We start from the raw sequence: 60,948 nt of genomic DNA, 5'->3' as shown, positions 1-60,948 counted from the left end.
ATGGATAAGTTGAATGAATATTATGATTCCTTTCATTGCATCTTAGCATGGTGACAAATTTATAGTTACTTATGTGGGATAACTTTTTTTTATTTTTCATTCACATGGTTTCTGTTAAAGTAACATCTATTTAGTATGGGAAAAGAACATCTTAATACTTGACAAAAGTAACATCCACTTAGATTTTTGCAAAAATAATTAGACACCTAACATAAGTTACTTGTATTTATTCTTTATTGCAGAGATGATTCAATTGATAGTTAATACAAGTATCATAAAAGAAGGAAAAATTTTTTGTATTTATCCTGATGCTTGTTTAACAAAATTTAAAGAAGGAAAAAAATATAAGGAAAAGAACAACAACAAGATTTGGTTATTTGCTTTTTCAAAAGCAATCAAAGTGTTTTGACGGCTTTCCTTTTACCCACTGTTTACTTTATGCGATTATTACTCTTGAACTTTAGAGGTACAATTTTTATCAAATTAAAACTGAGTCCACATACACAACATACTACTTAGTACTACTTAATGATGAATTTATGAGGCAAGTGTTACTTCCATGATTAAATTTATTATCAAGTGGTCAGGGTGTATGCAACAAATGAATAGCCATCTATGTCTATTATATATTAACTATAAAAATTCTCATAAGTCACAATAATTGAATCAATAAGTACAATATGCGTTCAATTACTTTAAAGTTAATTTCCATCTTAAATGACGATTAACTTCAAAGAATCATCCATTTAGTATAAAAAAAACATCAATTTGTTTAATAAAAGAAACATCTGACGTAGATTTTTACATATTGCGCTCGGCTCTTTAGGATGCCCCTAGAAAGTGAAAGCAAAACAAAGCAATTATGGTCAAGGTGTATGCAACAAATGAATAGCCATCTATGTCTATTATATATTAACTATAAAAATGTTCATAAGTCACAACAATTGAATCAATAAGTACAATATGGGTTCAATTTCTTCAAAGTTAATTCCCTTCTTAAATGATGAATCCTTTTAAAAGAATCATCCATTTAGTATAAAAAGAAACATCTATTTGTTTAACAAAAAAAAATATGTGACGTAAATTTTTGCATGAACATTCAAGTTGCCTACAAGAAGAAAGATATAACACCCTAATTACTCTAAACCTTACCTCTAGCCGTAAAGCAAAGGTTAATCAAAGGTTACGATAACTTTAAGGCTTATACATATTTACATATAGAAAGGAATAATAGTTCTAGATACCCGATAAAGAATTAAGCTCAAAATCAAAGTTTGAAACGCGCAAAACGTTCACACGAAGCTACACTAATCGAGGCACAAGCTATACGTACGAATATCAAAACATATATAGATATATGAGAGCATAATAGCATAAAGATCTAACCATAGCTTGCAGAGTTTAAGCTAGCTAGTTATATACAGACAATACAGAGTTTAGAAAGTAAAACAGCTTATACAAACTTCCTTTCCAAGTAAGCCTCTAGAAAAAAATAAATATAAAAATGAGAGATCTAATCAAAATACTCAAAAATAAAGGTCCTCCGCTCTGTCACCATCAAGCAACTCACCGAGATGGGTTGCGACCTGCATCTGAAAAACAACAACAAAGTATAAAATGAGAACTGGAGGTTCTCAGTATGGTAACAGTGCCCAATAATGTAAGATATAAGACCCCGCGATGCCAGAGGCAATCTTAGAGCTTCATATCCATCATGAGATGTCAAGCTTAACCATAAGTAAATTTAAAACATTAACTTTAAAATCACAATGAAAAAAGGTAATCTAACTTAAGGAATTTCTAAACTAAAAATTCTCCGCTGTCCCACAGCCTTCGCCAGCCTAACCGCCATGCGATCCCATCGCCACCGCCTTCCAAACCTCTTCAATCCCAGTAGAAAACACAAATATTAACAATGAAAGTAAAGCACGCGTATAGCATATATATCAAGAAGTTCAAGAAGCAAATAATCATGTTATACAATTAGGCAAGCAATTCAAGTCGACAAAGCAAGCAAACAGATAAAAGACACACATGATGAATGCCTGTCCTATTGGCTGTGATATCACATTGTTGGTTCAACTGCCAACCCGACATATCTCCATGGAGATGTCGCCTTTCGGTCTCATATTGGGAACCCCCGAGATATTGTATCCGAATCACGGTCCAGGATGTTAGTGCCTGCACACTATAGTGATTCCGAAAGGACACGAGTGGGATACTTTTGCCATAGACCTCACATCTTAACGTAAGCGGGATAAACCTACCGTCCTTATGCCGCCAACGTGAACTCGACAGGCGGGATTAACCTACCATCCCTTCCAAGCGCATTGCGTCTCAACAATCTCATTAAAATAATACATCGCTGCAACCTTGATAGGTGGAATTAACCTACCGTCCTTGCCAGGCGCATAACGTCTCAACAATCTCATTAAAATAATACATCAATGGTTTTCAAAATCATTTTCTTCAATATTCAGTAGTTCACCACTTCCATAATTCATTGTCAATAATCACTAATACAATACTTCGCCTTCTCACTAAACCAAAACTGTCTTTAGTACTCCAAAAACCTATGTCTCCATTTTCTAAATTTTTTACAAGAAAAATATCTAATTAAACTTACCTAAAGCATTCCCCATGTTTTGTCACCTAAAAACAAGCTAAAAGATCTCAGATAAGTGTCGAAAGTTTACAAGCTTGCCTGGAAGATAAAACAGTTAAAAACAATATGTTTATTGAAAAATAGGGCAGTGTGCATACGCATAGGGTTGCGCGTACACATGCACAGAAGGATTTTCAAGAAGTGTACGTACGCACAGAAGGTAAAGGTTTTCAAATTAAACGCGCGCACAGATACGTACGATCGCCCTGAACAAACTGCCACTCCCAGCATGTGCGTGCACACGAGGTTGTGCGTACGCACAACTTGCAAATTTCGCAGGGTGTGTGTGCGCACTAGAGTGTGCTAGTGCTCTCAACAGTAGGCACATCCCTGTGTGTGCTTGCGCACAAGAGTGTGCGTACGCACGTTTTCAAAATTTCATAGAGTGTGTGTGCGCACAAGGTTGTGCATACGCAGAAGTCAAAAATAGCTACTAATCAGAGCATGCGCACAGCAGTGGGCGTGCGCACACAAACCAAAAATAATAAATTCTGCAACATCACAGAATTCAGATTTCTGACACAAACTTCCAACGATTATATCTTTCTCTACAGAATTCAGATTTCTACAAAATCTATACCGTTTTAAAGCTCTTTGAATTATCTTTAATTTTATGTAAAATTCATTAAATTTCAAAAACAATAGCTCAAGATATGGTCCATCAAAGTTCACAAAAAATTCATTTTTACCAAAGTTCACTAATTTCTCAAATCCTTAAAATTCATAACCAAAACTAAATCAAAACCACACCAAACTCCAATTTACCTCATAACTTACCCTTTGTGTCACAATTCACCATTCATACTATATTTTCATTCACATTACATAATCCTCAACCTCAATTATCAATTGTATCACACAAACAATTCCTCAACCAACACAATCATCAATCACCATTATATCACTAACAATCATCATAATCAATCTCATTCAACCTCAATCTCAAACTTCAAATATCATTTATCAACTTCAACAACACAATTCATTAAAATAATCAAAATCATCAAATCATCATACATCCTCATTCAACAATATCAACATCCAAGTCAATCCAAACCTATCCTATAGGTCACTAGCCTAAGTGTCCAGAAATATTATATATTACATAGAGAAAATTAAAACCATACCTTGGCCGATGCCCAATATGCACTAAATCACCAAATTGAATCTAACTCAAGCCTCTAATGACCAAAAGCCACCAATTCAAGAACCAATGCTCCAATAATCACAATTCCAAGCTAGACATACATAATTTACCATAATTAATGCCTAGGGTTCCTAAATACACAATTCACAAGGGATAAGAGCAAGTTTACCTTATCCACAGTGGATTAGGACAAAGCTCACTAAGTACTCGGTGCTAGATTGTACTTAATTAATCAAAATCACAAGAACCACTCATTCACCATAGCCAAATTTGAATCTGTTATAGAAGAAAGAACTGGGCAAGAAATTGAAAGAACTAGGCATGGCAACTGACGGCACGCAAATCGAAGATCCGGAGAGTGAAATATGGCTCCAAGAAGAAGATGATGAATAGTGAATAAAACCCTCACCTCTCCTCTCTTCAATTTCACGTTGGGTTTAGTCCAACCCGTTAGCGTTTTTTGTCCATTTGACCCAATTTCAGGCCAAACGTTTAAAATTAGTGCCCGGTTTTCAACTTTAATTTATTTCCTAATTTTTTCTATTGTTTTTATCATTCTTGCACAATACTGGACAGATTTAAACTGGTACTGCCGGTTAATTAACCAGTACGCGTTTTTACGCAATTTTCCGAAGAAAATTACATTTTCCAACTCAGAAAAATCTATTGAGTCCAAATATCATATTTATATTTTCTAACTAATATTCTAAATTTTTGGATCCTATTTTGAAAGATTAAATTATTATTTTACGTTAATTAATCAGTTAATTAATTCGCGGTTCTTATAAAAGATACTAAGTAGGACCAAAATAAAATACATCCAATTCTAGTATTATAAAAATCCACAACTGTAACTCAAGAAAAATCTCAAAATGTATCAAAAGTGTCTCAAACGATAACGTCATCACATGTATATATTATGATGGATTTCACTCTTTGCATGATTTTTAGGTTCCAGACTTAAACCAAACTTTAAATCTGGCAAAATTAAACTAACTCTAGTCTAATTTTTATCCTGAATTCGCAAATCACATTAAAAAGAAACTAATGCAGCATGTGCACACATCATCCATCAAAACAGGAAACATTAAATCAATAGTATAAATATTAATAGCATTCATCCATTGAACGAAAAAAACAGTTCTATAGCAAATTTAAAAAACCTGACATATCACAAACGAAACATTCACATTTTCGTTTATAAATCTCATCTTTGCCAACATGCTCATTTTCTTGCAGCAATTTCATATGATTAAATTCACACTGAACTTCGAATAAATCAAAATTAGGTTAAATTAGAACTAATTAAAAAAAACAACAACAATCTTATGGTAAAAAAACATCCATGATCATTCAGTAAGAATCATCCATTCACAACTAAAAGCAACATCCAATGAATTATAATTGAATCATATGCATACTCAACAAAAATAGATATCCAATTTGCATGATTAAAAACATCCAACAATTGAAATCAGAGACAAATCCATTTATCAATCCACTAAAAATCAGAATATCTTCACACAAGAATCATTATACATTCTTCTAAAACCAGAAATAGAATAGAAACATCTTCTATTAATTAAAATCCTAACAATATACTAACCGATTGGAGAACACCTTTGGTAAATTCAGCAAAATTAAACATAAATCGACAACAACCGCAGTTCCTGAACTCTAGCACAGATTAGCAACATCCATTTTCTAATGAACCCTAACATGCACTGACCTGTCAGTGTCAAATGAGGTGGTTCATGTGTAGCAGCGTGCGACAGAGACGGAAGCCACGGGCGTCTTGACGACAGCGTTGGCTTTCACGATGCCGTGATGAATGCTGAAGACGGCAAATGTTGTTGACACATCTACCGGAGAAGACGAGTCCATGACGGCGTCTTCGACTAGCGTCTAATGAAAAGGCGGTAGCAAGTGGAGTCACGGTCGACGGGGATGGCTTCCTTGCATGCGAAGGCAGCGACTTCTTCGCTGGAGTACTGGACAACGCTGATTGGGGTTAGTGGTGGGAGAAAAGACGACTAGAGAACGAGATGCAGAACGCGCCACCATGGAGAAGAAGCTGGACGATGGTATGGAGCCGGAGAGAAGAAAGCCGCAATTGAAGATGAGTCCACGTGCGTGGTGAGTGAAACGGTGAGTTTTTGAATTCTTCACTGTAATTAGGGTAAAAGTTAGGTATTTAAATAGATGATTTTTTAGCCATTTAAATTTTAGAATCCAGTCTATTTGAATTGACTAATAATTAATAGATACTGAGTTGGTTATCTAACAGAATTATATTCTGTAAGAAGACCTACCAATAGAAATATATATTCCTTATTAAGATGTACATATAAATTAATCAAATTAGGAGAGTATTTGGTAATAGTGTAATACCTAATAAGTCTAAATTATAATATATAATATCTAAGTGAACCCGGCTACTATATTATATTTTTTAAAGCATCTTGTCACGGTAAATTTTTAGAAGGTTAGATTTAACAGTGTTTGTATAGTTTTCTGGAGTGTTTGAGAATACTCTAGATGGTTCCGGAACGTTCTAGAATGTCCTAGAAGGTTCCGGAATACTCTAGAAGGTTCTAGAAGACTCTAGAAGGTCATAGAGTATTCTAGAAGAGTATAGATGTATATAGAAGTATAAAGAGTGGTATGGAATAATCTAGAAACTTTTAGAGAGTTGTGGTAGGATAGATAGTTGTAAAGAAGGTTCTGGATGATTAATCTGGACCGTTGATTAAATTTAATCCTAACCATCCATTGAGGGGTGGATGGCTATAAATAGGGGTGAGAGTTAGAGTTTGGGGGTGTGTGAATCATTTGTAACCACACTTGAGCAATAAAGTGTTCTTCCACCAAAGCTTCATTTCTCTTGTGTTCTCTTGTATTCTTAGCTTTCTTGCTAAGTATTGAGGGTTAGGCTGACTTGGTCTTAGCTCAAGAGGTTGAGTAAGTCCGAGTGCCGGCACGGTAGCGTTGGAGTGTGTCCAAGGCCATGACAATTTGGTATCAGAGCAAGGTTCGAGAGGGAGCACAAGTGGTTTGTGGGAATGGCTTCTAATATCACCATGGAGCATGTTGAGTCTCAAAAGGGAAGGGATGCTATTCCTTCTCAATGGGGATGTAAGAAGATCCGTTCTTCAAGTGAGCCTAGAGGTAAGGACTCTAACTTCTTAGAAGAAAGAGTTTCTATGTTAGAAAATGTTCTATCCTCTATGGATGAGCGCTTCCAAAGGATAGAACATGACAAGGAAACCCTCGAGGCTCACGTGTTGGGAGAATTAGATGCTTTCAAAGAAAGTATGCTCCAAATTGAGGAGAAGCTTGGGAATTCCTTGAAGTTATTTGAGGAAGTTCGAGTTTGGTTCGAGGAGGCAAAATCTCGACCAACCATTATAAGGGAGACAACAAAGATTGATCTCCCCAAGCCAAAGGAGTTCAAGGGCGTAAGGGACGCTCGCGAGGTGGAGAACTTCCTATGGCAAATGGAGAGGTACTTCGAAGGCCAAGGGGTGGTCGAAGAAGCAATAAAGGTACGCACTGCAGCTCTCTACCTTTCTGATAATGCTACTTTGTGGTGGAGGAGAAAGTGCGTAGATATGGAAAAGGGTACTTGCAACATAGCCACATGGGAAGATTTCAAAAGGGAATTGAAAAGACAATTCTTCCCTGAGAATGTGGTTTATGAAGCAAGGAAGAAGTTGAGGGAGTTGAAGCACAAGAGTACGATTAGCGACTACGTAAAGGAGTTTACTACTCTCACGCTTCAAATCCCCAACTTAGCATCAGAGGATTCATTGTTCTTCTTCATTGATGGACTCCAACCTTGGGCAAAGCAAGAACTACAAAGAAGGAATGTTAAGGATGTCGATGAGGCCATCGTGGTAGCCGAATCACTCACTGAGTATCATAGGGGAGACTCTAAACCCAAGTCTTCCTCCAAGCCTAGTTTTGCTAAAGGTGGGGGAGACAAGGGGAAGAGTTTCTCAACCAAGAAGGAAGGAAAATACTCTTCAAAGAAAGAGTACGAAGAAAAGAAGAAGGCTTTCGTGCCCAAAGGAGGATGCTTCGTGTGCAAGGGACCACACCAAATGAAGGATTGTCCCAAGCTAGGGACTTTGGCATCTATCGCTGAGGAACGAGAAGCTCAAACTCAAGTAACTGAGTGTGTTGGATCTATCCAACACATAAATGCTGTGAAGGCCAAAGAGGCAAGCACTGCAGAAAAGAAAGGCTTGATGTATGTCAAAGCCTTTATCAATGAAAAACCCGTCATGGCTATGATCGACACTGGTGCTACACACAACTTCATCACGCCTGATGAAGCAAAGAGGCTTGGGTTGAAGATCACCGAAAAGAATGGCTGGTTCAAACCCGTGAATACCAAGGGTGAACCCCTTAAGGGAGTAGCAAAAGGGGTTGAGATGACTCTTGGTTCTTGGAAGGGCCTTATGGATTTCTCAGTAGCACCCATGGACGATTTTAAAATAGTCATCGGACTCGATTTGCAAAGGAAAGCAAATATAATACCTATGCCATACTACGACATAGTATGTGTCATGGAGAAAGGGTCTCCATGCATGGTCCCTACAGTCTCTAGAGTTGCCGGACCACCGATACTATCTGCCATGCAACTCAAGAAAGGGTTCAAGAAGGGAGAGACTACATATTTGGCTCTATTACAAAAGGAGTCAACACCCGAAAGAGAAGACGTTCCTCCCAAAATCAAGGAAGTCCTTGAAGAAAATAAGGATGTGATGCCTCCCGAGTTGCTAAAACAACTACCACCTAGGAGGAAGGTAGACCACAAGATTGAATTGGAGTTAGGAGCAAAGCCGCCCGTCTCAACACCTTATAGGATGGCACCGCCAGAACTCGATGAGTTGAAGAAGCAACTCAAGGATTTTCTAGATGCTGGGTTCATCCGTCCATCGAAGGCACCTTATGGCGCACCAGTCTTGTTCCAAAAGAAGCATGATGGTTCATTGAGACTATGCATCGACTATCGAGCACTTAACAAGGTAACCATCAAGAACAAATACCCCATTCCTTTGATAGCCAATTTGTTTGATCAACTTGGTAGAGCTAAGTGGTTCTCAAAGCTAGATTTGAGGTCAGGATATCACCAAGTGAGAATTGCTGATGGTGATGAACCTAAGACCACGTGTGTCACGAGGTATGGATCGTATGAGTGGTTGGTGATGCCTTTTGGCTTGACCAATGCTCCTGCGACCTTCTGTACCTTGATGAACGAGATTTTTCGACCTTACCTTGATCGGTTTGTAGTGGTCTACTTGGATGACATTGTTGTCTATAGCAATACTTTGGAGGAACATGTAGAACACTTACGAACCGTGTTCAAGATCTTGCGAGAGAATAACCTATATGTGAAGAAGGAAAAGTGTTCCTTTGCAAGAGAAGAAGTCCACTTCTTGGGACACATCATTAAATATGGAACTCTCTGCATGGATCAAGGAAAAGTGAAGGCTATCAAAGAGTGGGAACCTCCAAACAAGGTATCCGAATTGAAGTCATTCCTTGGGTTGGCTAATTACTATCGGAGGTTTATCAAGGGATACTCCGCCAAGGCTGCACCATTAACTGATCTTCTCAAGAAGAACCACTCTTGGGAATGGTCAAAGGAGTGTCAAAAGCCTTTTGATGAGTTGAAGGCTGCTATCACAGAAGGACCAGTACTAGCACTACCCGACTACTCAAAGGTGTTTGAAGTCCACACTGATGCTTTTGACTACGCTATTGGAGGAGTTCTGATGCAAGAAGGACATCCTATTGCCTTTGAGAGTCGCAAGTTGAATGATACAGAGAGGCGATACACTGTCCAAGAGAAGGAGATGACCGCGGTGGTGCATTGTCTGAGAACTTGGCGTCACTATTTGCTTGGTTCACACTTCATCGTCAAGACAGACAATGTGGCTACAAGCTACTTCCAAACTCAAAAGAAGTTAAGCCCCAAACAAGCTAGGTGGCAAGACTTCTTGGCTGAGTTTGATTTCAAATTCGAATACAAGTCAGGCAAGACTAATGTGGTAGCAGATGCGCTGAGTCGCAAGGCTGAGTTGGCGGCCATTTCTATGGTTGAAGGAGATATTGTGCACACCATCAAAGAAGGGTTGCATCACGATCCATTAGCCAAGAAGTTGGTGGAGTTGGCTAGAGAAGGTAAGACCAAAAGATTTTGGCTAGAAAATGACCTTCTATACACTAAAGGGAGAAGACTATACGTCCCTAAATGGGAAAATCTAAGAAGAAAATTAGTGAGAGAATGCCACGACACCAAGTGGGCTGGTCACCAAGGTCAACGAAGGACCTAGGCACTCATTGAATCTTCTTATTATTGGCCTCAAATGAGAGATGAAGTGGAGAGCTATGTGAAGACTTGTCTTGTGTGCCAACAAGATAAAATTGAAAACAAGACACCAAGCGGGTGGTTGGAACCTCTGCCTCCATCAGAGCGACCGTGGGAAAGTGTCTCTCTAGATTTCATCTCTGCCTTACCGAAGTCCGAGGGGTTTGGATCTATTCTCGTGGTAGTGGATCGATTTTTGAAGTATGCTACCTTTATACCTGCCCCTACTGACTGCACTGCAGAGGAAGCAGCACGACTATTCTTCAAGAATGTGGTGAAGTACTGGGGATTGCCTAAGAGCATCATTAGTGATCGAGATCCACGCTTTACAGGACGACTATGGACAGAGCTGTTCAAACTCCTTGGGTCGGAGCTTCATTTCTCAACAAGCTTCCATCCTCAAATCGATGGGCAGACTGAGAGAGTGAATGCCTTACTTGAGGGTTACTTGAGGCATTTTGTAAGCGCTAATCAGAAGGATTGGACAAAACTCCTAGACATTGCTCAATTCTCATACAATCTACAAAGGAGTGAGTCTACAGGGAAGAGCCCATTCGAGATTGTGACTGGACAACAGCCGCTTACACCTCACTCTCTTTCTTCCTCTTACTCAGGGAAGAGCCCTGGAGCTTATCATATGATTAAGTCATGGGAAGAACAAGCAGATGTCACTCGTTCTTACCTCGACAAAGCTGCCAAGAGGATGAAGAAATGGGCAGATAAGAAGAGGAGGCATGCAAGCTATCAAGTGGGAGACAAGGTAATGATCAAACTTCTTCCACAACAATTCAAAGCCTTTCGCAAGGTTCATAAGGGCTTAATCCGCAAATACGAAGGGCCATTTGAGATCATTGGACGTGTTGGGGAGGTTGCTTACAAAGTACAACTTCCTCCCTCTATGAAGATTCACCCGGTCTTCCATGTGAGTATGCTTAAACCATATCATGGAGACCAAGACGAACCAAGTAGAGGTGACTCAAGTCGCGCTCCGCCTATGGTGATTAGATCCTTTGATAAAGAAATCGAAGAGATCTTAGCTAATCGCGTCGTGCGACGAAGAGGAGTACCACCAAGTATCCAATACTTGATCAAGTGGAAAGGACTTCCGATAACTGAAGCTAGTTGGGAAGCTCGTGAAGATCTGTGGCAATTCCAAGAACACCTAGAGCGCTATCATGAACAGAACGCGACGAGGACGTCTGCGCATTAGGTGGGGGAGAATGTCACGGTAAATTTTTAGAAGGTTAGATTTAACAGTGTTTGTACAGTTTTCTGGAGTGTTTGAGAATACTCTAGATGGTTCCGGAACGTTCTAGAATGTCCTAGAAGGTTCCGAAATACTCTAGAAGGTTCTAGAAAACTCTGGAAGGTCATAGAGTATTCTAGAAGAGTATAGATGTATATAGAAGTATAAAGAGTGGTATGGAATAATCTAGAAACTTTTAGAGAGTTGTGGTAGGATAGATATTTGTAAAGAAGGTTCTGGATGATTAATCTGGACCGTTGATTAAATTTAATCCTAACCATCCATTGAGGGGGTGGATGGCTATAAATAGGGGTGAGAGTTAGAGTTTGAGCAATAAAGTGTTCTTCCACCAAAGCTTCCTTTCTCTTGTGTTCTCTTGTATTCTTAGCTTTCTTGCTAAGTATTGAGGGTTAGGCTGACTTGGTCTTAGCTCAAGAGGTTGAATAAGTCCGAGTGCCGGCACGATAACGTTGGAGTGTGTCCAAGGCCGTGACAATCTGAACAAAGTGAATATTGCAAGGGCGACATTGAATTCATGAATTGCAGAGTCAAACCCAAGCTGCACAACCAAACATCTATGATCTAAAAGCATTAAGCAACAACCAAAATTGACCTCGTTCATAAATATAGTGGACCTCCAAGGAATTTTATGTCAGATAGTACCAGAAACAAAATAAGAAATTCATCTTATCCTCTTGGTTTGGCTATTTTTTAGTGGGTTTGGTATGCGATCTGGAACACATGCATAAGTAGTTAGTTAGGTCCATTTATATTCTTAATACTATTTATCTTCTTCCCCTAATTCTAGAATAATCTTCATCGTCGCAAAAAGTATAGCCAAGCCCCCACATTTCTTTCTATCTGCTCATGTTATTAGATGTTAAGGTAGGAATGGAATTTTTTATTTATTTTTTAATTGAGGATATAAAATGTAATTTTTAGGCTGATTTTTTTAGAAATAGAATAACAATGTGTATAATATATTGTAATGGCAAGATGGCGTGTTTTTTTTATTATTATTATGGATGTTAATTTTTTTAATTTTAATTATAAAATCTGACTCTCAAATTTAAAGAGTTATAAAATTATTAAAAAAAATTATTCTCAAATTTTATAAATGCTGAGTTGTGGATTTGTAGAATACAAATCTAAAACTTTAGTTTTGTATATTAAAAAAAATTAATCTCTACATACAAGTGTTTTGTATTTATAAATTTTACAAGTTTGAACGAAACTCACCTATTAAACGCACTGCTTATGTTACGTGCCTTGTTAACAGAATTTTAAATCAATTCAAATCAATTAACGCACAAATATATAACTTCCATTTTTCAAAAGATTTCGTTTCTTTTTTTGAATTTCTTGCCAAATTTGTTGGATCTCCTTCGTGCGTTCTCTCTTTGCTTCATTTTTTTCAATTTTCATGGTTTCTGAAATCAAGCTTTGAAATCGTTTTGAAAATAATGGAACTTCAGAAATACACCCAAACGATTACATAGATACACCCAAATGATTACAAAAATACACCCAAACAGTTACAGAAAGGATTACAGAAATACACCCAAACGGTTACAGAAATACACCCAAAGAATTACAGAAATACCCCAAAACAGGGAGAGACAGTATATTTCTTCTTGAAATCTTTTAATGTTTTGTTGGTTAATGATGTGGCACATGACAGAGACAATCTAGAAGAAAAACCTAAAAGAACAGTAAAACAGTACCTTGAATAATGTTTTTTCCTTTTTTCTGGTGATTTTTGATGGAGATTTGTATCTTTTCTTCTTGATTTCTTCTACTCTTTGCGAGGAATTGGAACGTTTCTGCAGAATCGTAGTAGTTTGTTTCGAATGTCCCTTGAATTTTGACAATTTGCGTTTTGATTGAGGAAGAAGAGGAAGAGTGAACGTGTTGTGGAAGAGGCGCGTGTTTTTTCTTTATAGTTTGCGTTTTGATTGATGAAGAAGAGAAAAAGTGAACGTGTTGTGGAAGGACGCGTGTTTTTTTCTTAGACTTTGAGCAACTTGTATAACTTGTAAGCCAAAAAGACTTGTATGTATAGTAGGCCTCTAAAAAAAATAAAAATCTAAAACAACAAGATTTGTGTATCCAAAATTTGATCATTTAATTTTTTTATATCTAACTTTATATCATGGTGAAATATATCAAATATCAATAAAGCTAAAAAATATAATTATTGGCTCAATATTATAATAAAAATGTAATTTTTATTTTTTTTATATATTTTTAGTCTTATTTATAAAATATATAGTGAGTAATTACTTTTTATATTTTCAAGTGAAAAAGAAATTGAGAAGATCTAATTTCCTGTTAAGGTTGCATGCAAATTTGATCTTTTATTTTAAAAATATATTAAAGAAAAGTATAAGATATTTACATGTTTGTTTTCCACAAAAATATATATGTCATATTGACTAATTTGTATTTTCTATGCATATACCATTTACCATATAGACCTCTATTGTTCATATTATCCTCTACCATTTATGATTCTATAAATTTATATTTTATTTTTTGTATTAAATGTAAATCCCATGTCGGTTACACACAAAGAAAGACATTAATCCTAAAAATAAGGAAGAAAAACTTGTTGATCATGAGTTCTTGTTATAATCTCTTTCAACATAAGAGCAAAGTAAAAATGGCATACATTGATAGCAAACCATTTTGCTTAATTTAGTTGAAAACTTTTATCTTGGATGAGCACTTAACATTCCAACCTATTTGGAGAAAATTGGATTGGAATTGGGTCACCACCGTTAATGCTTAATATCTCCCGAAAATTTCTTTTAATTAATTAATATTAGTTAATTTTTTAAAATTATTTTATTAAAAAATTTATGATTTAAAATTTAGAGATTAAAATAATTTTAAACAATTAATTAATATTAAATAAAAAGATTGAGTCCCTACTTAAGCTGAAGGAATATTCCAACAAAAAAGTGTTTCATGAACGTATAATAAAAATGAGAAGATAAAACAAATTTGTACTGAATTAACTATTGATACTGACTAGTGAGTAAAGGTCTCGAGACGGTGGGACCTCAGAGACAGTCATGAAGCAAATATAAATATAAATATTTATTTTAAAAATTTTATTTTGATAGTATAAAATAATTTTATTTATATATATATTTAATGATGTAATACTATAATAAAATAATTATTTTTTATATTAATTATGTAAATAATTATTTAAAAAATAGATGTAATTGTATATTGTATAAAAAATTCTATACTATAAATATATTAAAATTAAATTCTTATTTTAAAAAAAACTTTCTTTGTTTTTAAAAATTACATATTATTATTATTATTATTATTATTATTATTATTATTATTATTATTATTATTATTATTATTATTATTTCGAGATGGATAACTCGTACCTACTTTAAGCCACTAGTTTCATCTGGCTAGTAGTGGCTTCAAAGCCTCTTCTTCAGTCTTTACCACATCTTATCAAAATACTTTGCATCAATTTTTTTAAAGTGAAAAATTGATAAAATAAAAAATAAAATTTAATTAAATGATAAAATTTATAAATATAATGATAATTATATACTGATAATAAACTTTTTAATTATTACTTTGTAATTTTTTATTTTAATTTTTTCAGGGATTTTATAAAAAATTAATTATGTACTTGCATAAATTTATATTATTTTTAAGTTTTGAAAAATAATTATATTATTTTTATATTATGTTTGGATAAATTTATAAAAAATATCATTATCAAAATAAGAGTGAGAATATTTTTTTTATTTCAAAACATGACCTTGATCATTAAAAATTTAAAATTAAAGTCCATATCTGTATTAATTTAATTATTCTAACTAATTGTATAAACATATATAAAAAAAATATAAATTGGTCTCACTAGCTTAGCATGTATAGAAATTTCTTTTATAAACTTAATAAACTATGAGACCTTAGATCTCCTTTGTATTCATAGGCGAGAAAGTATTTTATTTTATTGTATAATTTGAAAATTCAATTTTCACCAACACACAGTTTATTAGAAAGGTAGATATCGTGTTCTCCTTAATCCTTATTAAAAAATAGCTTAAGTTTCAGTTTGATGAATATAAATCAATCTTAAAAAGTTATATCATCTTAATTAAGGGTGTGATGGCGCGATCCGTCTCGAAAATTCGGTCTGATTTTAAATATTTTAGAAATTAATTTGGCATAATTTTATCGAGTCTAGAATTGAATAAGGATCTTAAAAATAGACATGATCATTATTTCAAGTCGGATCCGAATCAAGACGAATCTAATTTCACTTGACCTATGTATATCTTAAGAGAACTAAAAAAGATACATATATTTTAAATGTATTTTAATATTATATTATATTAATTATAAGCTTATTGTTTTATTTTTAATCACACTTGTTGAATAAAAAATAGATCAAAGAAATATCAAATTAGAATTTATGAAAAAATTCAAATTAAATATGAATATCAACTTTTCATTAACAAGTTTCTTCCTTATAAATAAGTATATCATAAATAAATTTCTTTATAAATAAGTTTTTTTATAAATTATTGTTAAAACTTAAAAATTTCGTTTTTTATCTGGTTTGGACCTAGTATAATTGTGGCCCGAAAAATGTTTAGATTTCATCAGAGTTGAGATCGAGTTAGGATCTAAAAAATAGACCCGGTGTATATTTAGAATCAAATCTAAGTAAAAACAAACTCGATTTCACCCGACTTATAAACACTCATAATCAGTGACGGATCCAAAAAATTTTATTAATGAGGGCAAAATATGTATAACATGATAATAATTTTATAATTATTTTTTGTTTTTCTAAAATATAATTAATCTTCTAGTTATTTAACTAATAAATTAAAACACCTATATAATAATTTAAATAATAACATATAAGTTAGAATTTTATTATTTTAAATTTGATATTGAAAAAAGATTGAATAATTCTTTTATTATTGATACAATTAAATATTTTATTTTTTATATATATATTAGTAAATAATCATTTAAAACTCATGTCTTAAAAAATTAGGAATTTGGCTATTTATAATATTTATAATTAATTTTTTTAATTGATGTCGTTATTACTAAAAAAACAAGAACTAAATTTAAAAGAAGAAACATCATATCAATAAAAATATCTGTATATTTAGATGTTACTTTTCATTTTAACTGTTATTTGTTGTTAGTTAATATTACTATAATTCAGAATTTAAATTATAATGAATCTTATTATTTAATAATATTTAACCATGTAATAAAAATATATAATAATATAATTATAAAATAAAATACAAAATAATTGAATGAATTAAAAAATAAAAAAATAAAAAAAATCTTTAGTTGAATAAAAAGAAATTAAATAATTGAGTTGAGCCTTACTAGGTGCCAGAAAATCAACAAAGAATAACAAGAGAATAATGGGGATCAAATTTATTTATTGAGTAGGGGCAAATAAATATTTATTTTATATACTACATGTAACTTAACAAAATTTTAATGGGGACACTTGCCCCACAATCCCTAAAGTAGATCCGTCTCTGCCATAATCTTAATCTCAAAATCCAATAAAATTTTCTGCGTAAATTAATATGCGTTTGATTTTTTTTGGTGACTTTTTTTTGACCGTTTGATTAAAATAAAAAACAACTATACTTTGTCATTGTTTATGATGAGCCAGAAAACATTTTATAATCAGATACAATTTTATAAGTATTAAATAGGTTAATTTACTCAATTAAAATGGGTGTGAAAATTCTTTATTCAAATATAATATTTTTAATTAGTTTATGTGGGTGTTATTTTAGTTATTATATAAACTGTGAAAATCCTGCTAAAAACTGTGTTTGGTCACCACAGTTTATGGAGAAAAGCTATGAGCATAAAACCTAGTTGGCTACCACGATTTATGTTTTCTTATTCCTATCTCGTATAACTTCCAATCACTTCGTCTTTTTTCTTATTCCATTCTCTTTTTTCAGCTATTTGTCTATTTTTATTAATTCTTTTTTATCTCTTTGTATTTTTTTCATTTATTAAATTAATTATGTATTACTTTTATTTTTTTCTCTAAAAAATTACAGGAAAAAATGACTCATAATTAACCATGACAAATATTTCTCTATTTTTATGATAACTACAAGAAAAGTAGTTATAACGTTTTTAACAATTTGTGGTAGTATGAAAGATATTTATTTATATTGAATTAAAGCACAATTAAAGAAAGATTGAGAGTAAATGTAATATATATTTTTTTGCATTCATATGGTTTACATACAAAAATTAAGAATGAAGCAATTTAAAAAAAAATACTGTACTCTGACTATTTTTTTTTTCTTCTTCATCCCTTTTAAAGTATACTTTTTTTTTCTTAAAAATCGCTTTATTCTTAATTTTTGTATGTAAATCATATGAATGCAAAAAAAATATATATACCTCATTTATTTTTAATCTTTCTTCGACTGTACCTTAATCTAGTATAAATAAACATCTTTCATATTACCACAAATTGTTAAAAAAGTTATAACCACTTTTCTTATAGTTATCATAAAATAGAAAAATTTTTGACATAGTTAATTATGGGTCATTTTTTCTTACAATTTTTTAGAGAAAAAATAAAAGTAATACATAATTAATTTATAAATAAAAAAATGTAAAGAGATAAAAAAATTAATAAAAGTAGATAAATAGCTGAAAAAAATGGAATAAGAAAAAAGACTAAGTGATTGGAAGTTATGCGAAATAGGAATAAAAAAACATAGACCATACATAATTAATTTTTATGCTCGTAGCTTCTCTTCATAAACGGTGGTGACCAAGTACGGTTTCTAGTAGCATTTTTCTTTCATAATCCGTGGTAAACAGCTGCGGTTTATGTGCAACATTTTCTGAGTGTAAATCGTGCCAACCTCCCACGATTTATATAATAACAAAAAGGGACACTCACGTAAACAAATTGAAAATGTTGTATTTGAGTAAAGAATCTTCACACCCATTTTAATCGAGTAAATTGCCCTATTAAATATTAGTTTAAAAATTTGCATTTTCTTATATATATATATATTTTATTTATCTTATTAATTTCTTTTTTTTTGTCAAATTTTAAATTTTATAATTATAAAAATCTATAATATTATATAATAAAATTATTTATCATAAAAATTTAAATTAATAAAAAATATATAAATAATTATATCTTTATGATAAACACATATACGAATAATTGAAAAATGCTAGAGGAATAAACTTTATCCCCTTCCATTCCCCCAAAAACCATCACCACAAGAAATCATAAACCAAATAAAAATAAAGCAAACAAAATAAAATTAAAAAAATGGAGAAAAAAAGTGGACCACCTAAGAGTAAAACAAGAAGAAAAAGCAACGTTTATGGAGGACACATGTCCCTGTTCTAACATTTGTCCAACTCTCTTCTCTCTCAAAAGGTTTCTGTACTACAAAAGAGTGAAGGGTCCACGTGGCAGTTCCTCCTATATCCAAATAAGAAACACAGGTAGAGGTTGGGATTTGGGAGTGGGGGTTTTGGAGAGGTTGACCTTCTATTGCCGGTAACATTGGATGCACTTTTACCGGCTGATCCGGTTGTGTGGCCAAAATCCAGAAAGATGATGAATTGATGACGATATAATTAAAGGGTTTAAGGCTTAAATCTCTCTATTCACTCTCAACAAAGAAAAATTAAAAATTTCAAACGAAAACTTGAAGGTGGGGGAGAGAGAAAAAAACAGAGCAAAAAAAAGTAGAGCTTTTTGGTGATTCTAGATTTCAAATTCCCTTTTAGATCTCTGTTTTCAATTTTTCATTTGTGGGGTAGTTCCCGGGTTTTGAATTTTCTTATTATTCGTCCAAAGTTGGTGCATGTTCGCTGTAGAATTATGGTTTTCCTTGCGAATTCCGTTACTTGATTGCAAATTCGTGATTGAAGAGGTGAGTTCTGTTTCTGAATTCTGGGTACTGTTTCTTCTTCTCATCATCTTTGATCTTGGGGTTCCTGTGGAGAGCGGTTTTTTTTTTTGGGGCCTGATTTTTGTATAATTCTCATTGAATTTTGGAGATGCGGGATCATGACAACTTATGACTACTTCTACGAAATTTTGTTGTTTTCATTTTTTCTTTTTAATTGTTTTGGGTTTTGAAAAATTTGGTCTTGGAATTCGGAGTGGGAGTTTGAGATCTGATTATGGAAGTTGTACTATGATGGAACTGGGATTTTCTGAAGTTTGATTTTTGGTTTATGGGCACTTTTAATTTTGTTGAATTTTGGAGCGTCTAAGGTTGAATTTGTCTGAAAATTCTGCAGAATTGGGTTGTTTGGTATTCATCTAGCACAATAAAGGTCTACTAAATTTCGTAGTCATTCTTGTGTTGACTTTTAATATGGTTCTTTATCCATTTGAAACGTGTTTGATTTTTTCCGGATGCAATTTTTTATTTATGAGATCTGATTTGTTTGAATTTGATACTGGTGTGCTTCCCTGCGATCAATTTTTGGTTTCTCCGTTTGTTGATATATATGGATCAGTTTCTCAGTCCCTTCTTGCATGTACAGTTTTGCTTGTTTGTTGTTGTGTTATGTATGTTACCAAGAAGAGTCATGATTAGTGAATCATCAAGAAGGCTCTGATTTGTTTAAAATATTGTCTTAAATCTTAATTGTTGTTTATGTTTTCATTTGAGGCAGAAACTGGAATTTCCTATAACAGCTGAAAGGATCTTATGACAGATTTTTTTCCTGTGACATCCGGCTTATTTCTTAGTTACTTTTCGCTGGTTTTCCCACCTTTCTCTATACTAATTACTAATGCAACAGAATATTAGTATTTGTGATTTTTCCTTGTGAGTTCATGTGAACTATGTAGATAGAATGTGTCTTATGTGAACTGAACCTTACATTATTGATATGCCTAGCAATATATTTGGTTAACCAATAACCTTTTGGGCATGGATTTTTCAATAAGCAACTCCTGCTACGGAATTGTTGCAAGTATCTAATTGTAGTGGTTGTCTGACATTGGTTTTGCTGAAATATTTGCCACTTGCTGATGTTATCTTCTTGATCTAGTGGAATATGATTTTTCCCCTAATATGAAAAATCTAGCAAGATTTATGAAAACATACTGATAGATGTCTCTTTGTTCAATTTTATCGCAGAAGAAGGTTCTGGCATATTGATGCTTATGGTTATTTGATGAGCTATATGTGTTCCTGCTATGGTGTTGAAGAGGAAGGTAGATTATGGATTCAGGGGCTTTCAGGTCCCATTTGTACCTAGATTTCCTAGATCTGTAAGAGTAAGTAATTGCTACAGTATAGCAACTTATTTTCTTCCTTACTTTTGAGATTGTTTTGACCTCGAATGTAATCCCTTCGTTTGAAATTGTTCAGAGAAGGAGTGCCTCTAAGAAACCTGCTAAGGATGGCCGAGCTTATGCATTTGAAATACTGGCATCTGTGGCAGGCAAGTTGTTGCTTGAGGGTGAAAGTTCTGCGTCGAGCAATGCTTCTGAAGGAAATCATCAACCTGCCATTAGCCAAGGTGTTGTCGAGAAGGGAAGTCAGGACAAAGTTAGACCATTAAAAGCAGAGGAGATTCATCGTGGAAGTAGTGTGGAGAGTATTTTTATATCTGAGGCTGGCACACCAAAGAGTGGTCAGAAGCGCCTTGAGCATGCTGAGACTGATTGTGTGCTAGAGTGCATTTCAAATAATAATAATAATAATTTCGACTGTTGGGGGAAAGATGAAACTGATGTGAAGTCCGAGATTTTCAAATTGGAGAGTAAGTTTGGACATCATTCTCATAGGTTATTGGAAGTACCTGAAGAGTCATCTGATGGTAATGTAAAGAATGGATTTAGGGTGGAACATGGGGCGAATGGTTCAGGCTTCAAGAAATCATATTTGGATAATAAGTTTAGTGTGAAGGATCAATTAGAACTGTGTGTTAACTCTCCTGCACTAATTGGCACCAAAAATAATGTTAATAGTCCATATTATAGGAAATTGTTTCCCAACATTTCCTTTCCAAGGAATGGGAATGATATTAAGTTAGGTTTTAGAGATGATGACGAAAAACTGTTAAGATGCAAAAAAATTTGCACCAAGCCAAAGGCTTTTAGGTCTCCTCAACTTATTGCACGCCGAAAATTGAGGAAGATGCTAGCTTATAAATACTGGAAGGCTGCACCAAAGTTGAAGGATTATGAGTATTCTAGATCTGGTAAGGTTTTAACAAATTATTTGCTATCAAATATGTCATTACCTGATGTATATTATGTCAATGAGTCAGGTTGATTCGGTTTCACTAATAGTAACATTATTTGCAGAAGAGGGTGTTAAACCACTGTACCATACGAGGAAGATTGGTTACAGATTTGAAAGAACACAGCATAACACACTATTCAAGAGGAGGAAATTCTTTGATCGGGGTTCAGTGCTAACATCTGATGGAGGATTCAGCAGTGATAGTGTATCTAATTTGCCTAAGAAAGGAATTGATCGAGACAGCCATAGATTATCTTCAAAACTGCATGTGTCTAAGGATTCTCATGGTATTTATTGCCTGATGTTCATATCAAATTTGGTTTGCTTGGTTGATCTTTGCACCCTATAGGAATTGATTGTGTATAGCTTGTATGCAGTGAAGTTCAGCATTAAGTCATTCAAGATACCAGAGCTTTATATTGATGTTCCTGAAACTGCAACTGTTGGTTCATTAAAGGTATGATTATCAATTCTATTTTTTATTAGAAAGAAGAAATTCTATTATTGTTGTTATCGAGTTTCATCAACACAATGAAGTGGCCAAAGGACATTCTTTTTGTTAATGTATTTTTTGTTTCTTGCAAATATTTGTAGAGGACAGTAATGGAGGCAGTGATGACTTTACTTGGAAGCGGAATGCATGTTGGTGTTCTTGTTCAGGGTAAAAAAGTTAGAGATGACAACAGAACTCTACTGCAGACAGGTATATGCCGTAAAGAAAAGTTGAATAAACTTGGTTTCACATTGGAGCCCAATTCTATTCAAGATTCTCCAGCTGATTGTCTTGGCGATCCTTCCCAATGTGAAACATCTCAGCCTATCAGGTGAACCCAAGTGGATAAGACGGTTTCTTTTGCCATAGCAGTTTTATGATGACTTAATAATAGAAAGCACCAAAAATTCTTAAGAAATACATATATATATATATATATATTCTTTTTCATCACTGATTTGTTTTGCTTATGCTTTAGCCCTAGTCAATTTATCCTTTTCTAAATAACCTTTTATCCTTTTCTAAATAACCTATGAAGCACGGACATTTCGTCGGACACATTTCGGACACGACACTCACCGACACTCGTCCGACACGCGTGTCTACTATGTCCAACCGTGTCTTAATAAAAAATAAAAAATTCTTTTCCAGACACACTTGGACACCCTTAAATACCATCACGTGTCAGCGTGTTCAGTCTTATTCTTAATATATATTCTTGAAATAAATTTAGATATAGTATATATTATTATTTATTAAAATAAAAAAATATTTTAAATACTTGATATAATTAAAATAAGATATTAAAAATAATTAAAAAATTAATTTATATTTTAATATCAATAATATATCAAAATATCATTACGATTTATCTAAAAAGTACTTTATATTTTATATGTATGCATGTTCTTGGGTCTTATAAGATTATAAGATTTTAAAATTTGTGTGTCGACGTGGCCCGTGTCGTGTCGTGTCTCGTGTCCGTACATCATAATAAATAACTAATATTATAATTTGATTTTTCTAGATCTCCTGAAACTCCTGTCCAAGAATCAGGGACAACCCATGGTTTACAGGATTTGTCTTTGCCAATTAGTACAGAGAACTTTGTTGAGAGTAACCCCGAGCGAACAACTTCTCCGACTGACACTATAGCTGACATAACAACACCAGATTCCAGAGTGCTAGTTGCTGTTCCACCTAGGAGCCCAGAAACATTAGCCACGGTTCCTGTGAGTCAGAAAACTAAGCGCCCCGAACTTGTACAGCGTCGAACAAGGAGACCCTTCTCTGTATCTGAAGTAGAAGCACTTGTGGAGGCAGTTGAGGAACTTGGAACTGGAAGGTCTGATGTTTATCAGCTTCAACTGCATATATGGACAGGAATTCTCGGATGCTGACTATGTTTTATCATGATGCAGGTGGCGTGATGTAAAGTTGCGAGCTTTTGAGAATGCAGACCATAGAACTTATGTAGACCTTAAGGTATATCAGACAGTTTCCTTAACTATAAGAGCTACTTTACTCGGTTTATTTCTCGAAAGATGTTAAAATTGGGATTCAATATGGTTATGTTAATTCGTAATTGTTTCATTTTTTGTATTATGACTATTTTTGAGTTCATGTTTAATCTGTGTATACTGACTTCCTCCACTGTAACATTGTATAACATGGATTAACATCTTAAAGTTTGCCTTGTTTTCTTTGGATGCTGAAGTCCATCTAGGTTGCATTATTGTGAAAATGACTAGTAGATTTGCATTGAATTCGGTTCTCTTTTAGGTGAGTTTGGCACAGAAAAAAAAAAAAAGAGGTTACAGTTAGGTTTTTGTTTAATTTTATGAGCACAACATGTAGCAAAAGGTTGCAAAGTATAAAGACTCATGTCTGCATGTTCTCTGTCAATTTGTGAATGAGGGTGCAAAGTATATTGAATTCATGTCTGCAAAAGCTAACAGAATATTAAAAGTTGAGTGTTTTGGTCAACTATTGGTCAAAAGTTATTGGCTCTATTTTACTCCAATACACAAACTGATCTTTATTATAGATAATCTTATTCTTGTTATTTTGGTTATTGTTTGATTGCTAAGTGATTTGACCTATTCATGTATTCAGGATAAGTGGAAAACATTAGTGCACACTGCAAAAATTTCGCCTCAACAAAGGAGAGGAGAGCCAGTTCCCCAGGATCTGTTGAATAGGGTTTTGACTGCACATGCTTACTGGTGTCACCACCAAGCCAAGCAGCATGGGCATGGCAAGAACCGGGCTCTTACCATGAAGACTCCAGAAGCTTCTGCTGAAGAACTCAGTGTTGGTGCCGTCCAACCACTTGTGATTATGTAGAAAGAAAGAAAATGGTTGATGTTGTTGACTTATGCAACGAACTTGTACATTTTGATTCAATTCCCTTGTAATATTCTCTCACCAAATTCATTGCCAGCCTTTTAGTTGCATTGAGCTGTTGGCATTTGTAAATGATTTGAAGGAATAAGATTGTTATGGTAGGAACTTAACTATGTTCTTTCAATTTCTTGAATGTAAGTAGAACTGTCCAATGAACATGACAGCATAGCAAAGAAATAGGAAAGTGCTGTTGATTCCTTTTATTGTTGATCTTTTTCTAGTCATATTCTAGCACTTGTTCTGTTTGGTTTATTTTCTTAAGAGTAACAACTAAAACGAGGTTCAGGGCCACCAAATTAGAAGATAAGAGGTGAATTTAATACATTAACAGATGTAATACATTCGTTTTTTTGAATGATAATATAAAAAATAATTATTTTTACTAATGTGGCATGTAATTGGATGTATTTGTAAATTAAATTCTTTTAAACATTAGCCTGAAAAGAAAATGTGTAAGTTTCATTGAACCTTGAAAAGGGATCGAGATGGGGGGAGGGGCGGCGGGGGCACCCGATTTCTTCTACAAGGAAGCTCAGCGCCTTGGCTATGTTGCTCGCTCTGCCTTCAAGGTTCTCGAAACTTCTGTTTCTTCTTCTTCTTCTAACTAACTAACTAACTTTGAGTTAACAGCTGGTACAGATACAGAAGCAGCACAAGCTCATCAAGGCTGGCTCATCCGTACTGGACCTCGGCTGTGCTCCGGGTGCTTGGCTTCAAGTCGCTTGCCAGAGCCTCGGTCCTCCCAATCATGGCGGTTCCGTTCTCGGCATCGATCTCAAGGTAACCCAAACCTCCATCTCTCTCTTCCACGGAAACACAGCATGTCAATTGAATAGTGCTCATGGTGCAGAACAGAAGGTGAAGGTTCCTCCTCTTCATTGTGATTCAAGGGTGAAAACCATCTCTGCTGACGTCATGACCCTACCCTCTCACCAACTTAGAGCTCTCTCTCCACAGGTACCCTCTCTTACTTGAAACTTACCAAATAAAAGAAAATGGACTGACTTTGTTGTGGCAAAATGCTGAACAAACATTTTATGGAATTAGGGTTCCGAATTTTTGGTCAACAATCACCATTCCTAAATGTAATACAATCAAGTTTTGGCTGTTGACTTTTCAGCAAAAAGGGTTTTCTGTTATACTTTCGGACATGTGCCCTTTGGTTTCTGGAATCACAACTAAAGATGCAGCTCTGTCAGTGGAGCTAGGGATGCGAGCATTGGATTTGGCTGTTGGCAGAAGAGCTGCATTTTCAGTTTATGCTGACGGTGATGATAATCAGGAAGGTGAGCAAAGCCATGATGCGGAAACTGGAGTGTTGCAAGTTGGTGGGAACCTTCTTATAAAGCTTTTGGAGAGCGAAGATGCAAAAGGTGGTGTGGTTCATTTATTGTTCCAAATTGCTGATTTTTGGTTGCATAATTTTTGTCTAACTTCCCAAATGTTTACATTGCAGAAATAAGCCAGATTTCTAAGCCATTGTTTAGAAAATCTTCATGGTTGAGACCTAAAGCCACAAGGCCTTCATCAAGAGAGATTTATTTGATCTGTCTAGGTTTAAAGCCAGAAGCAGAGAAATAGATTTTGTTTTAAAGTTCTGATTCAATTATTATTTTCTAGCTGAGTACTTTCTGAAATGCAATGATTTTGATTATTTGATTTGATGACTTTGCAGTTTATAAAAGCATTGTTCCTCACAAAGATATAGATAATTAATTACAAGCATCAAAACACATAATTCGTGTAAGTATCTCATCAATAAAAATATACAGTGATAATTGGTAGTATTAGTAGTTCCTCTTCCTCAACGAATCTGTGTACGTCCCAGTGACCAAAGCCCTGAATCTTTGACAGGGGCGGGCGCTTTCACTGATGGGAAAACATTCCAAAATCGTAGTGTTTCATCCCCTGCACCCGTCACTATTGTCTGCAACACAATCCATAAAAAAAAAAAAAAAAACTTAGAAACCATGGAACGAAGCAATTACAGACAATGCAGTTGCACCAGGTTAACATTGTTACATTAGTGCATGAAGCACAAAGTTCAAACCCTGTGCATCTAGCAATGGTTAGCATGTTGTAGACTTTATATATGAGAATTGAGAAATGATGGACAAGAAACTTGTGTGGGAAAAGAAAACAGATTCAGTTTTTCAGTTGTTACATGACTTTTGACAAATAGACAGATGCAGTACCTGTCCATCAGGTGACATTGCTAGGTAAAGAACTCTCATGCTGTGGCCAGTTAGAGTTGCAAGCTTTGCCAATGAAGGGTATTTCCATACCATTATCTGATTCTGGGAGTACCCATGAGTACTCACTAGCTCATTCACATTTTTACTCCAAGCAAGGTTGCACACCTACATATTATTAAGCTTGTGAGATGAGATACACTTGGAGATGGATCCTCATAATAGAGCTAAGGATGAAAAGTAAACCTGACTTCCAGAATCAATACAGTTCAATTGGTGTCCATTTGACGTATTCCAGAAGCGAATACACCTGTCGGCAGTTCCACCACCGGAAGTAAGGAGGTTGCTCTGGTGAGGTGACCAAGCAATGGCCTTAACTGCAGCCGTGTGCTCAGTTAATCGCAAAATGGGTTGCTGAGAGTGGTGATTCCATACCAGTAGCTGCACATATAAAACAAGACATGAATTTGTTAGCACTGAAATCATTCCTATTTGGTAGAAACACCGGTGAAGATATAAGAAAAATATAAATAAATGTCTTCTTAAACAACTCTATTTTTGTAAATGTAGAGTATATTTTAGGATATCATAAAGTAAGTGTTGATAGATTTTATATTGATTTAGTTTGATATTATATTGATTTTGTCATTATAATATCTGAATATACAATTTATCATAAATTCTATCAGTAAAGACAAATGAGAGATAGGGATACCTGATTATCATTTCCACCAGATGCAAGTTCCCTGTCATCACTTGACCATTTCAACCCGCATACCTATCACAAAGAAGAACAAAAAAGACATTTAACAAACTTTCTACACCATAAGTAAGCCAATGTTGCAGGTTCAGATGATATTTTCCAAAACTCTTCCACCTCAGATTTGTGGCCAACAAGCTGGCTTATATAATCATTTGAAACCCTCATGTCATGTTGAAGTATGTTTCTATCCCTGCTTCCTGAAGCCAGAATGCGCGAATTCCACGCCAGGACGCCAGTTCTTGTCTGATGACCACCCATAGTTCTGACCCTCTTACAGCGAGTTCCGTCCCAAATCTATATCAATGTGCAAATTAAAAAGGCCCTCTTACAAATTCAATTTGAAAACCTTCAAATACATAGAAAGATAAATCAAACCATATATTAGTTAAGATTAACAAGGTACCTGAACTTGACCAAGACATGTACCAATGGATATATAGGAACCTTCCTTAGTCCATTGAAGAGAACAGACGCCATCTTGAGGTCCCAAGTCACATAACTTGGTTACCTGGAAATAACAACGAAATATTTATTTTACTATATTCCTTCTTTTTTTGCCCTTTGCCCAAGAAATTGGTAAGTTTGTAGCGCCTAATTTGACACACCTTGCTGTTTGAAGCGCTCCAAAGATAAACACAAGTTCCGAGGCCAACCGCAAGAACATTCTGCGAGGACCAATCGACAAGATTCAAGTAGAAATCATCTTGGAGTGAAGGAGCATCAAGAACCTGCAAGGTAATCAACACTAATCCTTAAACATCTTGTTTTGTTGTCACTGTCAACGGCTAAAAAATCTGCTCAATCATCAAGTTCTTATTCACATAAGATCAATTGATAATCCTATTTATTTGTCACTGTCACCCTGAAATATTGATTCTCTAATTCCCATAATGTGCACAATGAAGACAATTCTACCTCTTAGCGAATCCAAACAATGATCTAACACCCCCCAAAAATGCATAAAAGAAAATAAAAAATTGCAATCTAATAATAAATTTAACTATGTTACCTTGTTGGACATCCATAAAAAACCAAACAACTATCATAACATAATCCCAAAACAATTCTTTTTTTTTTTCTTTTTCCTCTTTTAGAAAAAGAACAAACTTTAGCATTGAACATGTGAAAAAGTGAAGATTTTTACTTTGTGGGGTGTCTTGGGAACTTTCCGGGGAGGCTTAGGAGGAGTTGATGTCTCATTGGAGAGTCCATGATCGTGTCCCAAAATGGAAGGCGAGTAAGGGGAAGAGGGCCCTCCAGAATGGTCGGTCCTAAAGCGGAGAATGTTCTTGGTAGGTGAACTTTGACCTGCAGGGGAAGAAGAAGAAGGAGAAGAAGAAACAAAGTCAGAACCAAATAGCTCAGATTTCAACAACCTGGAATAAGCATCGTTCCCTCCTTCTTTGGAAGGGGAAGGCTTATCGATGAGGCCAAATGCATGGAGCCTCGAGGTAGATCTGCAGGGTATGAATCTGTCGCTGCAGGTGGAGGACTTGGAGCTTGATGGCGAGGAAGATGAGAGGTTGGAAATGGAGCGAGCTGAGAGCGAGAGCGAGAACGTATCGAGTCGCAGCGAGGCTCCGGACATTGCTGCCGGGAGATTCAGCCCCTGTTTCTTGATCTCAGGTGACTCCATTCTTGATTGGAATTAAGTTAGTTGCTTTTTTCTTGAATGAGGCTTGGTTCTTTTTCTTCGCTCTCTGTTGAAGCAGAGAGGGTTTTAGGTTAATCAAGATTCAAGAGTGAAGAGGAAGATTACAACGGTCGAATTTTGGTGAGCTTTACACATTTCATATTAAGAGTCGAGAGAGAGAGAGGAAACAGGAAAGTGGTCATTCTAACGGTCAATTCCCAAAACGGGTCCTCATGAGCGTATGTGCATTTGCATAATATTCTCATCCTTCGTTAATCATTTGTTTTGGATAAACTTTTAAAAAAATTATTTTTAAGTAATCTATTTTTTAATGATCTTTTGAAAATGTAAATAATTTGATACTTTATATAAAATATTAACTTTTGTGTATTCGGTATTTTAAAAAATTAATTTTAATGTATTGTTAATATAAAACAATTTTAAACGTGCATTCATTACGTACTGTTATATTTGTAAAAAAAAAATATTTTTTTTGTTGACAACATAAATAGTTATTTAAAAAATAAATGATTTAACTAATAATTTTATTAGCATTTATATCACTCATTTCATTAATTATTTATATCAAATTTAATAGTGGGACAACATAAAATCTAATTGAAAGTTTCTGAAATTAAAATAAAATATTTAAAAGTTAAAAATTAAATTAAGATTTGGTCTAAATTTTAAGATCAAAATAGTATTTTATTCTAAAATATATTTTTTTATTATTTTTATATATTTATTTTTACTATAAAAAATTCTCTAAAAATAGGAAAAAATTGAAAATATTTTTTTTCTTTAATTAAAACATCTAGGCTTCACAAATGCAACAAGAGTTTCTCTTAGGTCTTTTTTTTGTGTTATATTTAGTCAAAAAAAAAAAAAAATGCAACAAGAGTTTGCATGAAATCTGAGACCATTTGTGAGAAATTCTCTGAGAAATTGAGAATGCAATGTTAAAGCTGCTCCTGACGGGTGGTGTCAATGGATATGAGTCTAGTTTTCTTCTTATTATTATTATTAAAGTAAACTATATTTTTTGTCTTTATAGTTTGTGTCTTTGTGATAATTTTTTGAATATTTTTAACGTTTGATTTTATTTAATTTATTTAATTTTATTTTAATATTTTTTATTTATGTCAAAAGTCAAAACTATCGTAAAAATTTTTAATTCTGTATTTAATATTTTACAAAAAATTAATATTAAAGACAAAATTAACTATAATTAAATGTTAGATAGATTTTTTTTAACAAATATAAACATAAAAACAAAATTATTATTATTATTATTATTATTATTATTATTATTATTATTATTATTATTATTATTATTTTGAAATTTGGGACGCGGATGCATAAATTTTGGATATATGATTCTTAAAAAAATGATCTCTTCACTTAGGAGATTTGTAAAGTAATAAAATAAAAAATGAATTATTATTTTATTTGTAAATTTTATTATGCGTAAGTCTCACAATTTTAATTTAAAGGTAATTAAATTTTTATTTTTAAATTTTTTAAAATTTATTCAATTATTAGACATGACTCCTCTAAGTTTAAAAATATAATTTCAAAGAATAAAGTGGGCTAATCATCATTCTTTAGGCTGCGTTTGAAAAAAAAAACTGATATTAAGAGATAAAAATTGGAGGATAGAGACTGAAAGATAAAAATTGACTTAAATTTCTGTGAGTTTAATATAAAATGTATTAAATTAAGTTATGTCTTAATATCATATTTAATTTAAGATAAATATGAAGATTGAGAAATAAATTTAAAATTTGAAAAGTTAAATAAAAGTATTTTTAATAAAAAAAAGCTATAAAAATTTCAGTCTTCGTTTCTAAAAATTTTAGTCTCATGTATTCTAATTTTCTAAAAATATTGAACAAACTGAAATTTTAGTTTGAATCTCTAATAACTAAACATAATACTCACTATCAGTTCTCTAATCTCATTTCTAATCCAAAAAATAAACGCAATCTAATAGTATAAATGATGTAGATTTTTAAATAAAAGAATAAATAAAAAAAATCTCTAAACCGTAATTAGTACTTGAAGAGGAAAAAAAAATAAATCCATTGTAGGTGTTGTGACAAAATAATAGAGATTATTATTATGACATGGCTTAAACAAGGGAGCTTTAATTGCCTCTCATTATTTAGGATTTTTGGACACATCTAATTTAAAAAATATATATTTTTATTTTAATAAATATATTATTTTTTTGTCATTGAAATTACTTTCTTTTTACATATTTTCTTTTTTTTTTCAAATATATTTAGAAATAAAGATGACAAAAATATTTGCAGAAACGAGTATTTGCGATGAAATTTTAGTGTGAACTTATGTAAAATTTTTATGGTGACAAAAATTCGCTCCTACAAATAAACAAAAATGGCGAAGGACATAAAGGCATTTATTTATAAAAGTTATGTTATATTATTTTGTTAGAAATTATTTTTATTTTATTTTCTTTTAATATGTATATTGAAAATTTTGTGTATGTAGATTATATTAAATTTGTCTTTGAATTGAGTTCTAATATGATAAATTTGGTTAAATTGTATTTGATTATATTATGGTTGTGTTAATTTTTTAATAAAAAATTAAAGATTAATATCTATGAATATCTATAGGTACCTGTCTCTTTGCAAAAAAGACTAAACAAAATTTACAGCGATGATAGGATATGAAAGGGGGAAAAAAGTGGTACCCGCCCATAGATACTAGATGCCCGTTTTCATCCTTATTTAAAATATTAACTATTAATATATTATATAATTATATCTCATTAATTTTATTTATTTAGTTTGATATTAGGTTAATTTTGTCATTAGAATTATATTGTATCATTTACTCATGAAAAGCTGTCGGTACTTTAGAATCTTTATCACCACATCCACACTATTTTTGCTCTCTACTAACGCTACTATCTAAGCTCAAAATCAATTAGTCACTATATATTCTTATGCCCTAAGGCAGCTAAAGTCTGGGCAAGAAGCTCGGTACTTGGTATGCTTGCTAGAAATAATTAATAAGGAAATATAGTTGCAACATTATCGAGTGGTACATGGATGCTCTGAGGACATTATCGCGTGAGATGGCTGACTGGGTTGGTCGATTTAATAAGGAAATATGGTTGCAACATTGTGATGGTGGATGTCAGTTTAGGCACATGACAATTAACCTATCCGAGTGCATCAACACAGTTTTGAAGGATACAAGATATCTACCCATTTCAGCAATCGTTAGATGCATGTATGAGAGATTACAGTAGCTGTTTGTCCGGAAAGGTAGGGAGGCGCAGGCTTAAATGGCAGCGAGTAATTGGTATTCACAGTGGCTATAGGCTGCGGTTGAAAATAATAGAGAGGGTATCTAGAAGATGCGGATTACACATTGCGACAGGAGGGTTTCAGTTTTTTTGGTAGAACAATTAGAGCCGTTTGAGGATTGGAGCCAGGGTTCATTCTGTGTTCGGTTGAGCTCGGGGACATGCGATTGCGAGCTTTTCCAATCACTTATTTTCCCTGTCGTCATGCACTTGCTTCATTTTCCAGCCTGCCAGCATCGAGTGGGGCCATATGTTCACCCAGTCTAACTGCAGGAGTCATGTTCAAGGTTTACGAGGTAGAGTTTCCCTCGACCCCTGACAAGAAGCTTCAGCCAGAGTGTCACGGGAAACGTTTGACCATGTGTGGAAAGGAAACTGGTAGGCCAGTTTCTACGAGGTTTTGTAGCAATATGGACGAGGTGGAGCGCCAAAAGAAATGGTGCAGGCTATGCTGGCAAACCGGCCATACTCGGAGGGGTTGTCCGAATCAACCCACAGAGGATACTTAGCAATTGTGTAACTTGTGCCACATTTCATATGTACTAGAAACGTGCTATTCATTTATGGTTACGTTATGTATCGTTGTTATTTTGTTTTATTTAGCAATCGAACTGCCTATGTTTTATATTGTATAATGATAATTTGCATACATAACCCTAATCAAGGTATGGATAGTAACTAAATAAATTCATTAAACAAGGTACATAAAACAAAGACAGAAATAAAGGAGTACATCATCACTATAATGTAAAATTTTGGTGCAAAACACTATACTGTAGAGTAATACAGGAGAAACTACTAACGAATCTAACAACATGTACTGTTAGTCATGGATGCTGGTCCCTAGGGTAATGAAGGCGATGCTCAATGCCACAAGGAAAAGCTGGGTCTGGCAAGGTAGTCTACGGCCTCACAGGTCTTGAGGAGCTGGTGTTGGTAGAAGGGCCACTGCATGTGATGGTGGTAGAGGAGACTGTGGAATGTACGGGTGTGCCTGATCAGTCGCCTCTGTCTAGAAGTGTGGTAGCAGCGGTGGATACTGAGGTGGGGGAGGTAACCAATGTGAGGTAGTCATTAGTCGGCCGTAGTCAACGAAAGAAAGTGTAGCATACTGAGACCCCGGCTGAAGACCTGGTCCGTAAGAAGAGCTAGCACTTGGGGACATCTGAGGAACCCAAACCGAAATAGTCACTGGTGGGGTAGAGAAAGGTACACCATATGCGGCACCATGCTCTCTGGCCATGCGGAACTACTCTGCAATCCAGTGGATGGTCTGCTGGTCAGTCGTCCGAACCTGAAATACCTCATCAACTGTATCTCATCCACCATGGATCTCTCCTGAATACTAGATGAGGCATCCAGGTCCACCCAACCAGGTGGATCCATGAAAGGGTCATCATGATGCACATAAGAGGCTGGTGGTGGTAGTCCCAGTGATAGTGGTAGTGGTGGTGCTGGTGGTGGAAAGTCATCCACATCTTCGGGTATGTCGCCAACATCCTCCTGCCGGGCATACTCTGCCTCGTCATCGGACTCAACGTCCAGCCTCTTTCTGCGGTGTTTGATGTGCTCTCGTTGAGGCACTACCGCTCCTCCAGGGTCCCTCGTACCCCTCTCCCACCGAGCAGGTCTCCGAGTGTCTAGTTGCACATCCCTAGCACGCTTACAACGATCAGGGACATCTCGTGTAAGGTGGAGGACATTTAGATAAAAATTTTCTGTGACCAAAACAAGTTGTCTCTTAAAAATAAAAAAATACTAAGCATTTAGATAAACTATTTTAAATTTCTTGTTTATATCTTTACTACCCCTAATAGCTAGCAACCAAAGCCAAAGCAACAACCAAACTTCTTTATCACAACAACCAAATTTTTCTATCACAAAACCAAATTCAGATCTCTATTAGAAAATCGTTTTAAGCCATTTAACTTACTTGGAAACAGATCATTTTGTACAAATTCTAGAAAAAAAATAGCTAAGCTAATAGTCCTATTCCAAAGACAACTATGTATGTTTTCTTTACACCTGTATTTGAAACCACATAATTGAAAAATAAAATTCATATTGACACATGGATTAGAGAGAAAGGTTTTGCAATTAAATTCATATCATATAATCTATGAATTAACATTTTACGGTAATTAAAAAGTAAGTAAAATTGAACAGCATGAATATGACAAAGAATTTATTACTATATACCCTTTGTTTTTGTTGAGTCTTGAAAACTCAAGGCATGAATGTAAAACTTGACAATGATCTAGTTATACCTTTTATATTATTTGAACTCATATGTGAAACTTGCTTCAAGGTATATGTACAATTAGTATATAAGGTCATGGAAGTGAAAAAATACCACTTTCTTTCATCTTTTCTTCCATTTCTTATTCATTTATGCAATATTGGTGTATATGGTCCGGTCCGACCTGAAGATTCGAACCGACCTCAAACACTTTAAGAGTTAATTTGGTTTGATTTTATTGGGTTTAGAGTCGGGTAAGGGTCTCAAAAATAGACCCGGTTATTATTTTGGATCGAGTTCGGGCCATAGCTCGGGTTACCCGAACTCGACCCGGTGACCCGGTTCTCATACACAATTAATATTTGTGTTATTAGTGATGGATGATGACTATTTTTATGTGGAATTTAAGTACTGTAAACTTTAATATTTTGTGTTATTAGTCATTATAAGACTATAAGTTAATGTTTTATGTTTAAAATGCATAAGACTTTAGACTAATGGCATAATATTGTGTTATTTGTATTGATTTAAAAATTTGGTGTTATTAGACAATATTAATATTGATTATGGTTATGCTTTAATTTTAGAGAATGATTAGTTATTGTTATATTTTTCTAAGTGAATTTTAACATATCAAATAATGGTTGGAGTCTTGAAAATTTGGATATTTTCACATGCTAACTTACAAGAAAGTATCAAGGTAATGTAATGTTAACGGTCTGGTTTTTACCCAATATAATCGTGGTCCGAAAGTGTATAGATTTCATCGGATTTAGAGCCGAGTTCGGAATCTAACAAATAGACCCGTCATATATTTCGAATCAGGTCTGGGTCACATCAAACCCGGTTTCACATGATTTATAAACACTCATATGCAATAATAACGGTAATAAAGTACTTAAATTTTTTTATTAAAATATCTATATTTTGTGAAATTTCAATAGGTTCAAACAAAAATAATAGAATTTAAATACTAAAAATTCAGCTTAGAAAAAACACCCCTCAAATAGGTTAATTGAATCTTGAGCCCACATTTACAAAAGCAATCATTCACTATAAAAGTGAACCGTACATTTTATTAGGAACATATAAAAGTTTCACAGAGAATAATAGAAGAGTTCTGATTCCTGGGTTAAAAGTACATGCTTTCAACCAACAAGCTACTTGGGAAGCTAGCATAGAAGAGTTATTATGATATACATTTACATGTACTTGACAAAAAAAAATTGAACCCAACTTGAGAGTTTATGTAATGTTTATTTACTGAGATATGGCCAAAAAGAAAAAAAAAAGCCTGATTGGTGTAGATTTTGTTGAAACAAAAGCAGGCAGTTTCACATTTAGCAGTCATGAACCAAACATTAATCTTTAAATGAAATGAAATTCCCTTATATTTCTCTTATTGGAGAAAAAAGGAAGGAAGATTTTATAATGTAACATGTTTCATTTATGAATCACTATACCTTATAAATCACAGCTACTCCTCTCTGTGTTACATCACCTCTAATGATATAAACCTACAACCATATCGAAATAATCAAACCCAAGCAAATAAACCAAGGAGACAACAAAGATAACAGCAACACAAGACAAGAGAGGAAGAGTTAGCTGGAGACCACCTCCTAAAGAATGGTTGAAAGTAAACACAAATGTAGCTTTTAGAAACTCAAATAGCGATGAAACAATAGCTTATATTGTTAGAGATTGGAAAGGATCAATATTAACAAGAGCTGCAACAAAGTTGAAAGCAAATTCAAACTTGTCAATAAAAGCACATGCAGTTAGGGAAGCACAATGGAAGAGGAATATGCGCTGGTTCACCAGGTCTTGGACCAGCAAAAATGAGGACATGGAACTGGAGTTAGAACCTGCAACCTGTGATCGCGATAAGATGACCAGTGACGGCAGGTACATCTAGGAGCTCTGAACGGCCATAGAAGGAACTCGACGGAAGAAGAACACGTGTAGGTTTACCAGGTTTTGCAGTAGTATAACGGTAGACTGGGAGCCACAAGCACCTCGGAGCTTTGGACAGCCTCGGAGCTTAGGTAGCAATGAGAGACTCCATCAGGTGGAATTTGGAAACATGTTGGGTTTGGAGTTGGTAGCCGGGTCGGATTTCAATTCTAAATGTGGTGTTTCGAGTAGGGTCTAGGTAGGTTCGTCTTTAGGAGACCTATGACAAAAAAAAAATTTTGATCAACAAATATTGATATTATTGTTTTGTAACTATGGTTCTAAAAATCAAACTGGACTGGCCGGTCGAACCGGCTCAACCGAAAATTGACAATGAAAATGGTCCAATCCGCTGTCAATAATCGTTGATTAGAGAACTATTTGGAAATCACTGAACTGGCTGGTTCTATGAAAACGACGCCGTTAAGCATTAACAAAAAAAGAAAAGAAAAAGAAAAACCAAATGTGCAAGCTGAAGCCATTTGCACATTCGTGAACCCCCTCCTTCCCCCATCATTCGTGAAAACTGCTTTGAAGCAAAACCCTAGTCACTTCTTCGTTAGGTTCCTTGTCGCCGCCATCCCCAGGCTCTCCGTTCTCAGTGCCTTCACTTCTTCCTTTTCCCCAGGTTCGGAATCAGGTAGCTCGGCACGTCGTCCACTGGCATCTTTGTTCGTGGCTTGGAGGTTAGAGTAGCTTGCAGTTTGCCGTCCGTATCTCTGTCGAAGGTGAGTGGTCGTGCTTTGCTTCTTCTTTTTAATTTTGCTCTGGTTACTAATGGCTTTGGTTACTAAATGCTTGGTTCTTCTTCTTCCTTTTAATTTCTGAAATTGTTGCTCAAATAATGTTGCTAATGTTCTTCTTCTTCTACCCTTTTAATGCTTTGTTTAATTTCTACCTTGCTAATGCTCTGTTTAATTTCTGAAATTTAATTCAGTGTTTAATTTAGTGTCATCGCTGCCTTGCTGAATATTGCTCAAATAATGTTACTAATTGATGAGTTTGGAAAACTCCAAATTAAATTAGTAATTATCAAACATTATTAATATAATTAATTATAAAATTATTAATTTGATTTTAATTCATATGTGCTAATTAATAATTTTGTTACTTGCAGATTTTGCTTTGGGACAAAAAATAACAAGCCCAATGAAATATAATATTCAGCCTTGATGCAAAATTGTTTTGATTACGGTGGCTGAAACAATGTTTTGTTAATTGGGCCAGAATGAATGCAAACAAACCCAAAATAACATCTTGGTGCAAGACCAAAAGGCTTGGTCCGAATTGTAAAAATGAGAAAGAGGGAACTTTGCATGCTTCCATGGATACCACATCATTCATTTGGTAGAATTCAAATTTTTCTTAAGTAGAGTTAATACAGACATTGGAAACATGAGAGAGAAATAGCAATTGATTTGATTGCTATCATTAATGACACACGCTACTAAGCAACAGGGAAGAAGGAAACTAAATTCATTTCATTATCTTTCCCAGTTACATTAAAAGTGTTTTAATTTCTCTCTCTTCTCTCTCCTTGCTGTCATAACTTTCGGTCACTTCTCAGGAAATATGGAAGCTAAGGCAAGTTATTAGAAGAAAGAAGTTGAAGCTATGCACAAGCATGAAGCCATAGTGATGACGGCATCAAGAAAAAGAAAATCTGAAGTATGGTGTGGCTAAAATCTTTACCACTAAAGGTAAGATGTGGTGAAGTAATCTCAAGCCTTCCATACCCAAAAATGGAAGAAGATCCATTCGGTCAGAGGAAGAAGATCCTTGGAGGCATGACACGTCTCTACTTTTGATCAATCACCACAGGAGGTAGCTACTGTAGCTACGTGGAGGAAGAGGCAGAAGTTAGAGCAAATGAAACTGTCATCATCAAGAACTCATCAAGGGCTAGGAATCCATCTTGGAGTGCAAGTCAAGATGGAAGGCCCGAATTGATGAAGATTTGTGACAAGGGAAGACACAGAGGTAATTGCATGTTGGGTTTTACATTCGGTTTCCTCTCCTCTCTCTCTGGCCGAACCGATTTTTGCATGAAGAAGAAGAAGTTTAGCTCGATTCAAGAGTTTCAACCTTGGAGGCTTCCCCTTCTATAAATAAGGGTGAACAGCCAGGGCTTGAAACAAGAAAAACAGTGAAAGCACAGTGTTCTCATAGCTACCTAAACTAACAGAAGTTCTTCTCCTTCAATGTTCTTCATTTTGTAATTTTCTGTTTAATTTTGTCTGTCTTGAGTCTCATGGAAAAAGGCAAACAGTGAGGTTTGTAAGAAAAAGCCATAGAGCAGAAAAAGACAGAGTGCACAAAATTAAAAGAAAAAGCCATAGATGTCTTTAGAGGTCCTTTGTACATCTGTGTTGTGTTTTATGATTCTGTGGGAATCCCCTTGTAAGTTGGGTTAGCACTTAGTAGTAGATTTTTGTGCAAGCAGTAGATTATAGACTCTAGAAGATCATCTTGGAGGGTCCTCAATTTTCAACCACCACAAGTGCTGAAGGAGTAGTCTCTCTTAAAGCCAAAGCCAGTTGGATCAAAGAAGACAGAAAGAAGGTGGAGCTCAATGCCAAGGCTATCAACATGCTCAACTGTTCAATCAGCTTCGAGGAATACCGACGGGTATCACGATGCACAACGGAAAAGAAAATCTGGGACAAACTTCAAGTCACTCATGATGGAACCACCATAGTAAAGAAGACCATGATAGACATGCTGAATAGAGAATATGAAATGTTCTCAATGAAGGAAGGAGAATCAATAGATGAAATGTTTGAAAGATTCAACATCATCATTGTTGGCTTAGATGTTAAGGGAATCAAGTATCCTGAATCTGTGCTTGTGAGGAGAGTTTTGAGATGTCTCACAAAAGAGTGGGAAACTAAGGCATTAATCATATCTGAGAGTAGTGGTCTTGATTCCATGACATATGATGACTTGAGAGAAAATTTACTTGTTTTCGAAAACACTTATTTGAAAAAGGATTCAAAAAAGAAAGGAGTAGCTCTTACATCTGTTACTAACCCCCTGGATGATGAATCCAGTGATAATTCCTCTGAAAATGAATTTGTGTTGTTTGCCAAAAAATTCAAAAAAATGATGAAGCTCAAGGAAAGAAGCAAGGGAAGCAGCTTAAGAAAACAAAAAAAGATTTCAGCAAGGTGACATGCTACAATTGCAAAGAGACTGGGCATTTTAAATCCGATTGTCCTAAGTTGAAGAAGGAGGAAAAGGCAAAGAAAGGAAAGAGAAAGGAACTGATGGCTTCTTGGGAGGACTTGGAAAACGACTCAGAAGATGATGAAGAATCAGAAACCAAGCCCCAACCATGTCTCATGGCAGATCACATTGAACAGGTGTGATAGCATCCAAGTAGAAGGACAATATGTGGTACATGGACAGCAGATGCTATAGGCATATAACCGGAAAGGCAACCTTCTTCATTAAGCTTGATGAGTATGATGGAGGATTTGTCACTTTCGGTGATGATGGTAAAGGAAAAATAGTGGCCATTGAAAAAGTTAGTAAAAGTTTCTCTTCTTTTATAAATGATGTTCTTCTTATTGATGGTTTGAAACATAATTTACTAAGTGTTAGCCAATTATGTGATCTTGGATATGAAGTCATTTTTAGAAAATTGGTGTGCTTAGTTATTTGTGAAAATTTTGGGGATATTTTTTTGAAGTTAAAAGGTGTAATAATGTGTATGAATTGACTCTTGAGGACCTAAAGGATCAAAAAGTAACTTGCTTCACTTCACTTGAATCTAAAAAATGGCTATGGCATAAGAAATTGGGTCATGCAAGCATTTACCAAATTTTTAAACTTGTTAAGAAAAACTTGGTGAGAGGAATTCCAAATATCAAATTTGATAAGGATGTTACTTGTGATGCTTATCAATTAGGCAAACAAGTAAAATCCTCTTTTAAACCAAAAGATGGAATTTCCACCAAAAGGCCATTAGAAATGTTACACATTGATCTTTTTGGTCCCATAAGAACTCAAAGTTTAGGAGGTAAATACTATGGTTTGGTGGTGGTGGATGATTACTCTAGATTCAGTTGAATACTTTTTCTTGCTCATAAGAATGATGCTTTTCGTGCTTTCTCAACCATTTGCAAAAGAATTCAAAATGAAAAAGATTTGAAAATTGCCCACTTAAGAAGTGATCATGGAAAAGAATTTGAAAATCAAGATTTTGAAAAATTCTGTGATGATTTTGGAACTGCTCATAACTTTTCATGCCCTAGAACCCCTCAACAAAATGGGGTGGTTGAAAGAAGGAATAGAAGCCTTCAAGAGATAACTAGGGCTATGCTATGTGAAAATGATGTTCCAAAATTTCTATAGGCTGAAACCGTAAATACAGCTTGTTACATTTTGAATAGGACTATCATTAGAAAATGGTTAAAGAAAACTCCTTATGAGCTATGGAAAGGAACCCCTCCTAATCTTAAGTATTTCCATGTTTTTGGATGCAAATGCTTTGTACTTAATAATAAAGAAAATCTTGGTAAATTTGATCCAAAATCCTATGAGGGAATGTTTGTTGGATACTCCACCACTAGCAAGGCTTATAGAATTTACCTCAAAGAACATAGAACCATAGAGGAATCCATACACGTTTCTTTTTGTGATACTAACTCAATTCCTAGTGCTGTGATAGAAGATGATACAGATTGTGATGATGCTGTCAACAAGGAAGCCAGTGAAGAAAGTCCCAAGTCTGTCCAAATTGAAGAATCTGTCCGTCCAATTTTGTCTCATTAGGATGGAGGAGACATTTCAGTTTTGTCTCCTGAGCCAGGAAGAGAATCTGGAACAGAACAACCTTATCAAAGCTCAGCATTACTCCAAAGACCAAGAGAATGAAAGTCCATAAAGGGTTATCCTCATGACTTTATCATTGGTGATCCCTCCCAAGGTGTAACAACAAGATCCTCAACCAAAAGGCAAGCCGAACAAGGCAATTTTGCTTTCTTGTCTCAAATGGAGCCTCACAATGTAAAGCAAGCTCTTGAAGACCCCTCTTGGATCAAAGCCATGCAAGAAGAGCTAGCTCAATTTGACAAGAATGAGGTTTGGACACTAGTATCTCAACCGAATGGTAAGAAGGTAACGGGTACTAAGTGGGTTTTCAAAAATAAATTGGGTGAGGATGGTAAGGTTGTTCGTAACAAGGCTAGATCACTGGCCCAAGGTTACGATCAAGAAGAGGGTATTGATTTTGATGAGTCTTTTGCTCCGGTAGAAGCAATTAGGTTGCTTTTTGCTTATGCCGCCCATAAGGGATTTAAAATGTTCCAAATGAATGTCAAATGTGCTTTCCTTAATGGCTTTATTGATAGAGAAGTGTTTGTGGCACAACCCCCCAATTTTGAAGATAAAGAATTTGCAAACCATGTTTTCAAACTTTCAAAGGCTCTTTATGGCCTTAGGCAAGCTCCAAGAGCTTGGTATGAAAGACTTAGTGCCTTCTTGTTGGAAAATCACTTTCAAAGGGGTACCACTGATACTACTTTATTTATTAAAACATCTAATGATGATATTCTCCTTGTTCAAGTTTATGTGGATGATATAGTGTTTAGATCGGCCAATGAATCCTTGTGTGAAGAGTTTGGAAAACTCATGACTAGTGAGTTTGAAATGAGTTTAATGGGAGAGCTAACATTCTTTCTTGGCCTCCAAATTAAACAAACTCCTAGTGGCACTTTTATTCACCAAGAAAAGTATGCTAAAGAATTAATCAAGAGATTTGCCCTAGAAAATTCCAAACCAATGGGAACACCAATGCATCCAAACACTAAACTTGAGAAGGATGATGATGGCAAAGATATGGATGAAACACGGTATAGAAGAATGATCGGTTCTCTCATGTATCTTACCTCTTCTAGGCCAGATATTGTTCAAAGTGTGGGTGTATATTCAAGATTTCAATCTCACCCAAAAGAATCCTATCTTTCAGCCGTCAAAAGGAACTAGTGATTATGGCTTATGGTATCCAAAATCTGATGATTTTTGTGCAGTAGGGTTTTGTGATGCAGATTATGCGGGAGATCGGGTGGATAGAAAGAGCACATCCGGCATGTGTTGCTTCTTTGGAAGCTCACTCAACATGTGGTCAAGCAAGAAACAAGCCACAGTAACTCTATCCACAGCCGAAGCTGAATATATCTCTGCCTCCGCATATTGTTCACAATTAATTTGGTTGAAAACTCAGTTAGAGGATTACAAATTAAAAATCAATAGTATACCCTTGTTTTGTGACAATATGAGTGCTATAAACATCTCAAAAAATCCTGTTTTGCACTCAAGAACCAAGCACATTGAGATCAAATATCATTTTATTAGAGAACATGTGCAAAAGATAACTATTGATATTCAATTTGTAAAATCCGAAGAACGACTTGCAGATATATTCACTAAGCCCTTATGTGAAGACAGATTCTGCTCTCTAAGAAACAGCTTGGGAATGTTAGAATTAAAATAAGTTGACAATTTGTGAAATTTTTTTATGCTGTTTGGTTTTGTCTCGTAGGAAAGCAGGAGACAAATTTGAGGACGTGATGAATAGGCCATTGATACAGGGGGAGACTGATTCTGATATTAATGATCATGGACCCAGCCAAATCTTCATTGACCTTCCATAACTCTGGCCCGTTCTTGTCCTTTTTAAGTTCCTCAATTTTTTTTAATCATACTTTTTGGGAAGTTGTCATATCAAATCTTGTAGGAAGAAGTTGTTGTCAAATCAAAATATTTATCCTTATCTTTTCTCTTGATTCTAGGAACTAACCTCTCAAGTTTTAATTTAAAAAATTCTTTCCTAGGATAACCGCGTCACTTAATGCCCATTACTCACTTAATCTTCTCTCTCCACTCAGCATTAAATGCCCTCATAACCTCCCACCTCTCTCCACTCTCCTCGGACTCTCTTCATCTTCCCTCTCCTATCTACATTTTCATAACATGAAAAAGAAGGTTGCACCGAAGAGAAGTAGCCGAACTCCCCTCTCCAAAAATTCTCCATTTACTTCTACACCTCAAACACATACCCACATTCACATACACTCTACATCTTTTTTATCTCCTTCACCCTCTTCCAAACAAACTGAAACCATGGAAAGAAAGGTTATTGCCCAGAAAACTTCATCTCGAAGGAAGATTGGAAAGGACAAAGAACCTGTTGTAGAAGGAGAAGAGGAGTCTCATTCTTCTTTACCACATTCACCTCCAAAGAAGGCAACTTCACATGCTTCTGCCCGTAGCTCTCAGCGGGCCAAAGGTTACGTGCTTCGTAATACCAGGGAACCACCAAATCTGGAATCACTTGATTTCAAGACTAAGTACAACAAAGGTCACTCACACTTTGATCCAGGAAGATTCAATTCATGTGCGTCATATGAGTTCCATAATGAAGTTCTGAAGAAGCGTCACTTATGTGCATCCCACATTGTGAACTTAGAGTCTTTTGCTGCAAAAGGCGTTAACTTTGTCACTCTCTTTGACAATATAAAGTGGACTCCGTTGTTCAATATTCAGAAACCTGTGTATCCTACCTTAGTTTGCGAGTTCTATGCAAACATGAGGTTTATTGATGGTGCAATCCATTCCTATGTCAAGCGGATTCACATGTCTCTGAACAGAGAAACAATAAGTACTGCCTTGGGATATGTTGATGAAGGAGCAGCCGCTTATATGACAGAAAAATGGGATTCACAAGTTGGGGTCACATATCAGATTGCTCTAAACAAAACCTGCGAGAACTTCTCCGGTCTGGATGGCACGATTTTAACCCACAAGGCTCTTGGCCCTAAAAGAGCGCTTCTTCACAGAATCATCACTCACATTCTAATGCCTCAGAGTGGTTCATACCACAGAATAACTGTTTCTGATACCTTAGTACTTCTTACTATTATTACTTCATCTCCTATCCCTTTTGCATATCTCATGGTGAGACACATATGGGAGTGTGTTAGAAGTAACAAAAAGGATAATCTTTCTTATGGAATCTTTCTTACATGCATCTTTGAATATTTTAATGTTGATCTAACAAATGAGGATGTAGAAAATAAAGTTTCCACAATAAAGGGAGGAGGAGTTTCGGGCTGTATGAAAGGCAAAGGAGAACGCTCTGAGCAAACTGCATATTCTGATAATGATCTAGAAAGCCGCCCTACAGAACCAACAAAGGTTAGAGAATCCATCAAAGAGATCCTCACTGAATTCTCCAATATGTCAAAATTAAAGGTGCAATCCTACAAGGCTGCTCGAAAACAGGCGTATGAGAATGAAAAAGCTTGGGTCAAATGCAAAGAAAGAGCGGATCTGATGCTTCAGAATCTTGAACAAGAAATGGGGGTTGCGGATAAGGATGCTGCATCTGGCTATGAATATAATCTTTTGGATGATTGATCTATTTGGAACTTGTTGAACTCTGGTTCTATTTTGTTATTTTGGTATTTTGTATGCTATTGGATACCCTGGACCACTGTTATTATCTTAAACTCTTGGATATTCTGGTTATATTTGCTTGCATACCATTATCATCTGTTTTTTGTAAGTTCCCAATTGATAACAAAAGGGGGAGAAAAAAGTAAAAAAAATTGAAAAATTGAAAGAAACAGGGGCTGAAATCCTTTTTGATGCATGATCACCCTTGTGCATAAACCCTATGTTCCAATGATTATGATTTGTTTTGTTAAAATATTTGTTGTATTTAGAATTTAGTTATGTTATGATAATTCTCTTATGCTCTAATATGGTGGATAATTTTTTGTGTGCTCTGATATGATTATGTTTAATTAAAAATGTTTTTCCTGCTTTAAACTAATAATTTTTGCTTTGATATGATGGCTGAAAATGTTGTTCATTTAATCAAATTTTTTGGCAGCAAATTGTTTGGGAATTATCAATTGTGTTTTTGGTTGCTATGTACTCTGCACTCAAGCATTTTGTTTGTTATTGAGCAGAAAATCATTTATATGATAACAAATTAGTTTTTTTTATCACTCTACTTCTACTCATAAATTAAGCCATTCAACATTTTAAAATACCATATATTGAATGCATGGTGATTTTAGGCTTGATAAAAATGTTACAGGTAAGGCTTCCCTTGAGAAAATGGCATATACTAAGGGGGAGTTATGTAACAATTGGAAAGGGGGAGGAATCCTAATTTTTAAAGGGAGTACTTTTTATCCTACTCTTTCAAATTTCAATTTTTAATAATTTTTTTCATCAAATGAGAGATTGATAAGTTTGGAAAATTCCAAATTAAATTAGTGATGATCAAACATTATTAATATAATTAATTGTAAAATTATTAATTTGATTTTAATTCATATGTGCTAATTAATAATTTTGTTACTTGCAGATTTTGCTTTGGACTGAAAAATAGCAAGTCCAATGGAATATAGTATTCAGCCTTGATGCAAAATTGTTTTGATTATGGTGGATGAAACAATGTTTTGTTAATTGGACCAGAATGAATGCAAACAAGCCCAAAATAACATCTTGGTGCAAGACCAAAAGGCTTGGTCCGAATTGAAAAAATGAGAAAGAGAAACTTTGCATGCTTCCACGGATACCACATCATTCATTTGGTGGAATTCAATTTTTTGTTAAGTGGAGTTAATACAGACATTGGAAACATGAGAGAGAAATAGCAATTGATTTTATTGCTATCATTAATGACACACGCTACTAAGCAAAAGGGAAGAAGGAAACTAAATTCATTTCATTATCTTTCCCAGTTACATTAAAAGTGTTTTAATTTCTCTCTCTTCTCTCTCATTGCTCTCATAACTTTCGGTCACTTCCCAGAAAATATGGAAGCTAAGGCAAGTTATCATAAGAAAGAATTTTAAGCTATGCACAAGCATGAAGCCATAGTGATGATGGCATCAAGAAAAAGAAAATCTGAAGTATGGTGTGGCTAAGATCTTTACCACCAAAGGTAAGATGTGGTAAAGTAATCTCAAGCCTTCCATACCCAAAAATGGGAGAAGATCCATTCGGTCAGAGGAAGAAGATCCTTGGAGGCATGGCTCATTTCTACTTTTGATCAACCACCACAGGAGGTAGCTACTGTAGCTACATGGAAGAAGAGGCAGAAGTTAGAGCAGATGGAGCATCAAGGGCTAGAAATCCTTTTTGGAGTGCAAGTCAAGATGGAAGACCCGGATTGATGAAGATTGGTGACAAGGGAAGACACAGAGGTAATTGCATGTTAGGTTTTACATTTGGTTTCCTCTCCTCTCTCTCTCTGGTCGAACCGATTTTTGCATGAAGAAGAAGAAGTTTAGCTCGGTTCAAGAGTTTCAACCTTAGAGACTTTCCCTTCTTTAAATAGGGGTGAACAGCCAGGGCTTGAAGCAAGGAAAAAAGTGAAAGCCAGTGTTCTCATAGCTACCTAAGCTAACAAAAGTTCTTCTCCTTTAATGTTCTTCATTTTGTAATTTTCTGTTTAATTTTGTCTGTCTTGAGTCTCATGGAGAAAGGCAAATAGTGAGGTTTGTAAGAAAAATCCATAGAGCAGAAAAAGATAGAGTGCACAAACGTAAAAGAAAAAGCCATAGATGTCCTTAGAGGTCCTTTATACATCTGTGTTTTGTTTCATGATTCTGTGAAAATTCCCTTGCAAGTTGGGTTAGCACTTAGCAATTGAAAACTTGGTGGGTTACCAAGTCAAGTTCAGGATTGAAGTTAGATTCTGGACTTATCCCGGATAGGAAGGATAGTTCCTAGGGAGAATTGGTGTATGTAATCATGATTATAGTGAAATTCCATCATTGTTGTTATGGAGACTAGATGTAGGTTGCATTGCACTTAGTAGCTGAACAAAGATACATCTTGGTGTATTTTTCTCTCTCTTCTACTCCATTTTTGATTCAGCTGCATAGGAGACAAAACTGAAAAATATCTCTTGGCTGGTTACGAGACATAAAGAAAAAGTCTCTTGACTAGGCACGAGACAAAAACAAGAAATATCTCCTAAAGTGTTCTAAAAGGACAACAAGTGTTATTAAGCAAAAAAAGTGGCTAAGATTCAACCTCCCCTTATCTTAGCTACTGATAAACAATCACTAATGTTCTTCTTCTTCTACCTTGCTAATGCTCTGTTTAATTTCTGAAATTTAATTCAGTGTGTAATATAGTGTCATCACTGCCTTGCTAAATGGTGTTGCTAATGTCCTGGTGTTGCTGTTCGATAATGTACTGGTGTTGCTGTTTTAGTGTTTTATACTGTACTGCTGTTTTCAATGTTTTATAATTGCTGAATTGTAATTATTGAGTTTAGATATGGTGTTGTTGATGATTAATTTAGTGTCATCCTTTAAATGTTTGTTGCTGAATGCTGCTACTGTTTTTAATTTATTGAATAATTTATTAATTTCAGTTATGGATGATCATATTAATCAAGAAACAATTACTGATAACAATGCATCTGTGAATAATAATTTGTCTGTTAATTCTTCTATTTCAAATGATGCTGCTAATTCTAATCCTCCCAATTCTAATGATAGTCAGTCACAAGATTCTTCTAATTTACAGGAAAAAATAGATTTAGCTTAGAAATATGTTGCTTTACAAATTATGAACGAAAAATCACAATATCAATGTTTATTTTGTCTACAAGTTTTTAATGGAGGCATAATTCACAGGATAAAGAAACATCTGGCAAAGATTACTAGAGACGTGAAAAATTATCCTAAAGTTCCATATGATGTGGAAAAACATATGAAAAACTTATTGAAAGAAATTCAGATAAAAAAAACAAAAGAAAATTAAGTTTTGATGAAGAGGGTGGTGATGAGGTAGAGGATGCAATTGATGAAGCAATAGCTCAAGAAGAACAGTAGCGTACGTCGAGTCAACAACTAGTTGGAGGCAATCCAAAAAAGAAAGCCAAAGTCATTCCTCTTATATTTGCACTAAGAACAACTCCAAGAGTTCAACCAAGTCTTAAAAGTGTTTTGCGAAACAAAGAGGCGATACACGAGATTAATAAACGGTTTGTTCGGTTGCTTTTGGACTGTAAAATTCCATTTAATGCAGTTATGTGGCCATTTTTCAAGATATGCTGGATGGCTGGTATTAGACCTGGTTACAAGGGTTCTTCTTATGATAAGTTAAAGGTTCACTTGTTTGTTGATCTTAAAAGAGAATGTCAAATGCTAATTGATAGTTATAGGAGTGTTTGGAGAAAAACTGGATATACCCTCATGGCTGATGGTTAGACAGATCAAAGATAAAGAATTTTAATTAATTTCCTGGTGTATTGTTCTAAAGGTTTGTGCTTTGTAAAATCCGTAGATGCTTCAAGTATGGTAAAAAATGCTTCAATATTATGTAACTTGTTTGCTGAAGTAATTGAATGGATTGGCCCTAATGATATTGTGCATGTTATGACTGACAATACGGCCAATTATGCTGTTGCTGGTAGGCTTATCAATCAGAAATATGATAATATCTATTAGTCACCATGTGCTACTCATTGCCTTAATCTTATTTTGAAAGACATAAGTAGCATGGTGCATATTTCTAACATTGTTTCACGTGCTTCAAAGATCACAGTATTTGTTACAACCATATGGTTTTCTTATCTTGGCTTAGAAAAATACCTAATTAAAAAGAAATTGTACGTCTTGGTGCAACCCATTTTACAATTGTATTTATCACATTAAAGAGCATCTTTGATCGTAAAATGGATTTGCAAGCATTGATTGTAGATTCATTCTTTACTAGTCACAAATTAGAAAGGAGTGCTAATGGTACAGCTGTGAGTGCTATTATTTTGGATAGCAAATTCTGGGATGATTGCTTTACTACATGTAAACTTGTAGGCCCTTTGATTAAATTGCTGAGGCTTGTTGATGCTGATGATAAACCATCTTTGGGATATATTTATAAAGGAATGCTAAGGGCAAAAGATGCAATTAAAGGGATGTTTAAGCAAAACAAGATTGCATATCATCCGTAGATAGATATTATTAACTCAAGATGGGACAAGCATTTGAAGAAAGATCTTCATGCGGCAACTTACTTCCTGAATTCTGCATTCTTTTTTAATGAAAATTATAAAGAAGCACATGATGTTATGCGATGTTTACTTTATCTTGTTACCTTGTATTGCAAGTATAACAATTTGGATTCAGTAGAGGCAATGAAAGAAATACATTTATATAGAAATCGGCAGGAAAGCTTTGATAGACCCAAAGCTATTTGAGCTGCATCTAAACTTAAGCCTGGTAAAAATATTTGAATATTTGTTTAATAGTAACTTGTTTTATTCTTTTATGTTCTTAATTTGATAACTTCCAATATGTTATGGTTTTATAATTGGTAGATGAATAGCGGAGGTTATTCAGTAGTTTTGCTCCATGTTTACAAAGGACAGTTGTTCGCATTCTTAGCCAAGCATCTGCTTCTTCTGAGTGTGAGAAATTAGAGTCTTTTTTACTTATAATTTAATGATATTGTTTATGTTACTTATAATTTACGTCTTAAATCTAGGTAATATATATTTCATACAATATCATATTATTTCATACGTAATCTTTATCATAACAAATTTATAAATTATTAATTCTTCATATATTGTATTTAACTTTTTAAGAAGGAAAAAGAAAAAAGAAAGCAAAAGATACAATATGATCCAATTGATTATGAAAGCATCAATTTAGTTGACTTTTGGGTGACGAAAGAGGTTGTAGAAAAAGAGCCTGATCTTTCTAGTAATGTGATGCGTGAGCATCTTGTCTATCTTTTCCTAGAGAATTTGCCCTTAAATTGTTGAGTTTAATTAAGAATTAATTATATTTTAGCCACTATGGATGCTATTTTGAGTTTTGGGCAATTTTATTTATTTTAGGTAGCATTCGGCGGAATTTGACGGAGTTTCTACAACACAAGAATCAAAGGAGATGACTGCGAGGAGCGATGCGCACGGTTCCTGATGCGTGCGCGTGATCTGGAAGTATCCATGGCGACGCGTACGCGTGACTGACGCGTACGCATGATTTGAAGAAATTTACAGCGATGCGTTCGCGTGACCGACGCGTCCACGTGACTTGCGAAGAAGACCAGCGACGCGTACGTGTGACTGACGCGTACACGTGACGTGCGCCACGTGCAGAAACGCAGAAAATGCTGAGGGGTGATTTCTGGGCCCCATTTTAGCACCCAAGTTAGGCGCAGATCCAGTGAAGCCAAGTGGTCCCCACGTTACAAGACGCAGAGTAGTTAGTTAACTCTGATTTAAATTCAAATTTGATTTTTAAAATAGGAAAAGATATTATCTTAATTTAAAATATTAGATTTTAAATTAATTAGGATTAGTTATAAAAAGGGGAGACTTCTCTTCTATTAGGTAGATTACATTAGGGGGATTTCATTAGAGAACTCTGTACATTTAGACACACACATTGTTACCAGAACCCTTATTTTTCCTCTCTGAACCATGAGCAACTAATCCTTCATTGTTAAGGTTAGGAGCTCTGTCTATTTTCATGGATTAATTCGTTTGATCTTTTTAATTTAAGTCATGTCTTGATTTATATTTCAATAATTGTTTTCATTCTTTATTTTATCAATATGGGTGGAACAAAAGTATGACTCATGTTCTAATTGAGTTCTTGTAAAACTTGGAAAAGCTCTTTAATTGAACAACAGCTTGAAAACATATTATACTGAATTTTAATTGTTTATATTTAACGGGATACGTGACATATAATCCTCTTATTTTTGGATAATTAGGATTCTTTTGGCATATAAACTAGAAATTGAACTTCACCTTCTAAAATGAATTAACTGACCAAGGAATTGGCAGTTGATGAATTTCAGAGAAGACTAGGAAGGTCTAAAGAATTAGGGTCTAGTCACATATAGTTTGCCATGAAATTAAATCTTACATGATTAAATTAGTTAGTAATAAAAATCAATATGGAAAAAAGATAACTCTGAAGTCTTAACTATTTTCTCAATATTTTATTCCCAACTTATTTATTTGTCTATCCTTTTTATATTCTGAGTTCGAATTTAAATCTTTTGAATATCTCAAAACCTTTTTCTGCTTGCCTAACTAAGCTTATCACTTAATAACTGTTGCTTAATCCATTAATCCTCGTGGGATCGACCCTTACTCACATAAGATATTACTTGGTACGACCCGGTGCACTTGCCGGTTAGTTAGTGTGGTTGTAAAATACGGCACCAAGTTTTTGGCGCCGTTGCCGGGGATTGACAGTGATTAACAACTATTAGTTGTTTGATTGCTTAGATTAGGCGTTTTATTTTTTAATTTTATTTAAATCTTTTTTTTAAAAAAACTTTTTCTCTTATTTTACGTGAACCCCCCTCCCCCTGTTTCGTTTTAATTTTTTTCTTTTATTACTTGATTTTCGAAAAAAAATATTTTAATTAAATTTTAAATTTTCAAAAAAAAGTTTTTTTTAAAATAAATAAATAAATAGCACTAATATTTTTCTTAATTTCTGAAATTAAGTTCGGTGTTACCTATTTATTATTTTTTTATTATACAGTATTTTTTTACACAGAGTTACCTCACTGGGAATTCTCTGCACTCTGACGTAGAGATTCCCATTCTTTCTTGTTTTCTGTTTGTTTATGCGTAGGAACAGAGACAAAGAACATCTCTTAGGCTTTGATCCTGAATCTGAAAGGACTTTTAGGTGGCGTTTACAACAAGCAAGACTTTACAAGGCTACAGAATCCACTATGGATCCGAATAATTCTGAGAATGCCAATGCAGCAAATCCGAATGGGATTGAACAACAAAGGAGAGTACTTAGTTCTTTCTCCGCTCCTACAGCGGATCTGTATGGAAAGAGCATTGTGGTGCCTCCCATTACTGTAAACAACTTTGAGTTGAAGCCTCAACTAGTCACTCTGGTGCAACAAAACTGCCAGTGTCACGGTCTTCCCCACGAAGATCCAAATAAATTTATTTCTAGTTTTCTGCAAATTTGTGATACTGTGAAGACAAATGGAGTAAACCCAGATGTGTATAAACTCATGCTCTTTCCAACCCAAGGAGAGTTTGGATACTTAGAACAAGGTGGTTACTGAGTTTCTCACTAAATTTTTCCCACCAAAGAAGCTGACTAAGCTTAGGGTGGAGGTTCAGACCTTCAGGCAGAAGGATGGTGAGACTCTGTATGAAGCTTGAGAGAGATACAAGCTACGGACTAGGCAATGCCCTCCAGACATGTTCTCCAAATGGACACAACTAGACATCTTTTATAAAGGTTTAGGTGAAATGTCCAAGATGTGCTTAGATAATTCTGCAGGAGGTTCATTGCACAAGAAGAAGACACCAGAGGAGACTATTGAGCTGATTGAATTGGTTTAAAGCAACTAATATTTATACTCCTCTAATAGGACTCCTATGAATTCTGAAACCCCTCAGAAGAGAGGCGTGTTGGAAGTAGATGCTGTTAATGCTCTTCTTGCTCAGAACAAACTGATGTCTCAGCAAATAAATCTACTTACTCAACAGATGGGTGGCATGCAAGTCTCAGCTATCAACACACAAAATTCACCACAAGAAATCTCCTATGACATGGCAGGTAATTTTGTGCAAAATGATAATTATGATTATGCTCAACCCTTTTTTGAATAGGTGAATTATATGGGGAATGGTCCTAGGAATCCCAACAATGACCCATATTCTAAGACATACAACCAGGGATGGAGAAATCACCCAAATTTTAGAGATCAACCTTAGAGACCTCAGAACTTCAACAATAATTCTCAGGGCAGTTTTCAACAGAACAATGATTTGAAAGCAATATTGACAGGTTTTATACAGGAAACCAGAGCATCCATCAAGAACCTAGAGATTCAAATGGGTCAAATAGCCACCAGAGTTAATGAAATTGATCAGAGGATGGTGCACGAATTTGTAATCCGCACAACTAACCAGCAAGTGCACTGGGTCGTCCAAGTAATACCTTACGTGAGTAAGGGTCGAATCCCACGGAGATTGTTGGATTGAAGCAAGCTATGTTTATTTTATTTGTCTTAGTCAGGATATCAATAGGATTCTTTAGCCTCGTATTTTAATAAAGGAAAGGGTATAAAATAGATAGTTATTACTTTAATAATGGAGAATAAAAGCGTTACTTGTTGTGCAGTAATGAGAAATATGTTGGAGTTTTGGAGATGCTTTGTCCTCTGAACTTCAACTCTTCCTTGAAATCCTTTCCCACACGCAAGGTTCCTTCCATGGCAAGCTCTATGTAGGGTGTCACCGTTGTCAATGGCTACTTCCCATCCTCTCAGTGAAAACGTTCCTATGCTCTGTCACAGCACGGCTAATCATCTGTCGGTTCTCAATCAGGTTGGAATAGAATCCATTGATTCTTTTGCGTCTGTCACTAACGCCCAGCCTTCAGGAGTTTGAAGCTCGTCACAGCCATTCAATCCCAGAATCATACTCGGAATACCACAGACAAGGTTTAGACTTTCCGGATTCTCATGAATGCCGCCATCAATCCGGCTTATACCACGAAGATTCTGATTAAGGAATCTAAGAGATACTCATTCAATCTGATGTAGAACGGAGGTGGTTGTCAGACACATGTTCATGGATTGAGGAAGGTGATGATTGTCACGGATCATCACCTTCTCCATAATTAAGCGCGAATGAACATCTTAGATAAGAACAAGCGTGTTTGAATGGAAAACAAAGGAATTGTATTAAATCATCGAGACGCTGCAGAGCTCCTCACCCCCAACAATGGAGTTTAGAGACTCATGCCATCAAAAAGTATGTAATTCAGATCTGAAAATGTCATGAGGTACAAGAATAGTCTCTAAAAGTTGTTTAAATAGTAAACTAGTAACCTAGGTTTACAGAAAATGAGTAAACTAAGATAATTGGTGCAGAAATCCACTTCTGGGGCCCACTTGGTGTGTGCTGGGGCTGAGACTAAAGCTATCCACGAGTTGAGGCCTTTCTTGGAGTTGAACTCCAAGTTATAACGTGTTTTGGGCGTTCAACTCCGGATCATGACGTTTTTTTGGCGTTTAACTCCAGACAGCAGCATGTACTTGGCGTTCAACGCCAAGTTACGTCATCTTTCTTCGCGCAAAGTATGGACTATTATATATTGCTGGAAAGCCCTGGATGTCTACTTTCCAACGCCGTTGAGAGCGCGCCAATTGGACTCCTGTAGCTCCAAAAAATCCATTTCGAGTGCAGGGAGGTCAGGATCCAACAGCATCAGCAGTCCTTTTTCAGCCTAACTCAGATTTTTGCTCAGCTCCCTCAATTTCAGCCAGAAAATACCTGAAATCACAGAAAAACACACAAACTCATAGTAAAGTCCAGAAATATGATTTTTGCCTAAAAACTAATAATATTCTACTAAAAATTAATTAAAACATACTAAAATCTACATGAAATTACCCCCAAAAAGCGTATAAAATATCTGCTCATCACAACACCAAACTTAAACTGTTGCTTGTCCTCAAGCAACTAGATGAATAAAAGAGGATGAAAAGAAATCAAGAAGCAATAATATCTCAGAGTTTTAAGTGAAGCTCAGATTCTAATTAGATGAGAGGGGCTAGTAGCTTTTTGCTTCCAAACAGTTTTGGCATCTCACTTTATCCTTTGAAATTCAGAATGATTGGCATCCATAGGAACTCAGAATTCAGATAGTGTTACTGACTCTCCTAGTTTAGTATGTTGATTCTTGAACACAGCTACTTATTGAGTCTTGGCCGTGGCCCTAAGCATTTTGTTTTCCAGTATTACCACCGGATACATAAATGCCACAGACACATAACTGGGTGAACCTTTTCAGATTGTGACTCAGCTTTGCTAAAGTCCCCAATTAGAGGTGTCCAGAGTTCTTAAGCACACTCTTTTTGCTTTGGATCATGACTTTAACCACTCAGTCTCAAGCTTTTCACTTGGACCTGCATGCCACAAGCACATGGTTAGGGACAGCTTGATTTAGCTGTTTAGGCCTGGATTTATTTCCTTGGGCCCTCCTATCCATTGATGCTCAAAGCCTTGGATCCTTTTTACCCCTGCCTTTTGGTTTTAAGGGCTATTGGCTTTTTCTGCTTGCTTTTTTCTTTTTCTTTCTATTTTATCCCTTTTTTTTTCGCACAAGCTTTTGCTTTTTCACTGCTTTTTCTTGCTTCAAGAATCACTTTCATGATTTTTCAGATCATCAATAACATTTCTCTTGTTCATCATACTTTCAAGAGCCAACAATTTTAACATTCATAAAATTCAATATCAAAAATATGCACTGTTCAAGCATTCATTCAGAAGACAAAAAGTATTGCCACCACATATAATTAATTAGAATTTTTCTTATTAAGAACTCGAAAAAATATTGCCTCTTTATTCTAAAAATCTACTATTTTATTCATGTTTAATGATGATGAGAAAAATAAATTATAACTTAATTAGAATTAAAATCAAAGTAGAGATACTAATTACTACTACTAATATATAACTTCTAAGGTAAATTTCTAATAAGAACAGTTATCACAGAGTTAAGGCAAAGATTAGAACTCAACGACCTGTGTTTTGGGAAGTGGATGTTCCTCTAGTCTGTGGGGTGTCTTCAAGAATTAATTTCTGACGCTTCAGCTCCCTTAAGTTCACATCCTTGCTCTTTCTGATCCCTTAGGTGCCATGATCTTAATGAGTTTTAGCTCAGTGATCATGGCAAATCACACCAAACTTAGAGGTTTGCTTGTCCTCAAGCAAAAGAAAGGAAAGGAGAGGAATAGAAGGAGAGGCTCCTCCCCACCATTCTGGCGTTAAACGCCCAACTGGTGCATGTTTTGGGCGTTTAACGCCCAATTGTTGCTTCTCCTGGGCGTTCAACGCCCAGCTGATGCTTCTTTCTGGCGTTGAACGCCAGGAAGTCCTTTGTCACTGGGCGTTTTTCTGAACGCCCAGGACGCTGTCAATCTGGCGTTAAACGCCCAGAAGGTGCTTCTTTCTGGCGTTCAACGCCAGAAGATGCTCCTTTCTGGCGTTTAACGCCCAGATGGCTACCCTTACTGGCGTTGAACGCCCAGTGGGTGCTTCTTTTGGGCGTTCAACGCCCAAAATGTTTCTTACTGGCTTTTTCACGCCAGTGAGCTTCCAAATTTCCTTGTAACTCTGTGAATTCAATCAATTGCTATTTTTACCCTTTGAAGATACTTGGACTCATACCTGTAAAAAAAGGAAATTTATTTAATTAGTAAATAAACTTTGTAAATGGCTGGGTTGCCTCCCAGCAAGCGCTTCTTTATTGTCTTTAGCTGGACTACCACTGAGCTCTAATCAAGTCTCAGTTTTGAGCATTCTTGCTCGAAGTTACTTTCAAGATAATGTTTAATTCTCTGTCCATTAACAATGAACTTTTTGTTAGAGTCATTATCCTGAAGCTCTACGTATCCATATGGTGATACACTTGTAATTACATATGGACCTCTCCACCGGGATTTTAATTTCCCAGGGAATAATTTGAGCCTAGAATTAAATAGCAGAACTTTCTGCCCCGGTTCAAAGACTCTGGATGACAATTTCTTATCATGCCATCTTTTCGCTTTCTCTTTGTATATTTTTGCATTCTCGAAAGCATTGAGTCTAAATTCCTCTAGCTCATTTAACTGGAGCAATCGTTTTTCTCCAGCTAACTTGGCATCAAGGTTTAGGAATCTGGTTGCCCAATAGGCCTTGTGTTCCAGTTCTACTGGCAAGTGACATGCCTTTCCATACACAAGCTGGTATGGAGAGGTCCCTATAGGGGTCTTGAATGCTGTTCTGTATGCCCACAGAGCATCATCCAGGCTTCTTGCCCAATCCCTTCTACGGTTAATTACAGTCCGTTCCAGGATTCTTTTAAGTTCTCTATTTGAGACTTCAGCTTGCCCATTAGTTTGTGGGTGATATGGAGTAGCTACCTTGTGGCTAACTCCATAGCGCACCAGAGTAGAGTAAAGTTGTTTATTGCAGAAATGAGTGCCCCCATCACTGATTAATACTCTAGGGATACCAAATCTGCTAAAGATATGTTTCTGGAGGAATTTTAACACTGTTTTAGTGTCATTAGTGGGTGTTGCAATAGCCTCCACCCATTTGGATACATAATCCACTGCCACCAGAATATAAGTGTTTGAGTATGATGGTGGGAAAGGTCCCATGAAGTCAATACCCCATACATCAAACAACTCAATCTCCAATATCCCTTGTTGAGGCATGGCATAACTGTGAGGTAGGTTGCCTGATCTTTGGCAACTGTCACAATTAAGCACAAATGCTCGGGAATCTTTATAGAGAGTGGGCCAGTAGAAACCACTTTGGAGGACTCTTGTGGTTGTTCGCTCACTTCCAAAATGTCCTCCATATTGTGATCCATGGCAGTGCCATAAAATCTTTTGCGCTTCTTCCTTAGGCACACATCTACGGATTACTCCGTCTGCACATCTCTTGAAGAGATATGGTTCATCCCAAAGATAGTACTTTGCATCTGTGATTAATTTCTTTGATTGCACCCTACTGTACTCTTTGGGTATGAATCTCATTGCCTTGTAGTTTGCAATGTCTGCAAACCATGGCACTTCCTGGATGGCAAAGAGTTGCTCATCTGGAAAAGTTTCAGAGATCTCAGTGAGAGGGAGGGACGCCCCTTCTACTGGTTCTATTCGGGACAGGTGATCTGCTACTTGATTCTCTGTCCCTTTTCTGTCTCTTATTTCTATATCAAACTCTTGCAGAAGCAACACCCATCTTATAAGTCTGGGCTTTGAATCCTGTTTTGTGAGTAGATATTTAAGAGCAGCATGATCAGTATACACAATCACTTTTGATCCTACTAAATAGGATATGAATTTGTCAATGGCGTAAACCACTGCAAGTAGCTCTTTTTCTGTGGTTGTGTAATTCTTCTGTGCGTCATTTAGAACACGGCTGGCATAATAAATGACGTGCAGAAGCTTGTCATGCCTTTGTCCCAATACTGCACCAATGGCATGGTCACTGGCATCACACATCAATTCAAATGGTAATGTCCAGTCTGGTGCAGAGATGATTGGTGTTGTGACCAATTTAGCTTTCAGAGTCTCAAATGCCTGCAGACACTCTTTATCAAATGTAAATGGCGTGTCAGCAGCTAGCAGGTTGCTCAGAGGTTTGGCGATTTTTGAAAAATCCTTTATAAACCTCCTATAGAATCCTGCATGCCCCAGAAAGTTTCTGATTGCCTTAACATTGGCAGGTGGTGGTAATTTTTCAATTACTTCTACCTTAGCTTGATCCACCTCTATTCCTTTGTTCGAAATTTTGTGCCCAAGGACAATTCCTTCAGTCACCATAAAGTGACATTTTTCCCAGTTTAAAACCAGGTTAGTCTCTTGGCATCTTTTCAGAACAAGTGCTAAATGGTTAAGGCAGGAGCTGAATGAGTCTCCAAATACTGAAAAGTCATCCATGAAGACTTCCAGGAATTTTTCCACCATATCAGAGAAAATTGAGAGCATGCACCTCTGAAAGGTTGCAGGTGCATTGCACTGGCCAAATGGCATCCTTCTGTATGCAAATACTCCAGATGGACATGTGAATGCCGTTTTCTCTTGATCCTGGGGATCTACTGCAATTTGATTATAACCTGAATATCCATCCAGGAAGCAGTAGTATTCATGACCTGCTAGTCTTTCTAGCATTTGGTCTATGAATGGTAAAGGAAAATGATCCTTTCTGGTGGCTGTATTGAGCCTTCTATAATCAATGCACATGCGCCATCCTGTAACTGTTCTTGTAGGAACCAGTTCATTTTTTTCATTATGAATCACTGCCATGCCTCTTTTCTTAGGGACAACTTGGACAGGGCTCACCCAGGGGCTGTCAGAAATAGGATAAATAATCCCAGCCTCTAGTAATTTAGTGACCTCTTTCTGCACCACTTCTTTCATAGCTGGATTCAGCCGCCTTTGTGGTTGGACCACTGGCTTGGCGTCATCCTCCAGTAAGATCTTGTGCATGCATCTGGCTGGGCTAATGCCCTTAAGATCACTGATGGACCACCCAAGAGCTGTCTTGTGTGTCCTTAGCACTTGAATTAGTGCTTCCTCTTCCTATGGCTCTAAGGTAGAGCTTATAATTACAGGAAAGGTATCACCTTCTCCCAGAAATGCATATTTCAGGGATGGTGGTAATGGTTTGAGTTCGGGTTTTGGAGGTTTCTCCTCTTCTTGAGGGATTTTCAGAGGTTCTATTATCTTCTCTGATTCCTCCAAATCAGGCTGAACATCTTTAAAGATGTCCTCTAGCTCTGATTCGAGACTCTCAGCCATATTGACCTCTCTTACCAGAGAGTCAATAATATCAACACTCATGCAGTCATTTGGGGTGTCTGGATGTTGCATGGCCTTGATAACATTCAACTTAAACTCCTCCTCATTGACTCTCAAGGTTACTTCCCCTTTTTGGACATCAATGAGGGTTCGGCCAGTTGCTAGGAAAGGTCTTCCTAGGATGAGAGTTGCACTCTTGTGCTCCTCCATTTCCAGCACCACAAAGTCAGTAGGAAAGGCGAATGGCCCAACCTTGACAATCATGTCTTCAATCACTCCTGATGGGTATTTAATGGAGCCATCAGCAAGTTGAAGACACATCCTGGTTGGTTTGATTTCTTCAGCTAAACCAAGCTTTCTGATAGTAGATGCAGGTATTAGGTTGATACTTGCCCCAAGATCACATAAAGCTTGCTTGGCACAAGTACCCTCTAATGTGCATGGTATCATAAAGCTCCCAGGATCTTTAAGCTTCTCAGGTAAGCTTTTCAGAATGACTGCGCTGCATTCTTCAGTGAGGTAAACTTTTTCAGTTTCCCTCCAATCCTTCTTATGACTTAAAATTTCTTTCATGAACTTAGCATAAGAGGGTATTTGCTCAAGTGCTTCTGCAAACGGAATCTTTATTTCAAGAGTCTTGAGATAGTCTGCAAAGCGGGCAAATTGCTTATCCTGTTCCGCTTGGCGGAGTTTTTGAGGATAAGGCATTTTGGCTTTGTATTCCTCAACCTTAGTTGTTGCAGGTTTATTACCTACAGAAGTGGGTTGGGAAGCCTTTTTAGAAGGGTTGTTATCAGCACTTGTATGTGACTGATCACCCACTGGCATTTGAATGCCAGGGG

General features: G+C 35.4%; 3 protein-coding genes across 4 annotated transcripts; 2 read left to right on the top strand and 1 right to left on the bottom strand.

The window, feature by feature from the left end:
* The first annotated feature begins 18,859 nt into the window (after positions 1-18,859).
* Positions 18,860-24,843, top strand: LOC112702495 (telomere repeat-binding protein 3). The gene is made up of 9 exons (XM_025753547.3): positions 18,860-19,404; positions 20,629-20,768; positions 20,863-21,697; positions 21,804-22,028; positions 22,119-22,198; positions 22,336-22,565; positions 23,262-23,579; positions 23,656-23,719; positions 24,350-24,843. The coding sequence occupies exons 2-9, from the start codon at positions 20,688-20,690 to the stop codon at positions 24,578-24,580; spliced, it is 2,064 nt and encodes a 687-aa protein (XP_025609332.1). The 5' UTR covers positions 18,860-19,404; positions 20,629-20,687; the 3' UTR covers positions 24,581-24,843.
* Positions 24,843-26,341, top strand: LOC112702497 (uncharacterized). 2 transcript variants are annotated; one of them, XM_025753552.3, is made up of 5 exons: positions 24,843-25,209; positions 25,280-25,420; positions 25,496-25,597; positions 25,761-26,013; positions 26,097-26,341. In XM_025753552.3, the coding sequence occupies exons 1-5, from the start codon at positions 25,126-25,128 to the stop codon at positions 26,219-26,221; spliced, it is 705 nt and encodes a 234-aa protein (XP_025609337.1). In that variant the 5' UTR covers positions 24,843-25,125; the 3' UTR covers positions 26,222-26,341. The 2 variants fall into 2 exon arrangements, with proteins under 2 accessions (XP_025609337.1, XP_025609336.1); XM_025753551.3 differs by having other exon boundaries at positions 25,035-25,209; positions 25,271-25,420.
* Positions 26,316-30,273, bottom strand: LOC112702496 (B-type cell cycle switch protein ccs52B). The gene is made up of 8 exons (XM_025753550.3): positions 28,740-30,273; positions 28,201-28,323; positions 27,999-28,103; positions 27,710-27,889; positions 27,548-27,610; positions 27,079-27,273; positions 26,836-27,000; positions 26,316-26,567 (listed from the first exon to the last, which is right to left on the bottom strand). The coding sequence occupies exons 1-8, from the start codon at positions 29,229-29,231 to the stop codon at positions 26,445-26,447; spliced, it is 1,446 nt and encodes a 481-aa protein (XP_025609335.1). The 5' UTR covers positions 29,232-30,273; the 3' UTR covers positions 26,316-26,444.
* Positions 30,274-60,948: the final 30,675 nt, after the last annotated feature.

The sequence above is a fragment of the Arachis hypogaea genome, chromosome 7 (assembly GCF_003086295.3).
Source record: "Arachis hypogaea cultivar Tifrunner chromosome 7, arahy.Tifrunner.gnm2.J5K5, whole genome shotgun sequence".
Classification (NCBI taxonomy): domain Eukaryota; kingdom Viridiplantae; phylum Streptophyta; class Magnoliopsida; order Fabales; family Fabaceae; genus Arachis; species Arachis hypogaea.
Note: the sequence above shows the minus strand (reverse complement) of the source record. Positions and strands in the feature narration are given on the sequence as shown.

Bases quoted from the DNA above. Each gene is read 5' to 3' on its own strand.
- LOC112702495 (XM_025753547.3), top strand. From the start codon at position 20,688: ATGGTGTTGAAGAGGAAGGTAGATTATGGATTCAGGGGCTTTCAGGTC. The intron at 22,199-22,335 runs GTATGATTATCA...AAATATTTGTAG, and splicing joins CAACTGTTGGTTCATTAAAG to AGGACAGTAATGGAGGCAGT. The intron at 23,580-23,655 runs GTCTGATGTTTA...ATCATGATGCAG, and splicing joins GAGGAACTTGGAACTGGAAG to GTGGCGTGATGTAAAGTTGC.
- LOC112702497 (XM_025753551.3), top strand. From the start codon at position 25,126: ATGGGGGGAGGGGCGGCGGGGGCACCCGATTTCTTCTACAAGGAAGCT. The intron at 25,210-25,270 runs GTTCTCGAAACT...TTGAGTTAACAG, and splicing joins TTGCTCGCTCTGCCTTCAAG to CTGGTACAGATACAGAAGCA. The intron at 25,421-25,495 runs GTAACCCAAACC...GGTGCAGAACAG, and splicing joins TTCTCGGCATCGATCTCAAG to AAGGTGAAGGTTCCTCCTCT.
- LOC112702496 (XM_025753550.3), bottom strand. From the start codon at position 29,231: ATGGAGTCACCTGAGATCAAGAAACAGGGGCTGAATCTCCCGGCAGCA. The intron at 28,324-28,739 runs GTAAAAATCTTC...ATTACCTTGCAG, and splicing joins TTCCCAAGACACCCCACAAA to GTTCTTGATGCTCCTTCACT. The intron at 27,001-27,078 runs GTTTACTTTTCA...AATAATATGTAG, and splicing joins GTATTGATTCTGGAAGTCAG to GTGTGCAACCTTGCTTGGAG.